This window comes from Eubalaena glacialis, unplaced genomic scaffold, assembly GCF_028564815.1.
Source record: "Eubalaena glacialis isolate mEubGla1 unplaced genomic scaffold, mEubGla1.1.hap2.+ XY scaffold_56, whole genome shotgun sequence".
Classification (NCBI taxonomy): Eukaryota; Metazoa; Chordata; class Mammalia; order Artiodactyla; family Balaenidae; genus Eubalaena; species Eubalaena glacialis.
This window is the reverse complement of record NW_026871455.1, coordinates 725,030-797,118: the sequence shown is the minus strand read 5'-3', so window position 1 is coordinate 797,118 and position 72,089 is coordinate 725,030. Positions and strand designations below refer to the sequence as shown.

Below are 72,089 nucleotides of genomic sequence, written 5' to 3'. Positions count from 1 at the left end.
AGTACATACACCTAGTTACTCCTGAGCTCCCACGGCACTTAGCTGGGTGCCCTCGACTCATGGTCTCTATGAAGTTGGGGCTGAGGTCTCAGCTGTCGCTCCACAGGGGTGGATTTGCTCCCAGACACCCTGAGATGGGTACTGGCAGGATGCAGTCTGAGCTGAGAGCCTAGTGCCTCTGTCTGGAGGCCTGGGACCTCCCTGTATTCTCTCCTATGTGGGCCTCTCCATATGGCAGCTACTAACACCCTTCTAGGTTTCCACAGGTCCAGGGTTAGGAGAGAGAGACAGACAGAAACAGAGAGAGAACACAGGATGCAACAAGTGAGAGAGAAGTGACAGATGTTTTGTCAATGAATCTTAACAGTGACCTCCCCTGACTTGCTATATTCTGTTGGTCAGAAGCCAGTCACTAGCTACTTAGTAGTTGCACAAAGAGTGGAGTTTCCTCGCTGGATGTGGATCACAGTCTGGGGCTGGGAACACCCACGAAGGCATGTTCAGTGCTCTCCCCCAGAACTGGGAAAAGTGGCTGCATTCTGGAAATAACTGAAAGTGATGAAAGTCCAACCTCAATCATCAGAAGAGAAGTGAAAAGAAGATAATGGGTTACGTGTCATTTCTCATCCACTAAAGCAGCAAAACAAAAGTTCCTCAAACTCCTGAACCTGGAACCCTTGGTGGCAATGAGGCACAGGGCCACTCATTCCTTAGTGGTAGGAGGGGCACTGACTCTTCCTGGAGGGTGATGGCTGCCGCATCCCCAGATGCCACCCACTTGATTAAGGAGGTTACTTCTAGAAAGCAAAGGCAGTGGTCAGAGGTGTGTACGAAGAGTCCACGTGGGTGGTGTTGTCTGTCTTATTTCTAAGAGTCCTGCATGGAAACCTGCTTCCAGAGGGAAGCTGATTCCACTGACAGTGAGAACAGGCTGCAGTTGTTTAAAATGACAGTGTCCGTACTACCCAAAGCAGTCTACAGGTTTAATGTGATCACTATCAAATTACACATGACATTTTTTCACAGAACTAGAACAAATAACCCTGAAATGTATATGGAACCATAAAAGACCCAGAATTCCCAAAGCAATCCTGAGGAAGAAGAACAAAGCAGTAGGCATAACCCTCCCAGATGTCAGACAATGCTACAATGCTAATCAAAACAGCCTGGTATTGGAACAAAAGCAGATATATGGATCAAGGTAACAGAATAGAAAGCCCAGAAATAAACCCACAGACCCATGGTCAATTCATCTCTGATGAAGGAGGCAAGAATAGACAATGGGGGAAAAGACAATCTCTTCAGCAAGAGGTGTTGTAAAAGTTGATTCATGCAAATCAATAAAGTTAGAACACACTCTCCCACCATACACAAAAATAAACTCAAAATGGCTTAATGACTTAAATATAACACATAACACTATAAAACTCCTAAAAGGGAACATAGGCAAAACGTTCTCTGACATAAATTGTACCAGTGTTTTCTTAGGTCAGTCTCCCAAGGCAATAGAAATAAAAGCAAAAATAAACAAATGGGAGCCACTCAAACTTATAAGTTTTCTCACAGCAAAAGAAACCATAAACAAAATGAAAAGACAGCATACAGACTAGGAGAAAATATTTCCAAATGATGCGACCAACAAGGGCTTAATTTCCAAAATATACAAACAGCTCATACAAGTCAATAACAAAAACCCAAACAAACCAATCAAAAAATGGACAGAAGACTTAAACAGACATTTCTCCAAAGAAGACATACAGATGGCCAATAGGCACATGAAAGGATGCCCATCATCACTAATTATTAGAGAGATACAAATTAAAACTACAATGAGGTACCACCTCACACCAGTCAGCATGGCCATCATCAAAAAGTCTGCAAATAACAAACGCAGGAGGGGGTGTGGAGAAAAGGGAACCCTCCTACACTGTTGGTGGGAATGTAAATTGACACAGCCACTATGGAGAACAATATGGAAGTTCCTCAAAAAAACTAAAAATAGAGTTGCCATATGATCCTGCAATCCCACTCCTGGGCATATATCTGGAGAAAACCATAATTCAAAAAGATATATGCACCCCAATGTTCATAGAAGCACTATTTACAATAGCTAAGACATGGAAGCAACTTAAATGTCCATCAACAGATGAATGGATACAGAAGACGTGGTACATATATAGAATGGAATATTACTCAGCCATAAAAAGAATGAAATAATGCCATTTGCAGCAACATGGATGCAACTAGAGATTAACATACTAATAAAGTAAGCAATAAAGAGAAAGACAAATACTATATGGTATTACTTATATGTGAAATCTAAAATATGGCACAAATGAACCTATCTATGAAACAAAACAGACTCACAGACATAGAGAACAGACTTGTGGTTATGAAGGGAGAGGGGGTTGGGAAGGATGGACTGAGAGTTTGGGGTTAGTAGTTGCAAACTATTACATATAGAATGGATAAAAAACAATATCCTACTGTATAGCACAGGGAACAGGATATTCAATATCCTGAGATAAACCATAATGGAAAAGAATATAAAACAGATGTATATATGTGTATAACTGAGACACGTTGCTATACGGCAAAAATTAATACAACATTGTAACTCAACTATATGTCAATTAAAAAAAAAAGAATCAGTTGATGTGAACAACACTAAAGGCCAAATGATCCTAAGAGTCATATACAGAACATTCTATCCAACATACGCTGAATACACAGTCTTCTCAAGTGCAGAAAAAATATTTTCTAGAAAAGACCACATGATACACCACATATCAAATCTTAGTAAACTCAGGAAGACTTAAATTATACCAAGTATATTGTCTGACCATATTATTAACCTAGAAATTAATAACAGGAGGAAAACTGGAGCACTAATGACTACAAAAATATTGATCAACACTCTCCTGACCAACTAATTTATCAAAGAATAAATTTAAGAAGAAATAAGACAGTATTTTGAGACAAACTGAAATGGAAACACAGTATACTAAAAGCTATGGGATGCAGCAAAAGGAGTGTTAGGAGGGAGGTTTATTGCAACAAATGCCTACCTTATGAATTAAGAAAGATCTCAAATAAAAAACCTAACTCTTCTCTTCAAGGACCTGGAACAAGACCAAACTGAGCCCCAAATTAGCAGAAGGAAGAGAATTATAAAGATTACAGCAGAAATCAATGTGATAGAGAAGAGGAAAACTACAGAAAAGATTAGCAATACTAAGAGTTGGTTCATTAAAAGATAAAATTGTAAAACCTTTAGGTAGACTAACCAAGGAAAAAGAGAGAAGACCCAAATCAACAAAATTATAATTAAAAGAGAAGACATTACAACTCTACTACAGAGCTAAGAAGGATAACATGTTACTTTGAACAACTACATGCTAACAAACTGGGCAACCTAGATAAATGGAAAAATTCTTAGAAACATACAACCTACCAAAAGTGAATTAGGAAGAAAGAGAAAATCTAAATGAAGCAATTAGTAGTATGGAAATTAAATCAGTAATCAAAACTCTTCAAATGAAGAAAAACTCAAGATCAAATGGCTTCACTGGTAAATTTTCCCAAATATTTAATGCATTAATGCCAATCCTCAAAGTCTTCAAAAAAGAAAGAGGAAAAATAGATGAGGAAGGAAAACTCCCAAACTCATTTTACAAGGTCAGCATTACTTTGATATTATGATCTGAAATGGACACTGCCAATTACAGGCCAATAACACTGGTGAATATTGGTTTTAAAATTCTGAATAAATACTAGCAAATCAAATAAATGTGATGCATCATATTAATAGAACAAAGCAAAAATATAATATCAATAGGCACAGAAAAAGCATTTAATAAGTTAGGTATAAAATGAACGTAACTCAACATAATAAAGGCCAAATATCGGGGCTTCCCTGGTGGCGCAGTGGTTAAGAATCCACCAGCCAATGCAGGGGACATGGGTTCAAGCCCTGGTCCGGGAAGATCCCACATGCCAAGGAGCAACTAAGCCCGTGCACCACAGCTACTGAGCCTGTGTTCTAGAGCCCGTGAGCCACAACTACTGAAGCCCACATGCCTAGAGCCCATGCTCTGCAACAAGAGAAGCCACTGCAATGAGAAGCCCAAGCACCACAACGAAGATTAGACCCCACTCACCACAACTAGAGAAAGCCTACATGCAGCAACAAAGACCCAATGCAGCCAAAAATAAATAAATTTTTTAAAAAAAGGCCAAATATGACAAGGTCACAGTTCATAGCACACTCAAGAGTGAAAGTGTGAAACTTTTTCTCTAATATCAGAAACAAGACAAGGGAGTCCACTCTCACCACTCATTCAGCATAGTAATGGAAGTCCTAGCCAGGGCAATCAGTCAAGGAAGAGAAATAAAAGGCATCAAAATTGGAAATTAAGAAGTAAAAATGTGTCTATTTTAAGATAACATGATTTTATATATAGAAACTCCAAAAAACTGCACCAAAAACCTGTTAAAACTAATCAACATACTCAGTAAAGTTGCAGAATAAAAACTTAAAATGCAAAAATCAGTCATAGTTCTATATACTAACAATGATCTGAAAAAAGAAAAGCATTCTATTTATAACAGCATCAAAACTAATAAAATAATAAGGAATAAATTTATCTAAGGAGATGAAAGATAGCTACAATACAAGCTTCAATACACTGATGAACAAAATTGGAAAAGACAGAAATAAACGTAAAGTTATCCCTTGTTCACGATTGGAAGAATTAATATTTTTAAAATGTCCATACTACACAAAGCCATCTATAGATTGAATGCAATTCCTATCAAAATCCAATGGCATTTTTTAAAGTAGAAAAAAACAACACAGAAATGTATGAGGAACCACAAAAGAACCTGTATATGCAATGCGATCATGAGAAAGAACAACAAACCTGGAGGTATCACATTCCATGATATCAAACTGTATTATAAAGCTATAGTAATGTAAATAGTATGGTACTGTCATGTAAAAAGGCATACACAACAATGGAATAGAACTGAGAATCAAGATATAAACCCATGCATATAAGGTCAACTAATATTTGATAAGGCAGTCAGGAACACTCGGTGGAGAGACAGTCTCTTCATTAAACTGTGCTTGGAAAACTGCATAGTTCCATGCAAAAGAATAAAACTAGACTCATGTCTAACACCACTCATGACAATTAAAGAGAAATAAGATAAGGTAAAGACAACTGTAAGATGGGAGGCAATAAAACTCCTAAAAGAAAACAGTAAAAATCTTTTTAACACAGGTCTTAAATATTATTTTTGATGATACCTTAAGCACAAGCAACAATTTTAAAAGCAAGTGGAACTATATAAAACTGAAAATCTACTACAAAGCAAAATAAATAATCAACAAGATGAAAAGAGCCTATGTAATCAAAAATAATATTTGCAAACCTTATAACTAATAAGGGGTTGATATCCAAAATACATCATAGAACTCAATAGCACAAAAAAGTTAAGCCAGTTAAAAACTGTGCCAAAGACCCCAATAGACATTTTTCCAAAGAAGATATGTGAATGTACAACAAATACATGAAAATGTGGTCAACATCACTACACATCAGGGAAATTAAATCAAAACCACAATGAGAGTTCACCTCAGGACTGTTAGAATGGAACTCATGAAAGAGACAAGAGATTTGCTAGCAAATGCTAGCAAAGATGTGGAGAAAAGGGATGATTTGTGTGCTTTTGGTTGTCTTATAAATTGGTTCAACGTCTATGGAAAACGCTAGAGAAGGCCCACAAAATTTAATAGGGCTACCATATGGTCCAACATTTTCATCTATGGGAATATATTGAAAGAATTAAAAACACTATGTTGAAGAGATATCTGCACCTCCATGTTCATAGCAGCAGTATTGACAATAGCCAAGACATGGAAAAAACGTGTGTCTATCAACAGATGATTGGATATAAACCTTGTGGTATATTTAGAAAATGGAGTATTATTCAGCCATAAGAAAGAAGAAATCCTGCCATTGGTGACAATATGGATGGACATTGAGGGCGTTATGCTAAGTGAGAGAAGTTAGACCAAGCTTATATGTGAAAAAAACAACTCACAAAAAACCCATAGAAAAAATCAGATTTTTGGTTACCAGAGGAGGAAGGTGGGAAAAGGGAGAATTTGATGAAGTCCAAAAGTACCAACTTGCAGTTCTAGGATAAATAAGTTTTGAGAATGTTATGCACAACATGATGAATAGAGTTAACACGGCCATATGGTATATTTGAAATCTGTTAAGCAAGTAGGTCTTAAGAGTTCTCATCACAGGAAACTATATTTTCTTTTTCTTTTTTTTTCTTTTCTTGCATCTATATAAGATGATGATGTATGTTAACTAATCTTACTGCAATAACACTTTCACAATATATGGAAGTCAAACCATTATAATGTGCATTTTAAACTTAAATAGTACTGTGTTCAATTATATCTCAATAAAACTGGGGGGGAAATTACAACAGCTTTGCAATAATGTCTTTGAAATTTAAAAAAATCTTAAAAGGATATGGAAACACAACATGCTAAAACTTATGGGCTGCAAGAAAACAGTTATAAGAGTTTATTGCAACAAATGCCTACAATAAGAAAAAAGAAAGATCACAAATAAACAACCTTACTTCTCAAGGGACTAGAAAACAAACGAACAAACCACAAAGCTCACAAGTAGCAAAGCAATGAAATAAGAAATATGAGAACAGAAAAAAAACAGTGACCATGCAAACAATAGAAAACATCAATGCAAGAGGTGGATTTTGAAATGAAAACAAAATTAACCTTTTAGCTATACTAATGAAGAATAAAAGAGAATACTCAAATAAAATCAGAAATGAAAACAGAGACATTACAACTGATGCAACAGAAATACAACATCTCATGAGAGGTGACCATCAACAAATATATACCATCAAATTTGATACTCTAGAAGAAATGAATTCCTAGCAACATAAAAACTACCAAAACTGAATCATGAGGAAATACACAAACCGTACAGACCAACGATGAGTGAAGATTGTATCAGTAATAAAAAATTTACAAAAAAAAAAAAAAAAAAGGCAAGGACCAGATAGTTTCACTGGGAAATTCAACCAAACATTTAAATCAAATTAAAACAAATCCATGTCAAACTTTTCTAAAAAACTTTGAGGTACATTCCCAAACTCATTTGATGAGTCCAGCATTATCCTGATACCAAAGCTAGATAAGAACACTACAAGAAAAAAAAAATTGTCAAGTATTACTGATATAGTTGCAAAAATTCTCAGTGAAATACTAGCCAAAAAACTCAACAGTATATTGAAAGGATCATACACCATGATCAAGTGGAATTTATCCCTAGAATGCAAGGGTAATTCAACTTATGTAAATCAAACATGTGGTGCACCACATTAAGAGAATGAAATATGAAAATCATATGGTTATCTCAATAGATACAGAAAGAGCATGTGAAATAATTAAAGAACCTTCCATGATAAATATACTAAAAAAATTGCTATACGTAGAATATACCTCAACACAGGAAAGGTCATATTGAACAAATTCACAGCAGACATCATACTCAATGGTGAAAGTTTGAAAGTTTTTCTGCTAAAAATATAAACAAAAAATATTTGTGCACTCTCACCACTCCTTTTCAGAATAATACTGGAAGTCATAGCCAGAGCAATTAGGCAAGAAAAATAAATAGAAGAAATCCAAATTGAAAAGGATGATGTAAAGCTATTTCTGTTTGCATTTAATATAATCTTATATAGAGAAAGTCCCAAAGATTCCGCAAAAAATGTATTACAAGTTATAGACAAATTCAGTCAAGTTGCAAGATACAAAATCAACATGTGAAGAGCAATTGTACTTCTATATACTAACAATTTGAAAAAGAAAAGTAAAAAGCAACCATATTTAAAATGGCATCAGAAATAAATAAAACATTTAGAAATAAATTAAACCAAGCAGGTAAAATATCCACACACTGAAAATGACAAAACACTGATGAAAAAACTGAAGATACAAATAAATGAAAAAAGTTTCCATGGTTATGAACCAGAAAAATATTGTAAAAATATCTATACTACCCAAAGCTGTCTATAAATTCAGTGCAATCCCTATCAATATTCCAATGATTTTTACACAGAAAGAGAAAACAACCCTAAAATTTGTATGGAACCCCAAAAAACCACTAATAGCCAAATCAACCTGGTCAAAGAAGAACAAATCCAGGGGCATCACAATTCCTAAATTCAAACTTTATTACAAAGCTATAGTATTCAAAACACTAGATTCTGGCAAAAAATAGAGACCTAGTCCAATGAAACAGAATCAAGAGCACAGAAATAAAACTAGTCATTTACTGTTAACAAATATTTGACAAGGGAGCCAAGGAGATGCAGTCGGGGAAATACAGTCTCTTCAATAAATGGTGCTGGAAAAAAAACTGGATGACAACCTACAGAAGAATACAATTGGACCCCTTTGTTGTACCACTCACAAAAATTAACTCAAAGTGGACTGAAGGCTTAAATATAAGACCTAAAGCTGTAAAACTACTTGAAGAAAGCATAAAGAACAAGTTCCTCAATATAGTTTTGGCAACTATTTTTCAGATATAACACCAAAGGTGGAAGCCACAAAAGCAAACAAAACAAAACAAAAGAAAAAGTGGAACTAGAGCAAACAAACAAAGGAAAAACTTTGCATACAAAATGAACAATCAGCAAACTAAAAAGCAACTATAGAACAGGAGAACATATGTGCAAACCATTGTTTTTTTTTGATAAGGGTTTAATATTCAAAATATATAAGTAACAAAATAATAGCAGTCAAAAATTAAATAAAAAATGGGCTAAAGGACTTGAAAAGACATTTTCCCCCCCAAAAGACATACAGATGGCCAACAGATACATAAACAGATGCTCAACATCACTAATCATCAGAGAAATGCAAATCAAAACCACAATAATACATCAGCTCACACTGGTTAGAATAGCTATTATAAAAATGAGAAGAAACAACAAATGTTTGTGAGAATGTGAAGAAAAGGTAACTCGTGTATTTTTGGTGGAAATGTAAACTGGTACAGCCTAATGAATGTAAAAGAATTAAATTGGACCCCTATCTCACACTACTCACAAAAATTAACTCAAAAGAGATTAAAGACACAAATGTATGGCTTGAAACCATAAAACTCCTAAAAAAATCCTGGGGGAAAATCTCCTTGACCTTGGTCTTGGGAATAGTGATTTTTTGGTTATGACCCCAAAGAAGAGGCAACAAAGCAAAAGCAAAAATAAACAAGTGGGACTAAGTCAACCTAAAAAACCTTCTGCACAGAAAAAAACCACACACAAAAAAACCACACACAGAAGCAAAACAAAACAAAAAACAACTAATTAAAAATGGATAAAAGATCTGAATAGATATTTTTTCCAAAGAAGATGTACAAATGTCCAACAGATATATGAAAAAAATGTTCAACGTCTTTAATCATCAGGGAAATGAAAATCAAAACCACGAGATCATGTCACTCCTGTTAGAATGGCTACAGCCAAATGACAAGAGATTACAAGCGTTTGAAAGAACATGGAGAAAAGAAAATCCTTGTGCATTGTTGGTAAAGATGTAAATTACTACAAGCACTATGAAAAACAGTATGGAGATTCCCCCCAAAATTATACGTAGTATCCAGTTGTCCCAGTACCATTTGTTGAAGAGACTATCCTGACCACTGAGTGTGCTTTACTCCCATCTCAAATATTAGTTGCTTATACACAGGGGTTTACTTCTGGGCTCTCTATTCTGTTCCTTTAGTCTATGTGTGCATTTTAGTGCCAGTATCAGAGTGTCGCATAACTACAGCATTGTAATATAGTTATTTTGTTGTTTAAAATAAATTTATTTATTTATTTACATATTTTTGGCTGTGCTCGGTCTTCGTTGTTGCTCGCGGGCTTTCTCTAGTTTCGGCGAGCGGAGGCTACTCTTTGTTGTGGTGTACGGGCTTCTCATTGTGGTGGCTTCTCTTGTTGTAGAGCATGGGCTCTAGGCACGCGGGCTTCAGTAGTTGTGGCACGTGGGTTCAGTAGTTGTGGTTCACGGTGTCTAGAGCGCAGTCTCAGTAGTTGTGGTGCACTGGCTTAGTGGCTCTGTGGCATGTGGGATCCTCCCAGACAAGAGCTTGAACTCATGTCCCCTGCATTGGAAGGCGGATTCCTAACCACTGCACCACCAGGGAAGCTCCTGTAATATAGCTTTAAATCAGGAAGTGTGATGACTCCCAATTTGTTCTTTCTCAGGATTGCTTTGGCTATTGGGGGTCTCCTGTGGTCACGTACAAAATTTTTAAATTGATTTCTCTATATCTGTAAAAGATGCTGTTGGAATTTTGATAGAGATTGCATTGAACCTATAGATGCCTTTGGGTAGTATGGACATTTTAACAACAATAATTCTTCTGATCCATGAACACAGTACTGTATATCTTTGCACTTGTTTTGTCTTCTTCAATTTTTTTGATCAAAGTCTTGTAGTTTTCAAAGTACAAATTTTTCACTTCCTTCGTTAAGTTTATTCCTAAATATTTAATGGTTTTAATGCAATTTTGAATGGGGAAAGGATAGTGTCTTCAACAAATGTTGTTGGGAAAATTGGAAAACCACATGCAGAAAAATGAAACTGGACACCTATCTTATACCACTCACAAATATTAATTTGAAGTGGATTGAAGACTGAAACATAAGACCAGATACTATAAAACTCTTAGAAGAAAACATAAAGAAGAATCTACTTAACACTGGTTTGGGCAATAATTTGTGGATATGATCCCAAAAGCATAAGCTAGAAAAGTAAAAACCAACAGATGGGATTACATCAAACTAAAAAGCTTTTTATATATATAATAAATATAAAGTCTACATACAGAGTAGGAGAGAATATCTGCAAATCATATGTTGCATCAAAGAGTATAAACTTTCAGTTTTAAGATGAGTAAGTTCTGGGAACTTTAATGTACAGCATGGTGACTATAGCTAACAATGCTGTATTATATATTTGAAAGTTGCTAAGAGAGCAGATCTCAAAAATTTTACCACAAAAAAAAGTTAATGATGTGAGTTTATGGAAGAATCCTTATTGTGGTAATCATTTCACATTATATATCTGTATCAAACCACCACACTGTACATCTTAAACTTACACAATGCTGTAATCAGTTGTGTCTCAAGACGTCTGGAGGAGAAAAAAAAAGGAATTTCAAGATGGATACAAGAGCATGAAACCAAACATGGGCATTTCTGAGTGAAGAACCTTGTGTCATATCCATGTAGTCATATCCCCAGTTCTACCTGCAAAACCACAACGAAAATCTGACCACTGGTCCCCATCACCAGGGCTAACAACCTGCCTGAGATCCCACCTTGGTTACTGCAGCAGTCTCCTAATTGGTGCCCCAATTCTGCTTTTGCCCCCTCAGTCAGTTGGTAGGACAGCAGCCAGAGGAAGTCAGATGATAGCCCTCCTCTGCTTAAAACCATTCACCCAGAGTAAAAGCCAATGTCCTTTAAATGGCCGACAATCTGTTGACACCCCCAAGGGCTCTATCCCTTGCTCACTTAACTTCAACCACCCAGCATTCCCAACTTTCCTCAAACAAGCCAGCCATGTTCCTTCTTTACAGCATTTTACCTTGCTCTCCCCTCTGCCTGGAATCTGTTTTTGCCACCTATGCACACTCTGTATGCCTTCCCTCATATCTTTTAAGTCTTATTCACAGGTATTTACTGAGCAAGACTATGTGCCAGACATTATTCAAGGCACAGATGTTTGGACCCAGCATCTCTCTGATCTTACTGAGGTGGAGCCTCATTTCATAAACTTACTGGCTATTTTTTCTGGAAAAAACAGATACATAAATATGGGAGTTTAGGAATCGCTCAGGCATAATCCCAAATAATAGATACAGATGTTTAACTCTCAGAAAGGTGGAATATAACTTCCCAACTCCTTAATTGTGTCCTGCACACAGTGACATCCTTCCACAAGGTACACACTGAATGGACGGGAGAAAAGATGGATGTTACAGTGAGGAACTTGACAAACCCCACCTCAGCCAGGTGATCAAGGGCAACATCAACAGTAATAAGTCACCTGCAGAGCATGTGCCCTTGATATGAAATGTGAATTCCATTTGTCCTTCTCCAGAAACACATAACCCCAGGCTAATCACGAGGGAAACAACAGGTAAATCCCAATTGGAGACTGTCAAGGTCATCAAAAACAAGAAATGTCTCAGAAACTCTAACAACTAACAGTGTCCTAAAGAGAAATGGCAGCTAAATGGAATGAGGGTGAGATATCCTGAATGCAATCCTAGAAGAGAAAAAGGGAAGTCTAAGAAAATTTGAAAACAGAGTGGGTGGTAGTTAAGAATCAGGTGTCAACACTAGTTCATTAACTGTAAAAATGTACCCTAATGACATGAAACTGTAATAAGATAGGAAACTGAGTCTGGGCTACTTGTGAGATTCTGCACTATTCTTGCAAATTTTCTATAAATCTAAAACAATTTTAAAATGAAAATGCATTAAACAAAATTTTAATTTTTTTTCTAACACATATTATTCTTAAATTGTCCTACCAGTAATTACTATTTATTTCCCCTGTCACCTAGTTGTACTGTTTCATTTTGTTAAATAGGATTTATAACAGAGAGAAGTAAATAACCCATGCTGGTAGAAAATTTCCAATAACACCAATTTTACATATTTTATGTTAAATTATTAATGCACATGTGTACAATTATTTATTATATGTTATGTTATTTTGGACTTTTTTTTCTTTCTTTCTTTTGGCTGTTGTCATTTTACAGGTATGGCTGTGTCCTGGGTCACTTTCTAAGAAGTCACTCACCAGAGATGTCTGTTAGGACTCAGAAGTCAGTCTACATGTCACTTCATGGCTGAACATATTCAAACAGCCCATTTATAAAATAAAAATAAAATAACTAATAGTTCATTGTGACTGGCTCATTTATTCCAAGAATGCTTTTTAAAATTTTTGTTTCCATGTTTACATTTCATACTAATGGAACAAAATCAAATTATCTGCCAACTCAAATATCACATTAGAATAATGAGAATACAGTTGTGACCACAAAAATTCAATGTTTCATCCTGATATTTTCTAATCAGAAGTGTTCTTAAAAATATTCAAACTCAGTTCCTAAGGGATAGCTGGAAGTGACAAAATCAGAAACCCCAAACGGCAGACAAACTTGCTAGTGATTTTAGATGTTGCCATATAATGTGCCAGAAATAAATTACCTCTTAGAAGATTACATAAAATTACTTGAGGGCTTCCCTGGTGGCGCAGTGGTTGAGAATCTGCCTGCCAATGCAGGGGGCACGGGTTCGAGCCCTGGTCTGGGAAGATCCCACATGCCGTGGCGCAAATAAGCCCGTGAGTCACAATTACTGAGCCTGCGCGTCTGGAGCCTGTGCTCCGCAACAGGAGAGGCAGCCATAGTGAGAGGTCGGCGCACCGCGATGAAGAGTGGCCCCCACTCACCACAACTAGAGAAAGCCCTAGCACAGAAAGGAAAACCCAACACAGCCAAAATAAATAAATAAATAAAAATTACTTGAAGCTCAAACCCTGGAATGCTTCCCAATTTTGTCAGATTTACATGTTATTATAATGTCTATATCCATTTAGCTAGTGAGGTAGGTAAAGATAAAAAGTGATCTGTTCTTCTGTGTTTAATACAGTTTAAAAAAGTATATAATGCTCCTAAGAAATCAGGTTAGATCTGGAATACAGATGAAAATATGAAATGAAAGTACTTTTCCTTGCTTTGTACAAGAGCAGTAGCCCATCATGTAGAAATATGTCAGATGACAAGGTACCTTCATGTTAAAAACAATGCCATCACTGCAAAAGAAAGCTTTATTGATTGTACTGAAGTAAAAGGAAAAAATAGATATGAAATACCTCAGGTAATTATGAGTATATTGGAAAAAGATAATGTTTACATAAAAATGCTCATGGTCACAGTTATTATACAGGTGCAACTGTGGCAGATGTACGAAGACATAGAAGCCATGTTCCTCCACTGAACATGACGATGCCAAATTTGTGACCTGATTCATTTCTTCACCTTCATGGACAAAATTTCTGCTCCCACAATTTAAAATATGACCTTTAAAACACTGTATAATGAGAGGATGTGATATTTTAATGTCTGTTCTAAGTAGTACTTTAAACACACATAAGACTATCCAATTGTCAGTCAGAAAGATCACATGCAATCAGCTATCATTCCATGCAAATTAATGGCATATAGCAAATATTCATATATATGTGCACCTATATAAAACATGTTAGCATATATGAATAAAATCAACTCTATTATATTAATATTTAATGTAAAATCATATTAGCAAATGCACTGTGGTGAAATCAGAAGCATCTAGGTATAAATAGATTACAAATTTTTATGCAGTTGTCACAATGGGATAATATTGTGACCAAAGTGGAAATTGTAAAGAAAGTTGTCCAAGAAAAAAATCTTGACTATAGGAAAAAACGCATGCTTATTACAAGGCCTCTCCCCTTGTTTACAACCAATGTCAGAAAGTAACCTTGAACTAGGTTAGGAGAATAAAAATTTTAACAAGACATAGGAATACTCTCTCTGCTGTAGAAAATAAATCAAAGGAAAAAGTAAATAAATAAACTATGAAGATTCTACAGATAGAAATATCAATTCTTATGGGAAAGAGGCTTAAAATAAATAATAAGTAGATTATAGATATCCTAATTTCACCTTTTGAATGGAGATATACAAAATTAAGCTAAAAACCTTCATATTCTGTATTAGGAGAAAATTTACTTGCTATGAATGTATTTAATTTACAAAAAGCAGCCCCTGTCTTACCTTTTAAGTATTCTGTTGAAGTTTTAAGTTTTAATATATTTCATCTTAAATGGTCTTATGAAGTATGCAATGGTTGGTATTTTAAAAATCGTCACTGTGCCTGGAACTTCTAAAAGTGATTCACAATTTTTAAAATTACATTCTTATAACAATTTGGTATTGACCTGAATATTATGATTTTTAATAATACTAGTCACTTTGGAATATTGCAGAAGATTTTTCAATGAGCTTATGTGCATAAACATTTAATACTGTCACTGTATTATGAGAAAATTTCAAACACAGCAATATTTTGACTTGAAAATGAGAAAAATCTAAGAAGCACATTTTAAATATTGCTGACTGTGGGGCTTCCCTGGTGGTGCAGTGGTTAAGAATCCACCCGCCAATGCAGAGGACACGGGTTCGAGCCCTGGTCCGGGAAGATCCCAGACGCCGCGGAATAACTAAGCCCGTGAGCCACAACTACTGAGGCTGAGCTCTAGCGCCTGCGAGCCACAACTACTGAACCCCAGGCACCTAGAGCCCGTGCTCTGCAACAAGAGAAGCCACCGCAATGAGAAGCCCGCGCACCACAACAAAGAGTAGCCTCCGCTCGCCACAACTAGAGAAAGCCCATGCAACAACGAAGACACAAGGCAGCCAAAAATAAAATAAATAAAATAAATAAATTAAAAAAAGAATGATTTGTAAAAAAAAATAATATTGCTGACGTAAAAAATGTGCACAACATGAGAGTTGTGAGTTAAGTTTTATTTGGGGCAAAATAAAGACTATATCTTGGGAGACAGAATCTCAGATACCTCCAAGAAAGTGCTCCAAAGAGGCAGGGGGACGGTCAGTATATATGTGATTTTGGTGAAAGGGGAGTACACGCAATCGAGCACATATACTTTTTGCAGAAGGTTTCTGCCCCTCTCATGCAGGCTATGGCTAGTCACGAGGCGCAGACGTCACCATGAAGGATTTCAGTGCTTCTCTAGACACGAGGAGATACAACAACTGGGCTCATAAAATCAGCTCCTGCAAGTATCTAACTCTCTGAAGAGCTGTCCTGCCAGCTTCCCCGGAGCACAGAGCGCCTCATTTCTGCTCTCCACCCTGAACTCCTTTCAGGGGGTGTTGAAGGTCAGCGGCTGCAGCAGCTGCGCCAGCACCTGATTTAATCCATGTCGAGGTAGATGGCAAGTGCTCATCCATAGCTGACAATACGCTCCAAATAATTTTATTCCTTTAAGACAAGAAAGTAAAAGTACAATAAATTCTGATTCTGACATGTTTAAACTATAAAGCTTAACATAGTGTGCTTTACTACACTTTTTTTTACTTTTTCAATATTTTTTCAACTACATCCACGTTACCTGCACATCATCCGTGTATAGTCTGTTAGTTAAGGTCTTTGAACAAAGGAATAAGTGGATAATTCCGTGCGGTTGAGGACAAGGGGCGGAAACAGTTCTCTTGGCCACTAAGGAAAAGGGACATTTTTACAACCTTCCGGGGGCGTCTGAGGAAACGCAGCAGAGTCTGTCCGCGACTGTTCCCTTGGGAACTGAAAGGTGCGTGAGCTCCAGGGTTCTGCCTGTCCTTGCCCAGTGCAGCCTCCACACTCCCAGTCTGTGCTGAGGCCTAGCACAGTGGTATTTGGGTCGACAGAGGAGGCTGTGGACCCAAGACCACTCAGAGTTTTAGTTGGTCCTGTGGTTCATATTTGTGTTCTAATATGGGAGGAGCACCCACATCCAGAGGCAGCCATGAAGGCATCACTTCTAGTGCACTGTGGACATGACTACTTAAGACGTCTAGAGAGATGATCTGAAACTCAGTTTATAATTGAGCCCCAGGGATTGTGTCTGTTTTATTCTTTAAATTTACTGTCTAGGAAAATGCCTGCATGTATTGGGTACTTAATCTATATTGTTGAATGAGTGAATGCCAACCAGAACCATCCCAGTTATCTGAGTGGGCTTGGCGCTCCTCTGCCTGCTCTCAGAAATTCCTAATCTGGCCACGCCAAGGACTAGGTCCAGAACCAGATGGATGCAACCACAAAGCTTCTTTGCAAATAGGAAATCAGGGTGATTTTCATGTGCTTTTCCAAACTCAGAAAGACCACAGGCTGGTGCAGGATGAGGCAGAGAGCTTCTTCACTGGGGAGAGAGAAATATAAATGTGAAGACACACAGCATGGCCAGCAGCCTTCTCTGCAGAGCCAGCCACCAGGCAAGCATCTACCGTGACTTGCTACAGTAACCCTACGAGGTTCATACTTTTATGCCCGTACCTGTGACAAGAGCAAAGTGAAGCTCAGAGAGGTGCGGTGACATTCCAAAGACACACAGATAAAGGTGGGACACTGCCCACCATGCTGTGGCTGGGGCAGCCCTCGCCTATGAAACTGCTCATGCAGGACCTGCTGGGCAGTAGTGAAGGCGTGATAGGAGCACAGGAACGGCGTGGTGTAGGCGATGTTTCTACCTGGGAAAGCTGGTACCAGGGACTCTCCCTGATTCTTCCTTGTGCCTGTTTTGAGGGGTAACATTATTCAGGCATCATCCAGGGACAGGGTTGTCTCTTTTCACACCGTGTGGACAAGGAAGGACATATACAAAATGGCATCACCATAAATCACCAGTAGGATCAGTATCTATAGCTCAGACCAGAAACTCCTAGCATCTCAGGAACTGGTGCAAGAGGAGGACCTGAGTGCCAACCCCGAAAATGGTTCTAGGTTTAAAAGTACAATTTAAATGGAAGGGGGGTGATAAACAGTTGACCCCTTCAAGGCATTCTGTTATCTGAGGAACACTAGCACCTCCCTGTTTTAAGTGCATTATCCCAGTTAGTCATCAGTAAGCATCACTATAGACATGAGAAAATAGACGGTTAGGAATTACAAACAAGTACCAAGATCATGCAGGTCAAACCGGGAACTGCCCAAAGCATGGGCTGCATGACATTCCCTCTAAGCTGCCTGAGGCTTGGTCTGCTCCTGATGTGGAGCAGAGGCCCGGGAAAACCACATTCCTCAGAGGACCCCAGGGACTTGCCAGATTCATGTTTGTGTTCTAGGCCAACCCTGATCACCTGTGAGTCTTGGGATTTGAGGCTCCTTTGCACCTGTTCTCACTCCAGACCAGAATTTGATGTTGTTGGCGGCCTGCCCCTTGCCTAGAAAGGTGGAAGAGTTGAACCCATTGACGAGCTCCTCAAAGACCTCCGGGTGGAGCTCTGCAAAGACAGTGTCTGGTACCTGGGTCACGAGTGATCAGGAGCCTGCCTGAACATTGCCACAGGGAGAGTCCCCATGAGAACTTCTGTTCCTCAGTTCAGGTACAGAGAGGCATCCGTCAAGTCCCCCAGCCAGGGGGGAAAGCAGATGAAAGCTCTAGGGCTCAGGCACAACAGGAGAATAGATTGTTCTCTTGAGAGTCTCCAGTCGAGTGAGCTGTTGGGGGGCTCTCCCTATAATGTGGGTGCCTCGTTACCACTGTTTAAGTTCTGTTGGGGCCTCTCACCAAAGAAGTGAGGTCACTTATTCAAGATCTTATTACCTGGGATCCTCCCTTCAATCAAATCTACCCAAATCCGCTTCTAGGCTGTTAACTGCTCCTCTCTCCCCCACCCCATGTAATCCTCTTTTTTGTACACGATGAGGTGACACAGCCCTGGCCACAGCTGTCTGGAAATGTAACTAGGGTCCTAACTTTCAGGAGACAGAGCTGAAATCAGTCCCTTTTCTCACCAGTTCTGTGTCCTGGAAAACACCCTGCTCCTCTCAGCTGTTCCTCAGTCTTCCCACCTGCACAAGGGAGACTGGGCTAGAATGTCCTTTCTGGGAGCATCACCATGTGCACTGAGATAATATCTATAACAGCTGTGGCTGGTGTCACGTGTGTCTAAGGCACAAAGGAGAGACTGAAAAATTACAAGGGGTGGGACACAGCATAAAATAACTCAAAAGAGGTCTGAGCTTCAGTAAGATGATATTGGAACTATCACTTCCCCTCTTGGCCTCATTTTTAGGTCAGCAGCATGAGGCGGTTGAAATTAATGGAAATTCACACATTGTCACCCTTTGGAGTAAAACTGTTCAATTGTTTCCTGTTATCATTTGAATGAGACCCAAGTGACTCAAATTGGCCTGTGTGGTGGGCAGCCTCCACATGGCACCCAGTGACCCGAACTTTGCTATACATACCCCTGTGTAACTACTAAGTGGTTAGCAAACACCCCAATCAGTAGATTTTAGCCAAAGTGATGAAATGTCATGTGTACGCTTTAATTTCAAAAATCTCTCACCTACCTCTTATTCCCTCTCTAAATTTCCACTTCTCTCTCCCTTATCCTTGAGTTGAGGAATCAAGCACAGATATTTTGAGCTCTCATATAAAGAGCCCCACAAAGGAGAGACTGCAGGTATTGCCCAAGTCAACACACAGAAAAGAACTCAAACCACAAATCCAAAGTGCATCCTGAACCCTGTGAGTAAAGTTGGGACCAAATCCTCTGTCACTTGAGTCTCAGTTGAGGCTGCAGCCCCAGCCTGTGAGACACCTTGATGCAGAGGAATCCATTAAGCTGTGCCCGTATTTCTTACCCACAAAAATTGCGAGCTATTAAATGTAAGTAATTTTAAGATGCAAGGTTAGGGGTAAATGTTGTTAGAAAGAAACAGACACCTAACAGTCTACCAGACCCCAGGATACGGCCCGGACATCGTGATTCCCCCTAACCCCCGCAGGTATTTTTCCAGTCCTACTCATCACTTTCCAGCTTCTCTGGCCCACTCACTTCTGCCCACAGGTGTCTGCAGCAGTGGTGACTTCTCCCTGACATGCTGCTCCCAGATGTGTGTAGGGCTGGTTCACTGTTGTCATTCTGGTCCCAGTAACTGTCACTCCAGTGAGGCCTCTGAGACCCTCCTACCCAGGGACTCCCCAGACCTCCCTCAGAGCACAGTCTTTATTTCCAGTCTAGCACTTGCTCTTTTCTTTCATATGTCTTGCTCTTGTACTTTTGGCCATCTCTGCTCCAGGCTGTGAGCTCCTGGAAACTAGGGAACTCTAGGTCATTTTGGGCCCCACACATGGGCACCTGGCAGAGAGGGAGTGCGTGGTGCATAGTTGCTGAAGGGATGTATGTGACTATCTTGGCGCCCTCCTCCCTTTTAACCAGCTGGACTGTGGAGGTGAAAGCTACTAACAAGAGTTTAAAGTTGTATGTGAAGCAGGGGGGACCACAAAGTCCTCTGTGTGACCTTCAGTGGGCATCAGTGATGCAAAAGCCTGTCTGCTCCTAGGTGGCCAGCACTACAACTGTGGCCCCGGGCCTGCACACCCCCCAAAAACTGGTACCTTTATTTGGGTGTCCTCAACACAGAGGCTCTTCAGAGTCACAGGGGCATAGAGTAGAACATACAGGCTCCAGGGCAGTGCAGTGAAAGGGGCCTCAGAAGCTTCCTTTTCCCCACCTTTTTGTCCATCACTGTGGTGTCTCTTTACTCGTGAGGGATGACCTCAGCCAGAACAATGATATCCCCACATTCAAATGAGGACCACGAGGCCCCAACTAGGACTGGTCTTCTTTCTAGAACCCTGGCTCTGGGGCTGAGGCTCTGCCCCCTTGTGCTCACAAGGCCTCGTTTCCCCAGCTCATCCCTCCTCTGAGGGACCTCCGTGAAGTGGAAAGCATTTTGCCAAACTCTCAGAACACAGTGGTCAGTGGTGGAGAACCAAGGTTCTCAACAGACTTTCCAAGCATTCAGAACACTTGCAATCTGCCACGGCAAGCACACAATTTGTAGAGAAGGAAAGCCTTTCCCCCCTGCAGTACTGTCTACACTGGAAAATGGGGTGTGTGCTCAGCCGGGTTCTAGAAGATCAGAATGGTGGACTGTACGACCCCAGGCCCTCTCCCCTGGAGAACACTAGGGAGATGGCCCACGCCCAGGCAGGACTCTGGGAACTTGGAGAATCCCCCTCATGCTTTGGACCTCTGGACACACTGCCAGGGTGGTGGACGCCCCTGCTCCATGGCAGAGCTGTCTCCAACCTTTTCCTGCTATCCTCAGCACTTACATTGTGTTTTCTCTTCCTTAACCACCCTCACATCATCCCCAGCTGTGAATCCTATTTCTATTGTACATACTTGTGTCTGCATGGAGATGCGGAGAGAGTAATGGCCCAAACTGCGCCTGGTTGGCAGGAGTTCACCAGGCTCTTAGGGGCTCTTATTTCAAAACCAAACATGATGGGAGGGACTGAGCACTGGCTTAGGGAGCTGGATTCCTGACTTTTCTTCTGACCTCTGCTCACATATGGTGTCCTAGACAAGTCCCTACCTCTTTCTGGGCTTCAATTTTCAAATTATATAAAGAGGGCTTCGATGCAGAGATGCATAGGCGCATGCACAGCCAGACTGGTTCTCAGGCTCCAGGAACAGTAGATGGGTTGTTGGCGTGAGTGAGCTCAGGCAGGCACAGGTGCACAGGCCTCCTAACATGGGCAGATGCAGGCGGACATGTAGCAGGAGTGGCCAGGACACCTGTCGATGTCCTAGCACAAGCAAGAGACAGTTAGGGCACCTGTACCCCACCTCCCTGCACCAGCATGAACACAGGAAGAAGGGCTCTGCTCAACAACGAAGACCGAGCACAGCCAAAAATAAGTAAATAAATAAATAAATTTATTTTAAACAACAAAATAACTATATTACAATGCTGGAGTTATGCGACATTCTGATACTGGCACTAAAATACACACGTAGACTAAAGGAACAGAATAGAGAGCCCAGAAGTAAACCCCTGTGTATAAGCAACAAATATTTCAGATGGGAGTAAAGCACACTCAGTGGGCAGGATAGTCTCTTCAACAAATGGTACTGGGACAACTGGATGCTACTTATAATTTTGGGGGGAACCTCCATACTGTTTTTCATAGTGCTTGTAGTAATTTACATCTTTACCAACAATGCACAAGGATTTTCTTTTCGCCATGTTCTTTCAAACACTTGTAATCTTTTGTCTTTTGGCTGTAGCCATTCTAACAGGAATGACATGATCTCGTGGTTTTGATTTTCATTTCCCTGATGATTAAAGACGTTGAACATTTTTTTCATATATCTGTTGGACATTTGTATGTCTTCTTTGGAAAAAATATCTATTCAGATCCTTTATCCATTTTAATTAGTTGTTTTTTGGGTTTTTTTTGTGTGTGTGTGTGTGGTTTTTTTCTGTGCGGAAGGTTTTTTAGGTTGACTTAGTCCCACTTGTTTATTTTCGCTTTTGCTTTGTTGCCTGTCCTTTGGGGTCATAACCAAAAAATCACTATTCCCAAGACCAAGGTCAAGAAGATTTTCCCCCAAGAGTTTTTAAGGAGTTTTATGGTTTCAATTCATACATTTGTGTCTTTAATCTCTTTAGAGTTAATTTTTGTGAGTAGTGTGAGATAGGGGTCCAATTTAATTCTTTTACATTCATTAGACTCTACCAGTTTACATTTCCACCAAAAATGCACACGAGTTGCCTTTTCTTCACATTCTCACAAACATTTGTTTTTTCTTGTCATTTTTATAATAGCCATTCTGACAGGTGTGAGCTGATGTATCATTGTGGTTTTGATTTGCATTTCTGTGATGATTAGTGATGTTGAGCATCTGTTTATGTACCTGTTGGCCATCTGTATGTCTTTTGGGGGGAAAATGTCTTTTCAAGTCCTTTAGCCCATTTTTTATTTAATTTTTGACTGCTATTATTTTATGTTACTTATATATTTTGAATATTAAACCCTTATCAAAAAAAAAAGTTTGCACATATGTTCTCCTGTTCTATAGTTGCTTTTTAGTTTGCTGATTGTTCATTTTACTATGCAAAGTTCTTTCTTTGTTTGTTTGCTGTAGTTCCACTTTTTTTTTGTTTTGTTTTGTTTTGTTTTGTTTGCTTTTGTGGCTTCCACATTTGGTGTTATATCTGAAAAATATTTACCAAAACTATATTGAGGAACTTGTTCTTTATGCTTTCTTCAAGTAGTTTTACAGCTTTAGGTCTTATATTTAAGCCTTCAGTCCACTTTGAGTTAATTTTGGTGAGTGGTACAAGAAAGGGGTCCAATTGTATTCTTCTGTAGTTTGTGATCCAGTTTTTTTCCAGCACCATTTATTGAAGAGACTGTATTTCCCCGACTGCATCTCCTTGGCTCCCTTGTCAAATATTTGTTAACAGTAAATGACTGGTTTTATTTCTGTGCTCTTGATTCTGTTTCATTGGACTAGGTCTCTATTTTTTGCCAGAATCTAGTGTTTTGAATACTATAGCTTTGTAATAAAGTTTGAAGTTAGGAATTGTGATGTTCCTAGATTTGTTCTTCTTTGACCAGGTGGATTTGGCTATTAGTGGTGTTTTGTGGTTCCATACAAATTTTAGGGTTGTTTTCTCTTTCTGTGTAAAAATCATTGGAATATTGATAGGGATTGCACTGAATTTACAGACAGCTTTGGGTAGTATAGATATTTTTACAATATTCTTCTGGTTCATAACCATGGAAACTTTTTTCATTTATTTGTATCTTCAGTTTTTTCATCAGTGTTTTGTCATTTTCAGTGTGTGGATATTTTACCTGCTTGGTTTAATTTATTCCTAAATGTTTTATTTATTTCTGATGCCATTTTAAATATGATTGCTTTTTACATTTATTTTTCAAATTGTTAGTATATAGAAGTACAATTGCTCTTCACATGTTGATTTTGTATCTTGCAACTTGACTGAATTTGTCCATAACTTGTAACACATTTTTTTGTGGAATCTTTGGGATTTTCTCTATATAAGATTATATTAAATGCAAACAGAAATAGCTTTACGTCATCCTTTTCAATTTGGATTTCTTCTATTTATTTTTCTTGCCTAATTGCTCTGGCTATGACTTCCAGTATTATGCTGAAAAGGAGTGGTGAGAGTGCACAAACTTATTTTGTTTATATTTTTAGCAGAAAAACTTTCAAACTTTCACCACTGAGTATGATGTCTGCTGTGAATTTGTTCAATATGACCTTTACTGTGTTGAGGTACATTCTACGTATAGCAATTTTTCTAGTATATTTATCATGGAAGGTTCTTCAATTATTTCACATGCTCTTTCTGTATCTATTGAGATAACCATATGATTTTCATATTTCATTCTCTTAATGTGGTGCACCACATGTTTGATTTACATAAGTTGAATTACCCTTGCATTCTAGGAATAAATTCCACTTGATCATGGTGTATGATCCTTTCAATATACTGTTGAATTTTGTTTGCTAGTATTTCACTGAGCATTTTTGCATCTATATCAGTAATACTTGACAATTGTTTTTTCTTGTAGTGTTCTTATCTAGCTTTGGTATCAGGATAATGCTGGACTCATCAAATGAGTTTGGGAATGTACCTCAAAGTTTTTTAGAAAAGTTTGACATGGATTTGTTTTAATTCGATTTAAATGTTTGGTTGAATTTCCCAGTGAAACTTTCTGGTCCTAGCCATTTTTCTTTCTTTTTTTTTGTAAATTTTTTATTACTGATACAATCTTTTCACTCATCGTTGGTCTGTTCGGTTTGTGTATTTCCTCATGATTCAGTTTTGGTAGTTTTTATGTTGCTAGGAATTCATTTCTTCTAGGGTATCAAATTTTATGGTATACATTTGTTGATGGTCACCTCTCATGAGCTGTTGTATTTTTGTTGTATCAGTTGTAATGTTTCCTTTTTCATTTCTGATTTTATTTGAGTATTCTCTTTTATTCTTCATTAGTATAGCTAAAAGGTTAATTTTGTTTTCATTTCGAAAACCACCTCTTGCATTGATGTTTTCTATTGTTTGCATGGTCTCTGTTTTATTTCTGTTCTCATATTTCTTTTTTCATTGCTTTGCTACTTGTGAGCTTAGTGGTTTGTTCGTTTGTTTGCTAGTCCCTTGAGAAGTAAGGGTGACTATCTGTGATTTTTTTTTCTTATGGTAGGCATTTGTTGCAATAAACTCTCTTATAACTGTTTTTCTTGTAGCCCATAAGTTTTAGCAAGTTGTGTTTCCATTTCCTTTTAAGATTTTTTTAAATTTCAAAGACATTATTGTAAAGCTGTTGTAATTTTCCCCCCAGTTTTAATGAGATATAATTCAACACAGTACTATTTAAGTTTAAAATGCACATTATAATGATTTGACTTCCGTATACTGTGAAAGTGTTATTGCAGTAAGACTAGTTAACATACATCATCTTATATAGATACAAGAAAAGAAAAAAAAAGAAAAAGAAAGTATAGTTTCCTGTGATGAGAACTCTTAAGATCTACTTGCTTAACAGCTTTCAAATATACCATATGGCTGTGTTAACTCTATTCATCATGTTGTGCATAACATTCTGAATACTTATTTATCCTAGAACTGCAAGTTGGTACTTTTGGACTTCATCAAATTCTCCCTTTTCCCACCTCCCTCCTCTGGTAAACAAAAATCTGATCCTTTTCTATGAGTTTTTTGTGAGGTTTTTTTTTTTTTTTTGACATATAAGCTTGGTCTGACTTCTCTCACTTAGCATAACACCCTCAAGGTCCATCCATATTGTCACCAATGGCAGGATTTCCTTCTTTCTTATGGCTGAATAATACTCCATTTTCTAAATATACCACAAGGTTTATATCCAATCATCTGTTGATAGACACACGTTTTTTCCATGTCTTGGCTATTGTAAATACTGTTGCTATGAACATGGAGGTGCAGCTATCTCTTCAACATAGTGTTTTTAATTCTTTCAATATATTCCCATAGATGAAACTGCTGGACCATATGGTAGCTCTTTTAAATTTTGAGGGCCTTCTCTAGCATTTTCCACAGATGTTGAACCAATTTATAAGACAACCAAAAGCACACAAATCATCCCTTTTCTCCACATCTTTGCTAGCATTTGCTAGCAAATCTCCTGTCTCTTTGATGAGTTCCGTTCTAACAGTCCTGAGGTGATCTCTCATTGTGGTTTTGATTTAATTTCCCTGATGTGCAGTTACGTTGAACACATTTTCATGTGTTTGTTGTACATTCACATATCTTCTTTGGAAATATGTCTATTGGGGTCTTTGGCACAGTTTTTAATTGGCTTAACTTTTTTGTGCTATTGAGTTCTATGATGTATTTTGGATATCAACCCCTTATTAGTTATAAGGTTTGCAAATAGTATTTTTGATTGCATAGGCTCTTTTCATCTTGTTGATTATTTATTTTGCTGTGTAGCTGATTTTTAGTTTGATATAGTTCCACTTGTTAATTTATTAAATTGCTGCTTGTGCTTAAGGTATCATCAAAAATAATATTTAAGACCTGTGTTAAAAAGATTTTTACTGTTTTCTTCTAGGAGTTTTATGGCCTCCTGTCTTACAGTTGTCTTTACCTTATCTTATTTCTCTTTAATTGTCATGAGTGGTGTTAGACAGGAGTCTAGTTTTATTCTTTTGCATGGAACTATGCAGTTTTCCAAGCACTGTTTAATGAAGAGACTGTCTCTCCACCGAGTGATCCTGACTGCCTTATCAAATATTAGCTGACCTAATATGCATGGGTTTATATCTTGATTCTCAGTTCTTTTCCATTGTTGTGTATGCCTTTTTACATGACAGTACCATACTATTTACATTACTATAGCTTTATAATACAGTTTGATATCATGGAATGTGATACCTCCAGGTTTGTTGTTCTTTCTCATGATCGCATTGCATATACAAGTTCTTTTGTGGTTCCTCATACATTTCTGTGTTGTTTTTATCTACTTTAAAAAATGCCATTGGATTTTGATAGGAATTGCATTAAATCCATAGATGGCTTTGGGTAGTATGGACATTTTTTAAAAATATTAATTCTTCCAATCATGAACAATGGATAACTTTACATTTATTTCTGTCTTTTCCAATTTTTTTCATCAGTGTATTGTAACTTGTATTGTAGCTATCTTTCATCTCCTCAGATAAATTTATTTCTTATTATTTTATTAGTTTTCATGCTGTTATAAATAGAATGGTTTTCTTTTTTCATATCATTGTTAGTACATAGAAATATGACTGATTTTTGCATTTTAAGTTTTTATTCTGCAGCTTTACTGATTATGTTGATTAGTTTTAATCAACATAGGTTGATTGATTAGGTTTTTGGTGAAGTTTTTCAGAGTTTCTATGTATAAAATCATGTTATCTTAAAATAGACACATTTTTATTTCTTAATTTCCAATTTTGATGCCTTTTATTTCTCTTCCTTGACTGATTGCCCTGGCTAGGACTTCCATTACTATGCTGAATGAGTGGTGAGAGTGGACTCCCTTGTCTTGTTTCTGATATTAGAGAAAAAGTTTCAGACTTTCACTCTTGAGTGTGCTTTGAACTGTGATCTTGTCATATTTGGCCTTTTTAAAAAAAATTTACTTATTTTTGGCTGCATTGGGTCTTTGTTGCTGCACGTGGGCTTTCTCTAGTTGCGGTGAGCGGGGGCTACTCTTTGTTGTGGTGCATGGGCTTCTCATTGCAGTGGCTTCTCTTGTTGTGGAGCATGGGCACTAGGCATGTGGGTTTCAGTAGTTGTGGCACACAGGCTCAGTAGTTGTGGCAGACGGGCTTAGTTGCTCCTTGGCATGTGGGATCTTCCTGTACCAGGGCTTGAACCCATGTCCCTGTATTGGCTGGTGGATTCTTAAACCACTGTGTCACCAGGGAAACCCCAATATTTGGCCTTTATTATGTTGAGTTACATTCATTTTATACCTAACTTATTAAATGATTTTTCTGTGCCTATTGGTATTATATTTTTCTTTTGTTCTATTAATATGATGCATCACATTTATTTGATTTGCTAGTATTTATTCAGAATTTTTAAACCTATATTCGTCAGTGTTATTGGCCTGTAATTGGCAGTGTCCATTTCAGATTATAATATCAAAGTGATGCTGACCTTGTAGAATGAGTATGGGAGATTTCCCTCCTCATCCATTTTTTCTCTTTCTTTTTGAAGACTTTGAGGATTGGCATTAATGCATTAAATATTTGGTAAAATTTACCAGTGAAGCCACTTGGTCTTGAGTTTTTCTTCATTTGAAGAGTTTTGATTACTGATTTAATTTCCATACTACTAATTGGTTCATTTAGAGTTTCTCTTTCTTCCTAATTCACTTTTGGTAGGTTGTATGTTTCTAAGAATTTTTCCATTTATCTAGGTTGCCCAGTTTGTTAGCATGTAGTTGTTCAAAGTAACATGTTATCCTTCTTATCTCTGTAGTAGAGTTGTAATGTCATCTCTTTTAATTGTAATTTTGTTGATTTTGGTCTTCTATCATTTTCCTAGCTAAAGGTTTGAAATTTTATCTTTTAATGAACCAACTCTTAGTATTGCTAATCTTTTCTGTTGTTTTCCTCTTCTCTATCACATTGATTTCTGCTGTAATCTTTATAATTTTCTTCCTTCTGCTAATTTTGGGCTCAGTTTGGTCTTTTACCAGGTCCTTGAAGAGAAGAGTTACGTTTTTTATTTGAGATCTTTCTTAATTTGTAAGGTAGGCATTTGTTACAATAAACCTCCCTCTCAACACTCTTTTTGCTGCATCCCATAGCTTTTAGTATACTGTGTTTCCATTTCAGTTTGTCTCAAAATACTGTCTTATTTCTTAAATTTATTCTTTGATAAATTAGTTGGTCAGGAGAGAGTTGATCAACTTTTTTGTATTCATTAGTGCTCCAGTTTTCCTCCTGTTATTGATTTCTAGGTTAATAATATGGTCAGACAATATACTTGGTATAATTTAAGTCTTCCTGAGTTTACTAAGATTTGATATGTGGTCTATCGTGTGGTCTTTTCTAGAAAATATTTTTTCTGCACTTGAGAAGACTGTGTATTCAGTGTATATTGGATAGAATGTTCTGTATATGACTCTTAGGATCATTTGGCCTTTAGTGTTGTTCACATCAACTGATTCCTTTTTTTTTTAATTGAAATATAGTTGAGTTACAATGTTGTATTAATTTTTGCCGTATAGCAAAGTGTCTCAGTTATACACACATATACATCTGTTTTATATTCCTTTCCATTATGGTTTATCTCAGGATATTGAATATCCTGTTCCCTGTGCTATACAGTAGGACCTTGTTTTTTATCCATTCTATATGTAATAGTTTGCAACTACTAACCCCAAACTCTCAGTCCATCCTTTCCCAACCCCCTCCCCCTTGGTAACCACAAGTCTGTTCTCTATGTCTGTGAGTCTGTTTTGTTTCGTAGATAGGTTCATTTGTGCCATATTTTAGATTTCACATATAAGTAATATCATATAGTATTTGTCTTTCTCTTTATCGCTTACTTCACTTAGTATATTAATCTCTAGTTGCATCCATGTTGCTGCAAATGGCATTATTTCATTCTTTTTATGGATGAGTAATATTCCATTGTGTATATGTACCACATCTTCTGTATCCATTCATCTGTTGATGGACATTTAAGTTGCTTCCATGTCTTAGCTATTGTAAATAGTGCTTCTATGAATATTGGGGTGCATATATGTTTTCGAATTATGGTTTTCTCTGGATATATGCCCAGGAGTGGGATTGCAGGATCATATGGCAACTCTATTTTTAGTTTTTTTGAGGAACCTCCATACTGTTCTCCATAGTGGCTGTGTCAATTTACATTCCCACAAGAAGTGTAGGAGGGTTCCCTTTTCTCCACACTCCCTCCTGCGTTTGTTATTTTCTGGTTTTTTGATGATGGCCATTCTGACTGGTGTGAGGTGATACCTCATTGTAGTTTTAATTTGCATTTCTCTAATAATTAGGGATGATGGGCATCGTTTCATGTGCCTCTTGGCCATCTGTATGTCTTCTTTGGAAAAATGTCTGTTTAAGTCTTCTGCCCATTTTTTGAGTGCTTTGTTTGGTTTTTTGTTATTGGCTTGTATGAGCTGTTTGTATATTTTGGAAATTAAGCCCTTGTTGGTCACATCATTTGGAAATATTTTCTCCTAGTCTGTATGTTCTCTTTTCATTTTGTTTATGGTTTCTTTTGCTGTGAGAAAACTTATAAGTTTGAGTGGGTCCCGTTTGTTTATTTTTGCTTTTATTTCTATTGCCTTGGGAGACTGACCTAAGAAAATATTGGTACAATTTATGTCAGAGAACGTTTTGCCTATGTTTCCTTTTAGGAGTTTTATGGTGTTATGTGTTATATTTAAGTCTTTAAGCCATTTTGAGTTTATTTTTGTGTATGGTGTGAGAGTGTGTTCTAACTTTATTGATTTGCATGAACCAACTTTTACAACACCTCTTGCTTAAGAGATTATCTTTTCCCCCATTGTCTATTCTTGCCTCCTTCATCAGAGATGAATTGACCATGGGTCTGTTAGTTTATTTCTGGGCTCTGTATTCTGTTACCTTGATCCATATGTCTGTTTTTGTTCCAATACGAGGCTGTTTTGATTAGCATTGTAGCATTGTCTGACGTCTGGGAGGGTTATGCCTCCTGCTTTGTTCTTTTTCCGCAGGATTGCTTTGGCAATTCTGGTTCTTTTATGGTTCCATATACATTTTAGGGTTATTCTAGTTCTGTGGAAAAAATGTCATGTGTAATTTGATAGTGATCACATTAATCCTGTAGACTGCTTTGGGTAGTATGGACACTGTCATTTTAAATAGCTGCAGCCTGTTCTTACTGTCAGTGGAACCAGCTCCCCTCTGGAAGCAGGTGTCCATGCAGGGCTGTTAGAAATAAGACAGACAACACCACCCACGTGGACTCTTCACAGACACCTCTGACCACTGCCTTTGCTTTCTAGAAGTAACATCTTTAATCAAGTGGGTGGCATCTGTGGATGCGGCAGCCATCACCCTCCAGGAAGAGTCAGTGCCCCTCAAACCACTGAGGAATGAGTGGCCCTGTTCCTCATTCCCACGAAGGGTTCCAGTTTCAGGAGTTTGGGGAGCTTTTGTTTTGCTGCTTTAGTGGATGAGAAATGACACGTAACACATTGTCTTCTTTTCACTTCTCTTCTGATGATTGAGGTTGGACTTTCATCACTTTCAGTTATTTCTAGAATGCAGCCACTTTTCCCAGGTCTGGGGGAGACCAGTGAACATGCCTTCCTGGGTGTTCCCAGCCACAGACTGTGATCCACATCCAGCGAGAAAACTCCACTCTTTGTGCAACTACTAAGTAGCTAGTGACTGGCTTCTGACCAACAGAATAAAACAAGTCATGGGAGGTCAGTGTTAAGATTCATTGACAGAACCTCTGTCACTTCTCTCTCACTTGCTGCATCCTGTGTTCTCTCTTTGTTTCTGTCTGTCTCTCCTATCCCTGGACCTTGGGAAGCCTGCAAGGGTGTTAGTAGCTGCCACATGGAGAGGCCCACATAGGAGAGAACACAGGGAGGTACCAGGCCTCCAGACAGAGGCACTAGGCTCTCAGCTCAGACTGCATCCTGCCAGTACCCATCTCAGTGAGTCTGGGAGCAAATCCTCCTCTGTGGAGCGACAGCTGAGACCTCAGCCCCAGCTTCATAGAGACCTTGAGTCGAGGGCACCCAGCTAAGTACCGTGGGAGCTCAGGAGTAACTAGGTGTATGTATTTTGTATGTTGGGAAACTCTCCATAATGATCTTCAGTAAATGAGACAATATTTAGCATAGAGCAGATCTACTCAGTGTTATGTAAAAACAACCACAAAGATAATGCATATTAATAAAGGTAATAAAATGGACTAAAAACAATAATAGTGAGAATTATGATGATATTATCATTACTACTGATAAAGAGAAAAATAAACTTAGAAAGATGGCAGATTTGCATACAGACTCCTCTAAGTAAATTTCAGGGTACCTATATCAGACTTCTCTGGGGTATTTTAGAGTCAGAATCCAAGTTTTGCACAAAGATATTTGTTCTGAGAGGAGAAAACAAGCAGGAGGGAGTAGAATACCAAAGAGGACGAGGGTGTGGGTGAAGTTGGGAACTTATATGCAAACCAGGGAAGGGGAGTCCTAAGGGACATAGAATAAGTACCCTGGTCCATAGTAAGTAGACCTTGTCCTGCCTACCTCATAACTACAACCAGATTTCAGAACACTGGCCAGTTAGCTAGGAGGCCTAGGCTCCAGGCAGGGAAGTCAGGAGCTTTCTGCACACCCTACATGCAGAGGCCTCATCTGTGATACATGCTTACCCCCAGCACTGTCTCAGCATCAACACCTTGCCTGTGCTCCTGCCATTTGTACCTACCCAGTCTCATAATGTCCAGACACTTCGGTTTGCATATGTCACACCAAGGCTATTGGAAGATGTCATCCTAGGTGATCCTGGGTGAGCAAGGAGGATGATATGTTGGCTCAAACAGTGCAGGGGCTCCAGGGGGGACTTAGAAAAATAAGTGGTTACTTGAGCAGGCACGTCACCATGTCTATGTCTGCCAGTGCCGCACCAGCTTTTCCTGGACACCTGAGTGAATTTAGAACGTGTCCCCAGGTTCAGGCATGCCAAGGATACTCTCCTTACTCCTCACGTGTCACAATGTCAGTTCCTGGGCTGAGTTTTAAAATTCAGAGACTGGACTCTAGGAGGGACACCCTCTCCAGCCTTCCCAGGAGATGTGACAGTGGTTCCTGGCCCAGAGTTGAGGTGGAAAATCCTGTGCTGAGTCTGGCAGGACAAGGGTGTCTTCCAGGGCTCTTGCACTGGCACCACTTTCTGGTCCCTTAAGAGGACTTAAACATTGTTCTAGAGGCTCAAGAGAGTCAAGAGTGTCCTCCCTGGTGCTCACTTACCAGTAGCAACTGTCCCTTCCTCCAGTGGTTAAGTCTGAATATCTCAGGAGGCTCTCTGACCAACGAGTACCCATAAGTACAGCAGGAACCAGGAATCATCATGTGTATGTAAGTCTGTTGAAAACCCTCCACAATACACTTCATTACATTGGATACATTCATGAGCAGAGAAACTTAATAAGAAATGCAATAACAACAATAGTGACAAGTAATAATATCAATAGTGATTACAAGCATAAAGGTATTAATTGTACTACTACCAATAATACTAATAAACTTAAGGGCTGAGTGATGTCAGACTTTCCTAATTGAATGACAAGTTTCTTGGGGTATTTTGGAATCAGAGTCCTAGGTCAGCACAGGCTTTGGAGCCACAGTCGTAGGTTTGCATAGTGAAGGTATAAATAGAGCAAAAATAAACAGCAGCAGGTAAGAGAAATCCATGGGAGGGCATGGGCTGACTTAAGTCTCATATTCCAACCCCAGAGGAGAGAACTATGTAGAAGAGAAAAGGTGATCCAGGGCTTTCCTGACACATGGAGCCAGCAAATCTCATGAGTTCTGATGACTGGTGTCTGTGGCTCTAACCCGGGAAAGAAAAGCAGGACTCCAGATACACCTTCAATACGTGAGAAAAACACGTAAAATGTACATGGAGCTTCAGCTCTATCTCTACCCACACTGCCTGGCAATTGACAAAGTGGCAGATCAGGGCTAATCTCCATTACCACAATCGCACGTATTCCTTACTAGTCTGCCACCAACACGCAGAATAATGCTGAACACAGATAAGGCTATTTTATCTAACAAACAAGTGACTTTATGTTGCTAAGTAATTCTTCTGCTCCGGGGACTATTATGAGGTTTGAACACAGCAAAAATACATAACAGCTTGTATCCTCCTTTCTACATGAACTTCAGGTAATAATCTCATGGGTCTTATGTTTATTGAATTCTGTTAGAAAACAATGTTAAGCACATTATGAAAATGTTGCTTCCTTCCTGGCTGAGACGTCTAGGCAACCTGCAGTCTGTCTTTCCTCTTGGGAAAGAACAGCAGCAGCCAGAGACTTTTACTGTCTTTGAGTGAAATGTCGGGTGACAACCTTCAGTGTTTTCCCCCTTCAGGGTGCTCGAACCTGGCCTGCCATTGATGCCCTCACACTTGAGACTTGGTGTCTTTTCCTGCACTTGCATTGAATGCACTGTTCTCAGCACAGAACTTTAAATCCATCCAGCATTTCCCACATGTATCAGGGCATCAGCTCTGCAAACCAGATGTAATTCCCCGGTTGGAGCAAGAAGAGTAGGTGTGGAGGGAAGAGGAGGGTTTCCCCAGGCTGGGGTCCAAGTCAGCTCCAGACACATGTGCTCAGTGTGGGGAGGGAGCAGGACACTTGGAATGTCAACTGGAGGCTTGCTCGACTAAAGGATATTTTTAGAAATGTATGTGAAGCCATTGAGTCAAATTATCCAGATTCTGTCATTACGCATCACACATCAATTTCTCTTCACGTTTACCCCTGTACTTTTCACCTCAGAGAAGCAAAATTCCTGTCGTGGGAGTTAAAATTTCATGTTTTTGTCTTTGCCATGGTCTCTTTAATAATTTTTCCTTTCATATACCCTGTAGCGTCTGAATTTATTTTATTTTTCTTTTACCTAAACACTGAACATTTTATTAACATTTTTCTAAACCATGTTTCTATCACTGGTGTATTCCTCAAATTCATGTTCTTTCCCCATGTAATGTACTTTTCAACAATTTAATCCCCCTAAAGTCACATGTGTCATTTATTTATTTAATTTAATTTTTATTTTTGTCTTATTTCAAGCAAAAGTTGTGACCATTAAAAGCAATAAATGATATCCAGGCAAGTTATTTTCCTGGTGGACTAATGTATCTGTAAGAAAACAGTAAATTTCTTCAGGTATGAACCCCGGTCATCCACATGTTAAACCTGGGAATGAAGTAAGTTAGGAATTCAGCAGACTCATATAACTCAGTTACAGTGTAGTGTAAACACTAGTCCAGCATAAAGTGTTCACTTTATGGACTAAATTAAACTGAATTTTGATGATAGCTAGTAGAAATGCTACAAAGGGGGGATGTCCCTGCAGAAGATTTCCATACTATGTGTATGTAACTGACATGGAGATAATTTTAACTGGAGACTATCATTGAATAGACTTACATACACATGAGTTTTCACAGCATAGAACACACTTTTACTGTAATGAATGAAGGAAAGCCCTCAGGGATTTTTAATTCCTTAGTCAACGTTGAATTCTCACACTGGATCTATCAATGCTAAAATCAAACTGAAAAGCCAGAGTTCATTTCAAAATTCTGAGACATGGGAAACCTCTTATCAAGAATGTTTTAGCACACATTTCAGCTATGAATTCATAATTTTGGCTAATAATCTATTATTTTTAAAATAAGTAGAATAAAAATATAGGTTTGTTAAGTAATCTTGGAATGATAAATACAAAATTTTGTAAAAATAAGTACTTTTTAAAATAGGTTAGTGTTAAGAAATATATATAAACAAAGTTATATGTGACAATTATTATGATCCACTTAATTGTGATCATCAGTAAGATCATCAGTTGCTTTTTCTCATCAGAAATTTTGCAGGCCAGAAGAGAGTGAAATGATATGTTTAAAGTACTGGGGAAAACTACCTAACTATTCTATATCTTACAATATTATTCTTCAAAAATGACGAAAATGAAAGTCTCAGACAAAAGCTGAAGGCGTTCAGTACCATAATTCCTACCCTTTAAGAAATGCTAAAGGGAGTACTTCAAGTTTAAATGGCAAGACACCAGTAACTTGAGGCCATATGAAAACAAATTTATCTGATAAAGGTAAATAAATGGACAAATAGAAAAAAAAGCTATAATTTTGACTTGTAACTACACTTTTTATTATTCTAGGATATTTTCTAAAACCAAAATATTAAAATAATTATAAATGTATTGGTATTGTGTGATTGTTTCCCCTAATATTCATATGTTTAAAAATATAACCCCCAAATTTGGTGATATTAGGATGTAGGGCCTTTAGGAGGTGCTTAGGTTATGACGGCAGAGCCACCATGAATAGGATTTGTGTGCTTTTATTTTTAAATATGTATTTATTTACTTACTTATTTGGCTGCATTGGCTCTTAGTTGCAGCACGTGGGATATTTGTTTTGACGCCCAGGCTTCATATCTAGCTGTGGCACAGGGACTCGGTAGTTGCAGCACAGAGGCTCTCTAGTTGTGGCAGACAGGCTCAGTAGTTGCAGCACATGGGCTTAGTTGTCCCGTGGCATGTGGGATCTTAGTTCTCTGACCTGGGATTGAACCCGTGTCCCCTGCATTGGAAGGCGGATTCTTAACCACTGGCCTACTAGGGAAGTCTCTTCTGTGCTTTTAAAAGAGATCCTAGAGCGCTCTCTAACCCCTTCCTCCAGGTGATGATATAATGAAAAGTCTATGACTCAGAAAAAGACCTTTACCTAATCCCCTTGATCTCACACTTCAGCCTCCAGACCATGAGAAATAATCTTCTGTTTATAAGCTAACCAAGCTGTGGCATTTTGTCATAGCATCCCCAAATAACTAATTCGTACATCTACATTAACAGAAAACAATGTATAAATATGTGATTTGTGACATTAATAACATGTAATTAATGTGTAATGTAATAGGAGCTGTAATAGAGATTTTGCATGTGATTAAAATTATGTTGATATCGGTTTAAGCTAGTTTGATAGGATTTTATATGTAATCTCAATGGTATCCACAAATTTAATATCTATAGAATATACACAGAAGGAAATTAAAAGTCAGTCAGGGGACTTCCCTGGTGGTCCAGTGGCGAAGACTCCACACTCCCAATACAGGGGGCCTGGGTTCAATCCCTGGTCAGGGAACTAGATCCCACATGCCACAACTAAGAGTTCACGTGGCACAAAGAAGATCAAAAGTCCCCCATGCCACAACTAAGACCTGGAACAGCCAAATAAATAAATTTTAAAAGTGAGTACAAAAAGTAAGCACAAAGGACGTCAGTATGGGAGAAAATGTGGGACAGAAAAGGTATATGACATTACAGAAAAATTGGCAATTAAAAGTCATTCCATATCAGTTTATATATATATATATATAGCTTAAACTCATCAGTTAAAAAACAAAGATGGACAAGCTAGACATAAAAAGGGTCCAACTTATGTTGTCTACAAGAGACTCAGAAGGACACTCATATGCTGAAAGTGAAAATATGGGGAAAGATATTCCATGAGAACAGTAAGCAAAAGAGGAGAGGAGTGGCTCTGCTGCTGAGGCTGTGGCCCCTACTTTGCAGGGAGTAACCAGGGGCGGGTGCAGGGGCTGGGGTGCCCCTCCCACCCTCTGCACCGTGAGCCAGGGAAGTCAGAGGGACTTGGTCCCCCCCTCCCGAGTTCCATTCTTCCTCCTATGAGAATGGTGCTAATCAATAAAGACCAGGGTATAGCTGATTCACTTTGTTATAAAGCAGAAACTAACACACCAGTGTAAAGCAATTATACTCCAATAAAGATGTTAAAAATAAATACGTAAATAAAGACCTGGGGAAAAGAGATGGCCCCCGTGGAGAATGCCTATGTCGTAAGGTTATCTGCTGTCAGGTGGGCTTGAGAGAGAGCAGGAGCTACATGATGTGTTCTCTCCCTTCAAGTCGATTATTTTTTCTTTCTTGATGCACGCACACACCCACACACACAAAACCATTGTAAAGCCCATATATATAGAATGCTAATGGGTTGGTCTATGAGCTTGAAAAGCTCATATTCAATAATCTATATTACAAACAAGCAGCAATGCATAACCTCGACATGCATTATTCTGCTGCTAGCAAATGTGTAGGGTATGTTTCTAAAGGATTTATAACGTGGAGTGTTTTTAACTGAGCGAGCATTTGATAAGATGTTAAAGATGCTCTGTTGCTGAATCCTTCTGCGGAGACTAGCAATGAGCCTTTCTCTTTCTTTAAACTGCAACCTATCAGATCTATCCCCCCACATGTGTTTAAAAATTCTTTCCAACCTCTTCTACCTTCAGAAACCCTCCATAATCTTTCTTCTTAGCACTGCCCTTTATTCTCACACCCATCACAGCCTTACCTGGCAGATAACCTGTTGTCTCCACCTTGCTCTCTGCCCATTTAAGAGGATTTAGAAATACTGAAACCCCTCTTTGATCATCTTCAATCAGCTACTGTGTGGATCAACTTTACTCAGTTTTATCGTTAATTACAAACTGGTAATAATTACAATAATGTTGAGTAACGACAATAGTAGTACTTTTCAGTTCTGTGGGTCTCAGTACTTCTCATTTCACCAATGTCTACACTAATGGCTCTGAAATTCTCAAGTCACTGAAATTTTTTCTTGCCACGACACCTCTGTGTGGCCATCTAGTCGGCCTTGCAGCAGTGGACGCCAGGTCACAACCAAATGGAGGGAAAACCACCGGGATAGATATGGATGGCACGCCAGAGAAGGTGCGCCTCCATCCCTCTGCACTCGTCCCCTCTGAGTCCACCACAGGTCCCATTTCTCTCTCCGGGTTGTCTCCCCGTCCACACGCGCGTTCAGAGGCCATTCCGGGACGAGATTCTCTCGTGGAGCCTCTGACAACCGCGCCCACCAAGGACCGCGCCCGGCCTCGGGCCTCCGACGACCATCACCAGACGCCACAGGCAGCTCCCCATTTCCCCATTTGTTAGGCTTCTCCGACCACCAAGCCCCAGGCGGGACCGTGGCCACGCCTGGAGCGCCCCCCCTCTCGCCCGCGACTGTCCGTGTCGTCACCTGCGGTGAGGGCACCTGTGTGTGTTTGACACAAGCGCTTCGCCGACTAGGCCAACAGAAGAGGGGACGCCGGGCGCTCCCCCGTAGACGCACTTAGGCCTGCAGGGGAATCCCGTCTGCCCAGCCCCGTGATCGCTTCTCGCGGATCTCGGAGTAAGTGGCCGCCGGGGAGGAACTACGGTGAAGGGAACGGGACGCACCGGATGCCCAAGGCGGCCTGGACGCAGCACCGGGCGCCCTACTGGCCGGGGCGTCGCCGTCCCGTGGGAAGGAGGACGGAGAGGCCGGGGTCGCCCTCCCAGTGCCTCCTCGTTTCGCCATTCGGGCCGTACGCACTGCGGAGAGAAACATATTTGGGAATTAGGGCGAACGGGATCCAGAGGGAAGGCCGGCGGGAACTTGGCGCCGTCCACGTCCGTAGGAGACTTACAGACACCCCCAGGCGAGACTTGGAAAACGAAAGTACGACCACCGGGACACACGGAGGACGACGCCGGGCACGGATACCCTCTCCTGACCACGTGCAGCAACCTGGGCGTTCCCGCGGGCAGAGGGCACCAGGGCGTGCCGGTCGAACCTCCCAGACCACCACTCAACGACTTCTAGGGAGCGCAGCAACGGTCTCACACTACACAGGTCTGCCCGTCCAAATCCCGCGAGAGCAGGAAGCGCCCATGCCCCGGAGACCGGGACCGAAGCGCCCCAGCCCACAAGCACGTCGCGCCCTCCACCGGCCCCAACGCACGGGCCCGGGCCGTTCCCCACCTCCGGAGTGGGACGCTGGGGAACCGAGGTGGTAGAAAATGAACGCTCCTAAAGTGACTCAGAAGGACGGACCATCAAGCTTCAGGCGCTCCGGAGGGCTCGGAAGACCCTCTCCCTTCACAACGCGGCGGGCGGCCCAGGTCGGGTCGAGTCCGGTCGGTCCCCGTGGCTGGAGGGGCACGGGTAGATGCTGGTCGACCAAGTCAGGCAACCACCAAACTTCACTCGGGAGCGCGGCAACGGTCACACCCTAATAAACCTGCAAGCCCAATCTCCAGCGACAGCAGGAGACTCCCACGCCTCGGAGCCACCGGGACAGTCGCCACCAGCGTCGGCGGCCTCTCGGAACTCTGCCTCGGCCCCGGCGGCCGAGTATCAGCCCTCGCGAAGATCGTCGAAGCTCCGGAGACAAGGGACGATATAAAAGCGGCCGCCAGGTGGCGCCCGACAACCGGCTCGAACGTCCCCGGGACGGATCCCGAAGGCCGAAGGGCGAGGGTGCAGCGCGGGCCGCCCAAACGGCCGAGCTCGTCTCGGGGCCTCCGCCTCGGAGCTAGCTCGCTGCTCGGCACGACACGGCGCGACCCCAGCAGCAGACGGGAGACGAGGAGCTGGGAGGATGTTGCCGGGAGGTTGCCGCGAGGGAGACGCGCTCTTCACGCTATTCCTGGGCCGCCGGCCGCGGTAAACAAGGAAAATTCTGCAGGGATGGACTGCGTGAACTGTAAGCTGAAGCCATGAACGTACCAATAGCAAACACGGATGACATTTTATTCTGTAATTGCAGAGTGGAGATGTTACTAAAACATAAAAACCAGGGCCCAGAAGCCATAAAAGAAACGATTGATAACTTGACCACCTAATTGATCTTCACATATTTCACAGGCAAAGTCAAATGACAAGAAGTAGGTAGGTGGGAACATTTGTGCAAATACATGTGTAATAAGAATATTGATATCAGTATTACTTAAGAACAGAACATTTAGAAAACAGCCATTAAGAGGGAGCAGGTAAGTAAATTTCAAGTACATTCAGACAATACAGTACTATCACTTTGTGCTTTGGTTTATTGATACATTTTTAAATGAGCTAGATCTATAGGTATTGACTTGGAAAAAATGTTGATGACAAACTGTTTAATGAAAATAGCAAGTTTATATATATCTTTTGAAAAAAGCAAATGGAAAAGTAAAGGATTGGAATAGGTAAAGCAACTTTGAAAAACAAGAATAAATTCCTCCTTATAGCCTGTGTTCAAGAGCCAGAAAGATGAGTGTGTCAGAAACAAACATGAGCCACACTTCCTGCTTTTCTGCCCCCTCCTTGTGCAGTCCTGGGACAGGCAGCTGGCATCTCAGCCCCTCAATGTCTCTCTTCCACCCACACCCAGAGCCACCTACAGGCAAGTAGAACTTTCACTCTGCAGGCCTGGGCTCCCTATGGCCTCAGCCTGTTTCCTCATATCAGGAGCCCCTAGCAATTCACTTGGTTTGCCCAGTCATCCATGCTGAGGGTTGCTGGTCCCAACCTACACCTGTGCAGCCTTTCTCTCCAAAAGCTTTGAGCCGATATCCCAAGGGAAGAATATTCCCCTTGTATAGCAGGTATGAGCCAAGGGGACAACTGGAAGTTCGCGTCTGGATCCATCCTACAAACTTTGTGTGCACTCAACTCCCAAAGACACAAGAGCGACAGAGGGTCCACTGTATTGTTAGCGCAACATGGCCATTGCTTTCTTAAAACACACAGGCTCAATCAGCAACTCCAGATGTGGCACAAAGAAAAAAGAAACACACACAGACACACACACACACACACACACACACACACATATTGGCAGGTAATCCGTACTCCTGCCAGGTCTGAGAGTGGTGGGAGCAGAAAAGAATCATTGTTGACACTTCTTCGGTCCCCTGCTCTGACAAATCCTGGTTGCTGTATTGATGTCACTGGCGGGGAGTGAGGGTTTGGAGCTCCCTAATCTGTCATTTGCTGTCCAGTGCCCTACATTTCATTCTGTTTATCATACACTTTCTCCTCAATACACAGTTACAATTAAGAAAATAATAATCTGCATATGTTACATTCAATTTTCAAGATTGAACAAAGGTTAAGAACACATAGGGAGGGACTTCTCTGGTGTCACAGTGGTTGAGTCCGCATGCCAATGCAGGAAACACGGGTTTGATCCCTGGTCTGGGAGGATCCCACGTGCCGCGGAGCGGCCATGCCCGTGAGCCACAACTACTGAGCCTGCGCGCCTGGAGCCCGTGCTCAGCAATAAAAGAAGACACCACAATGAGAAATCCGCATACTTCAACGAAGACTAGCCCCCACTCGCCGCAAGTAGAGAAAGCCCGTGCTCAGCAACAAAGACCCAACACAGCCAAAAATAAATAATAAATAAATAAATATATTGGAAACTCTTTAAAAAGAAAAGTACACATAGGATAACTGAGTTATTGTGAAGAAGTTTAGGAAGAAAATTTTATTTATCTTCTTTTGTAGATGTAAAAATGTTCAAATATACTCTATAAAAAGTTTAATATTTAAAAAATTAGAAATAGTAAATAATTCCTCATGATTCTTTATTGCCCAGCACCCACCTACACCCCAGCACCTTTCACACTGGACTCACCTGATGACACATCTGCTCCCCCCGGTCTGGAAACTTGTTTCTCTCATCACTATCACCTGTGTTCACCACACACCTAAGGCCCTTGTAGTCATTCACATGGTAATGAGGGAATTTTTCTTTACTGAGCCTAAGGGCTGTATTTATTGTTTTTAGTGAAAATCTCTCCCATCTGTTCTGTGAAGTCACAGCCTTAATGGAGTCTGGAACAATTGGGTGTGAATGATGGAAGGAGATTATTTCCACATCAGTCTCCCTAACAGGGAGGTGAACATAAATGGCATTAGTATTTCATGGGTGCACTTAGAAGATCCAGGCCAAAAGGAGAAACCTGACCATTTGGCAAAAGATGGACCAATTCAAGAATAAAAATAAGTCTCTTCTCACCTGTTGTTTCATTGTCAAGAACTCAGCCACCACTTATCCTCTTCTGCATCCTCATGCAGGGTCAGATGAAAAACTGAGCAGGTAAAGATGAGGAAAGAGAAAGCAACCAAGAGAATCCAGGCATTTAAAGCATTGTTAGGTACGCCAGGCATGAATCCCCAACCACTCACCTGGGAATGAGCCCTATCACCTAACCCACAGGCATGTGCAGATATGGTGAACGCCCCTCTGTCCAGGGTCAACAATAAGGCAGTGTAGGCTATTGCACATAATCAAGAGAGTAATATTTTCATTTATACATAAAAAATGAAAACCCTTGGATGTTGTACTTTTATTAGAGCTACTTTTTCAGAGTTATTTCATTAATGTTCCGTTCCTAGGATTTACACCAGACTCAAGGAAACCCACACAATGATCAGTTGGGGAATGTTGACTCCACAGAAAGAACACCACTCTCAAATGTTTCCTGAAATAATTCTTGATCAAATGCACCAGGAGTTTTTCTCCAACACCCACCCCACTGCTTCAGAGCCCCCACCCTCCCTGCTGTGCCCTGCCCCCACCCCCCGGATGCCCTTGCCCTCAGCCACCTTGGTTCCTCCCCATGTGGGAATCAGGCAACATGAGAGCCTCAACCTTATTGCTGCCCTCCATGGCCTTTGACATGTGGCCAGGCCACTTTGGATCTACTTAATGGTGGGGAAAACAATCCAGGGACTCATGTCTTGTTGGAAGGTCTTGTCACACAAATCAGGACTAAAAACCCCTTGCACAGGAAAGCAGCAAGAGTACGTAAATCATAAGCCCAATGTTGGGTAGCACAATCCACACAGGGAAGACGTGCTCAACAAATATAGAGTGAAGTTTAATTGGGGGTGAAATTTAGTCGACACCTTCAGATACATTAGTGAAATAGTAGGTGGAGTTCTGTCCTACTAAATGTCATGGGGAGAAATATTCTTCATTTCATAATTTTTGTATAGGAAAGTATGTGTAAACTGTCAAGTGCTACCTAAGTCAATGTTAATCATTAACTACTACATAGACAAATAGTGATAACGTGTCAGGAACAGGGGTGGATCACAACCCTTTGATCCTGAGATCCTGAAAAGAGAAAATATTCCTTTTGAGTCCCTGTGATTGAGATTTACCTACGTTTGCTCATTTATCTTTAGTACAACCCTGTTACTTATAGATTAGTTACCTTTTAACAAGTAACATAAGTTAGGTTCTGAAATTTTGCTTATTTGAGAAAATCATACAGCTACAAAATGACAGAGCTAGAATTCAAACGTAGCTCAGGCTGTTTCTGAGTCTCAAATTCCTAAATATGCTGGTGTTGAGGTGTGGATCCCAGATTCAAGTTTGGCCTGGATATGTCACCTACCAAATCAGTGGTTGGAATCCTCCCTGTTATCACAACACTTCCCCTCCATTCTGTTCACACAATGACTACCGTGCTTAGGTTCTCCCAACACAGGAATCCTCCAGTGCACTGTCCCAGCCTCCCGATCAGTCCCATGTCTCCTGAGTTTTATGGAACAATTCTTAGGTCTCTCTGACCTCTCAGCACAGCTGATGATCAAGACCCCAATCAGAGATGACAAAAAAAACTGCCCTTCCTATGCCTGCATCTATCATACGTATCACCCAATGAGTTCTATAAATATCTGGCATCCAACCAGGACGTGATCATAAATCATTCTCCCATGCTTTGCACACCCTTCGAATGTTCCCCTTTTTTTTTGAATCCCTGAAAATCTCACCTTCTCTCACTTTCAACAGTGTGCTCACCTCCTACCATGCAGATGAAGTAGATAATTTGAAGAAATGTTTCAGCTCACTGTCATGAAGTCAACACCTATTCCTGCATCTTCACCCATTGGCGGTGCCGCTCCTGTTTAAACTGAAAGTCGTTTCTACGCCTGGATAAGCCCATTTTTCTCAAATATATCCCCTTCTCTCCTGCTCTCTGGAGAATGTTTTATTATTAATTGTAAACTGAAGCTCTTCTACCAACAAACACCCATCTCTTCCCAGTCCATTCCCTTTCATGTTTTCCAGTTTCTTCATTCTTGAAACAAAATCTCTGAACCTCTTTTTCTCTAGTTCCTGCCCAATATATTTCCTCCTTCCAAAGTAAACTGAAAGAGCAGTGCAGGAATAGTGACAATCTCTGGGCGCCCCCCCCCCCACAGTTTGATTTACTAGGGGTGATCTCCCTGTTACTATTGACCTGCGTATACATAAACCTTTATAACATTATAGTTACCTCTCCGTAATTAAATCCAATGAATGTTTCTCAGTATTTTACCTGGACCCAAGCAGAATTGGACTATGACCTCCGTCAGGAACTTTATATTTCCAAGGGCCTCTGATATCGCAAACTCCCCACTGCCTTTAAACTAGTCAGTTCCTCCTAGTGTACTGTGCGCAGTTCTCCTCAAACAACACTATTTCAACATCTCAAGACTCCATTGTAGCCCTCTTCTCTCTTTTTACTATATACACTATCTTCAAAAACTGTGATAATTATTCAGTCTTTGACTGTTACCACTATGATAATAATGCATAAAAACGAATGCTAGGTTTCATTTCTGAGGTGTCATTCATACTTGCATGAGAAGCAGGCACCTACAATGAAATGTATATCAGACAGAAGCCAGGAACTTCCTCCCCCAATAAAAACTACTTCTCCTCTCGTCTGCAGTCTCAGATAGCGGCTCCATTAATTATTTGGGGCTCAGTCATTGACATAACGTCCCAGAACCACACAAACAGAACCAAGCATCGATTTTATCTCTACAATGTGCGCTCTTGTCTCTGTTCATCTCCTCCCTGATATCCACATACATAGTTCCAGCTACACTTATACTGCTTCACTTTCTGGTTAAATGTCAGTGCCTCAGATATTCCTTATTTAAATTAGTAGCTAAGTAACTCTCTTCATCCTGTTGTCTTGAATAGAACCTACAGGCAACACATCTAATATTTCACGATATCTCTACTCATCTTTTTTTTTTTTTTTTCTTTTTTCCTGTTTTCCTATCTGGACTAATTGCAGAAAAGTCAACTGTAGAGTCATAAAGCAAGTTTCTCTTGACTATTACATATGAATTATAAATCCACAGAAATTCCATGTACACAGTAACCTAATCTACTCTCAGATGGCCTGTGACCAAAGGTCTTTAATCAAATTAAATAACCATCTTTAGATTAAAAATTCCTTGAATAATAAATGACTTTGATTCCTCCTGGGGAAATTTTTCTTTAGTAATCACCAGAAACAAAATGAGGGGGAAAACTCTGTTTGTGTCTTTACTTAAGTATGCAGCTACCACACTCCTGAGTTCAAAGTTTTAGTCTCTTTCTATAGAATCAGGCATAGAATTGTCTGTGGACTCCTGTTAATACATCTGATAACCTCATATATTTTATAATCATAAAGAAAGAACTCCTTTAATCTGGATGCCAATCAGGATAAATCTAATCCAGGAATAACTTCCCTAACACAAGCTTTTCCTTCTCAACAGGTTAACCACTTAGATACATGTAAGGAAAGTATAAGTGATTCCTTTAATTTGCTAATATTCTAAAAGCCTCCAAAAGCAATCTTGATGCCTTGGGCCAGATGTCTCACTGTTTTGTGAATTGTGGCCAATTCTGGGAAGAGAATTTGCAGCAAGAGGATCAGTCTTTATATAAATGGGTTTAACCTACAAACAGTCCCTCAGGCTGAGTTTTGTGTGGTTTTACATAAAGACTGGTGTTTTTTGATGATATCAAACATTCAGGGAAGATATTTTTAGTGTTTTAAAGCATTTGTATTTTAATACCATGGTAAATAATACTTAAATTATAATCAATTACATGAAGTTTCCAAGGATGTAAGGGAGAAAAGAATACAATTGGAGAAATTGGGCTTGGCCAAGGAAGAGATGGTTCTTCAATTCTTCCTATGGGCTTGGGAGTCAACAATGAGGAATATTTGCAGATTTTGTGACAGAGAGCTGAAGAATTTCCTCATATTATCTGATTAATCTGTCTAGTAGAAGGTTATTCCCCTTGTGGAAAGTGAGGAAAGTACTGAGAATGATTAAAAATCAAAAGATATGGAGAAAGTCTGAAATATTTGTGAGGCATAGAATAAGACTTAATTATCTAGATATAGTACAATGGCCAGAGATATTTGAAAGATGTTGGGCGATTTCTGAACCCCACCAGATTTAATATCCTAGTTAGATTCAGTCATGGAAGAAGCAGGTAGTTGGAGCCCTCCACGATTGGAATATTGATAAGCAGATGTAATGAATTTGGAAGGAATATGAAAAGAGGAATATGGAAATTGTTGGTCTTCATAACTATATGTTGAAATTAAGTAATTTCATTAATTTGGAATAAACATGAAGACAAGTTGGCACAGATGTTAGGAGAGTGGGGTCAGTGTACTGGAGGTTCTCTTAGCATTTGGTGTCAGGGAGGAAACTGAATAATAACTTGGAATATCATGCGTTAATTACCTTTAAAAACTCTTTGCTTTTTGTTCCTAATAAGTAAATTTGGAATACTGATATTTCCCTTATGAGAAGCAGTAGCCAAAGCCTTCCTAGTTTGGCCTTGGGAAACAAGATTACTCCTCATTTCTCATAGACCACTTCACATTTGCAGGTGGGGTGGTTGTTCACTCCCAGATAAAGATTTATGGATTCATGACTGTTACGTCTGAAAACTCTAGATAAGATTCAAGTCTCATGGCTTTCTTCTCTTTCCTTCGATTTGCCTGCTTAGAGTAAAGTGTCTCTGAGAGAGAATACTAGCAGCTGAGTTCTTGGCAATGTGTCCCCAAGTGAGTGGGGACTTGCTCTTTCTCCTCAAATGGTAACTCTGTTTCCAAGACTTGGACTGAGTGTTCTAAGTGTATCCAGGAGGGAGTCAAGGCTCCGAGCACTAGTCCTGTCATCTGGCATCTCTGTGAGGATCGTGGCATAGGGCAAGCGCTAATACAGCAACCGTTTCCTTTCCAACATTTACACCGACGTTTTCCAGACTCCATGAAAGCTGTGATGGTAAAGAGGGCACATGAGAGGTTGTATTTCTCTCCCCTCAGCCATGGTCTTGAGGAGAGTGTGACTCACTCCATAAGCGAGTCTGCGATGCCGTGAGCTCTGTCATGTGATGGACACAAGTGGAAGGATGAGCAAGAGCAGATGTTCAAGGCCTGGTAGGGGAGGAGGTGTGGGGACGGGTAAGTTCAATACGTCCAGGGTCAGAGGTGCTGGCTAGAGGTCTGTGCAGGGCTGAAGGGGTAGGAGAAGAAGAAGAAGCCCTTCAGCAGGACCGGCCCAGAGGGCAGAGTGGAGCCAATTTTGCTTTTTTTTTTTTTCCAATTTTTAATCTGTTTTCTCAGAATACAATTGACTATTTTGAAAACTCTAAAAAGTCAAAACAAAATACTCCCTTTCATTCTTGTTCCAAGCCAGCCATTTTCCCCCTGTTTAGGTAACCTTTGTTCAGAAACTGGAAGCACTTTACAGAAAGCATTTTCTCCTTAATTGGTGCATTGAAGAGGATATAGTAGGTAGAGGAAGACTTAGAAAACTGTGGCCATAGTTGAAGCCCTGGAGAGGCCTGAACCATCGAGAGTCTCCTATTAGTCTGTGAACAAGGAAGACAGGAGGAAGCTGCAGGAGACACAATGATAGTCATAGCGGTGAGGTCCCAGGAAATGAGGAGGGAAAGAGGAACCTCAACCCACAGGAAAGTTCAGTCGGGGATCATCTTACAGTTTGGCAGCCCCGGGACCACTGGCTTGTGAAGTTGAACCCGTCTGTCCTCATATCTGGTGATGAATGCATGGTATGTGTCGAGGTTAGGTAGGCAGCACCTGCGGACCCCAAGTTGTATATACAGTCTATTCACTCACACAAAATGGTGGACATTGCATCAAGGCTCTCTGACTTTTGAATGACTAATTCATCTGTAGCTTTTATTTATTGGGTTTTGTTATGTTCAAACATGTCATGTCAGCTCATTTAATCACTGAACTCTCTTGAGAGGTTATTAAAGTAATTTCCACATGAGAACAGGGAGTTTTTTATTGGGGAATGCTTTGCCTGTAGTCACTGCTGATAAGTGGCAGAACATGTATATTGCCTGCATGTGCTAAGTCTGTAGATTTAACTGAAAGTTGTGGGGAGCAGGGATATTTATGAATTCCCAAGTACATATTTTTTAATAGACAGCTCAGAATTAACATTCTGTTGTGGACTGTGCAGGTTATTTCACACCACCCCACATGTGATGCTCCTTTATCATGAAAGTCACTCTGTATTCAGAGTGTGCCCATCTCTGTGATGCATCTGAAAGGCATACGCCAAGTCAGCACAGAGGAACATTGGACTTGACGTCAAACAGGGTTTGAGCTTTCGATACACACAGCTGCCTTTTCTCAGTACTGTCACCCTCGACCATCACCTCCGGACATTTGGGGAGATGAGACAGCCTGAACCAGAATGTCCAGCATGTTTTTAGGAATCAGTGACTTTCAAGACATGTGACTGTGAACTTCATCCAGAACTGGGGTAATGTCAATTGCAGGTTTCTTTGAGTGAAATGTCTCTGGAATCTTGTTGAAGTCAATGTAGAAAAATGCCTCCAATAGTGCCACAATTCTGTGAACGTATCAATCTAATTAATCTAACCTTCTGCATATTCCTTGGCCTTAGAGGAAAGGATAGCTCTGTTGTTACAGGTGCTAAACTTCAACGCAGTGCCCATTGTTTCAGTCCCTGCCTTTCGGCGCTTTTCCTCATCTTGATCTCGCCAACATCCCACCCATTTTATTTTTCGTTTGTTTTACCCTTAAAGATATATTCTAATTGTCAATATCCTATAATATGTTTCCAATTACTGGTATATTCCTCCATTTCATATCTTTTCTCTGTGTTAAAGACCAATATTTTAAACATGTTCACAGACGCTGGCTTCAGGAAGAACCCATTTATCTGAAGGTCAACAGTAAGTTTATGGGGATGAACCCCGCTGTCCACATAGAGACATGATCTTAGGGTAAGAGGAATTCAGCACAACCACCTGACTGAAAGTGGACTTAAACCCTGGCTCAGCAGAGGTTTTTGAATAGTTTGCATTTGGAACCATATTGTCTCAAAGACAAACTGTACCTTGAGTTTCAAAAGGGCAGTTGCTTAAATGTAGCTCATGTATATAGTGTTTGAAAAATAAAGAAGACCTAAAACTTAATCAGAAAACGATGGCAGTGAGAGGCTACGAAATAGAAAAATCTATGTGAATTCAGCAAAGTGAGACTCTATGTGAATATAAGTACCATGGTGGGGGGGTAGTTAGTGGAGACCATCACTGAGGGAGCAGCCTAGAATTCATGTGTAGAGAACTAAAGAAATGAATTTTATGTGAGCAAACTTTTAACAGTCTTTCCTTTCCTTATCAATAGCAGAGACTTCACACTGGAGAAGAGCCCACTGAATGAAACAAATATGAGGAGATTTCACACAGAACTCAATTTTCTCGCCACATGAGTGACCTCTTACAGGACAGAAACCCTATGCTTGCAATCAATTTGGAAGAGCCTTCAGCCTTTATTCATCATTGAATTAACATAAGCTAATTTATACTGGAGTGAAACCATGCCGGTCTCATCAATGTGGGAATGCGTTCAGGCAATGCTGTAACCTTAGATGACATGAGAAAACTCACCCTGAAGTGAACCCCTATATATGTTATAAATGTGGAAGATAGTTGAGCTGGAGCCTCACATTTAAATACACCAGAAGCTCACACTGGAGAGAAACCTTAATGTGATGAATGTGGGACACACTTCTGCTGAACCTTAACTTTTATTCACACTGATGAACTCACAAGGTGAGAAGCCCTCTCTCTCGAAACACTGTAAAATCTGGTGTTTCAATGATTTGATTCCTTTTATATTTTCACTTAATGTGCCCCTCATAACTTAAAATTGAATTACAAGTAAATTTAACTTTTCACAAGAGTCCTAGTCCTGGAGAATTTGTGGACCCGCCCATGAAAATCCCAAGAATTCAGTCAGGCAGGGGTTTATTTGTATATCAGAATTTTTTAGCCAAAAGCTTTTTTTCCCCACCAAGAACAGATAGATATGTCAGGACCGAGAAGTTGGAAGATCATTCCAGAAACACAACAATGTAAAGCAACTATACCACAATAAATAAAATAAGGTAAGATAAAATAAAATAAATCATTGCAGACATGGAGAGTTTCTTTTTCAGATTTGGAAAGGGTAGGGGCTGCATGATAAGGTCTGGCTCCTCTTCAGATAAATTGCTTTTACTTTGTTGGCCTAAAAACATTCATTATAACCCTAAAGTCCACTGACGTCTAATGGGTGAAAGCATGGTATTGTAGGGGTCTATAAAGCATGGGATGTTGCCTGCAACCTTTGTGTGTCTGTGCTCCTGTCTGTGTACATGCACACGCACACGCACACACACAGACATGCAAGCAAGGGAGAGAGCATATAGCATCCATCTGATCCTAAAGAGAAAATGTGAGTCTGGAATCAATGGCATAAATGTGTCATCAAGAGAAAGAGCATCTAAGTTACCTTATTCATTAATGTATCAAATTTTCAATTACTAACAAATATTTACTGAAAGCTTCCAGGATTTCAGAACTTGGCTTCTTATGAGAACTAAATTGTAAATAATACAATGTTCCTATCTTCATAGAATTCTACATAATAAGGAAGTCAATTCAAATACACTGTAAAATAAAATTTCTGATATTAAAAATCAAACATACATAAGGGTTTACAAATCACGTAACTACAATATGTTTGCTACTAATTTACAAAGAAAAGTTTCCACTTCATAAAATAATATTGAGATTTATAACAGTGTCATTATAGAACTTTGGAAGGCCAAAAATTCTCAAAAAGACTGGGTTATTAAAAAATATTTTACAAAATTCTGAACCTTTCAAAAGCTATTCTGCAAGATTTGGGAAGAATAAAGATAGATTTCCATTTCTAACAGCCAAGATAATTGTTCAAAATGTTATGAAATGAGTATTTTTAAATTAATTGTTCAATTACAAAATACACTTTTGAAAATCAATAATGTTTTTTATTAGAATACAAAAACTGCACAGGCCTATTAAAATACATTTAGCATCCATTTTATTCGAGATTCAGTGGAACACCATTTTATTTATTCATTTATCTTCTTCCAGTTTTACTGAGATATAACTGACATAGAGCACAGTGTAACTTTACAGTGTATAATGATTTGACTTACATATGTTATGAAATGATTATCACACTAAATTTAGTGAACATTCAGCATCTCATATAGACACAAAATTAGAGAAATAGAAAAATGTGTTTTTCTTGTGAGGGAACCCTTAGACTTTATTCTCTTAACCACTTTTATGTATAGGAGACAGCAGTGTTAATCATCTTTATCATGTGCTACGTTGCATCCCTGGTACTTCATCTCTCTTATGGCTGGACGCTTGCAGTTTGGGCCACCTTCATCCAGTCCCACCCCTTCCCACGCCCTGACTCTGGCGACCACAAATCAGACTGTTATTGGATGAGTTTGTTTGCTTGTTGGTTGGCTGTTGAAATATAACTGATCTACAACACTATATTACTTCTTGTTACACAACAGAGTAATTTGGAATTTCTATACATTTCAAAAGGAGCACCGGGTCCTCTGCATGGGGAGGGGCCAGGGCACTGGCGAGTCTGAGGCCCTGGGCCCCGCCGCCAAGCTCAGGGACAGGCCCCTGTCTGCGGAGGACGAGGCAGCCTCCAGGGGCCAGAGGAGATGCTGGGATCGCGCCCCTTCTCTCTGACCTCCGACCCCAAGTTCCCGCGGTGGCGGCGGCAGAGACCCCGGGCCGGGGTGTGCGCCGAGGGAGGGCAGCGGGTGCGGTTCCGGCCCCGCGGGGCTGAGCCCGGCCGGCGGGAAGCCCTCTGCCGGGCCGAGGAGCGGCTGTACCGCCCGTGGTGCTCCCATGACTGCCGCTTCCCCTGAGCGCGGAGGAGCGGGACCGTCTCTTGGGCCTGTAGGCCGCCCCGCTCCTCTCCTCGCCGCCTCCAGGGCTCCCGCCACGCATCCAGCACCTGCGACCTCAGCGAGTGGGGAAGGAGGTCGTGCGGGGATGGGCCCAGCCGCTATCGCCGCCCCAGCCCGGAGCCCTGCCCTGTGCTCCGCCCGCCCCGCGGTCGCTCCTTCCCAGACCTGCCGGCCGAGCTGCAGGCGGAGCCGGGGAGACACGGAAGCCAGAGGCGCCGTCGGGGATCTCCTGGCCGGTCCGGGGACACCAGGCCGCTTTCACTTCTGGCTCCACCGGCTTCCCGGTGTGTAGCCTAAGAGCCGGAGGACGCAGCGCTGGGCCGCTTTGCTGTCTGCACGCTGCGCGCAGGGCCGGCACTGGAACAACAACGCGGGGGTCAACTACACACTGCACCCCGCATGCTACCTGTTTGATCCTTGTCTCTGGTGTGAAAGGGCCCAGATTGCCCATCCTGCGCGAAAGTAATGTTCTTTATAAATGTTTTGTAGAAGGTGTTCTGTCCCCTCCCAAAATAAGATGTTTGGTGACTTGAACGGTCAGAGTCATCCGCTGGTGCTGGCCGTGAGGCTGAAGAACAGGTCACGGCCCGAACCCCCTTTGGGTGCACAGAAGCCACAACAGCTGCCAGACTCCGCTGGCCATTAGCCCTCAGAGAAGCTGGACTCTTAGCGGCTGGACTCCAAGCCACGGGTGGGGCTGGAAAGGCGGCTTTCTGTCCTTCTGGGAGCCACAGAAGTTAGTGGTGAAATGATGGATGAGGAACTGTGCCCAGCAAGTAACTATTGCTCAGAACTCTTTGGGCCCCTGCTCGCTGCCGGACAGGGAGCACAGGGGCAGGACAGTCTCACTCACTGCTGGTGGCTGGGTACGCCAACACGAGGGGACCATACATGAGCAGAGGCTGGCACCCTGGGGGAGGAATTTATCCCCTCACACCTTGGGCAGATTTTGGTAATTTGTTTTTTGTTTTGATTTTAGTTTTCATATTTTCTGGCACAGGGCTAGTACAATCAATTCGTTTTGGAATGCTGGTATCTAAGGAGGGATGTTTGCACTGTAACTCGAGAGAACAGGCCATTGCCTCCTACATCCCATCGGACTAATTCCACACCCAGCTTGTGCTGATAGGAACTGCAAACGAAGAATGGTTTTTATATTTTTAAATGGTTGAAAATCATTCATGAATAGACTATTTGCAACACACGAAAATTATATAGCATTCAAATTTCCTTGTCTATAAATAATGTTTTACTGAAACACAGTTATACTCCTTTATTTACATTTTACTGCAGCTGCTTTTTGGCTACAATGACTGAGCTGAGTGGAAAGAACAGACATCATATGGCGAATTTAAAATATTTACTCTCCGGTCCTTTACACAAGTTTGCCAATCCCTGCTCTAGAAAAGCGGGGAAAAAATTTTTTTTGAAACACATATGCTGGGATTTATACTTTTAAAAGAGTTAAACTTTTAGAGAATTTTGTCCTTGGAAACAAACTTTAGGTAGAAGTAAATATGTTACATTACTCTCAGTAATCTCAGTTAGAATAAACACTAATTCACAATTATTTCTGCACTAAGGAAGGGAATCCACCTGCAGATTTTTTTATTTTCATCTAAGAAATAATCACAAAGTAGTGTAACTAAAACCTAGCACCCACCTGAATTAGCATCAACTGCCAAAACTGATAGATATTTCTGAGCCTCAGAATAGGACATTGTAAGCCATAAAAGTATTTACTTTAAATTTTGGTTTGGCGACATATCTTGACGGTGGCAGTGTTTACCACAGTTAATTGATCATTGAGAATTTCATCAAGAATCATTTTCTAATAGAAAACTCTCAAGAGTTAATGCACTATAATTCACACTAGAGTAAAATAAACTAGAAAACAATCACATTGATGAAGCCATGAATATGTAATTTAATAAGAATATAAAAATATATAACAACAAAAAAATCACTTATTACCTTATTTTCTGTTATTAAATATAAAAACATATTATGCAACTTCCAGATATTCTTGCATCTGGTAAGCCATTTCTTTCCTAAAAGGGCATTATTGCATAATGAAACATATAGGTAAATGCATTTTTAGATTTTTATTTTGTATTTAGGAACACATTTAAGTTCAACTTTACCAATAGTGTATATAATCGCATTGGGCCTATATACACTACAGAACACACTGGGAAATTCTGGATTTTATGAAAATAATGTGTTATTTTGGATTGTTTTGGACTATCAAAAAAATTAGAAAGAAAGTAAGAGTCCAATATAAAGAGCAAGATAGCAATCCTCTTGTCTGTTATCCTTTAAAATGGTAACCGGTTGAATTTTGAATAAAATCGATGATGAAAGGAATTTTAAGAGGCACGTACAGCAGAATTTTGAACCTTATAAAAATCGTTACTGATTTTCAAACATATAATTTTGAATTCTAACAATTTTAAAAGTACTCATTTTGGAATGTAGAGAACAGCAAACCTGGATCTTAAGACAGGAAATCAACTTTGCTCTCCCCAATTCATGCAAGCTAGCTTTTCCAAAATTGAGAATTTTTATAAAATATTTTTACTAACCAGTCTTTCTAAAAACATATAACTTTTCAAAGTTCCAGAATTGAGACTGTTTTAAATGTCAATTTTATTTTATGAAGTGCCAACTTTTTATTGTAGACTAGTAGTGATATTTTGTAACTATACAATGTATGAACACGTCTTTTTTTTAATGTCAGAAATTTTATTTTGCAATTTATTCTTATTACCTGCATTAGAATACAGAGTTCTAGGAAGAGAAAGGCGTTGTGTTATTTACAGTTTAATCATCATAACAATCCAAGTTCTGAAATGTTGGAAGTTCTCATTAAATATTTAATAATTGAAAAGTTGATAAATGAATGAACAAGGTGATTTAGCTTATTTCTCTCCTTCATGAATCCTTTATGCCAATAATTCCTGAGTCGCATTTTCCCTTTATGATCAGATAGTTGTTACAGTGTCCCTCCCTTGCGTGTGTGTGTGTGTGTGTGCACTCAGATGCACGTACACACAGTAATGTTGCAGCTAACATCTAGGGTTTTTTTAAATTTTTTTTTTTAAAGATTTTTTTTTTTTTGATGTGATGTGGACCATTATTAACGTCTTTTATTGAATTTGTTACAATATTGTTACTGTTTTATATTTTGGTTTTTTGGCTGCGAACCATGTGAGATCTTAGCTCCCCGACCAGGGATCGAACCCGAACTCCCTGCATTGGAAGGTGAAGTCTTAACCTCTGGAACGCTAAGAAAGTCCCCATGATGGGCTTTATAGGCCCTAGAATACCATTTCTCAACCCATTAGACTTCAATGGACCTCAGTGCTATAACGAATGTTTTGGCCAACAAAGAAAAAGAAATTGAACTGAAAAAGGACCAGAACTCATCATGCAGCCTGTATGCTCTCCCTAGCTAGCCTTCTTGAAGGTTTAATTGACAAAATAGACATTGTCTTTATGCTGATCTTTCTCCCGGAACATTTTTTTTAATATAAATTTATTTATTTTATGTATTTATTTTTGTCTGCGTTGGGTCTACGTTGCTGTGCACGGGCTTTCTCTAGTTGCGGCGAGTGGGGGCTACTCTTCGTTGCAGTGCGCAGGCTTCTCATTGCAGTGGCTTCTCTTGTTGCCGAGCACGGGCTCTAGGCGCGTGGGCTTCAGTAGTTGCAGCACATGGGCTTAGTAGTTGTAGCTCGCAGGATCTAGAGCACAGGGTCAGTAGCTATGGTGCATGGGCTTAGCTGCTCTGCGGCATGTGGGATCTTCCCGGACCAGGGATTGAACCCATGTCCCCTGCATTAGCAGGCGGATTCTTAACCACTTCGCCACCAGGGGAGTCCCTCCCGGAACTTTTGCTAGTACCATTTTTCTAGATCAAAGAGTAAAGCTTTAAGGGTAGACTTACCAATGTCTCTCTGAGGGATCTCCTTTGTGTTTATATGATTTAGTATATGCACCCGTTATTGTTCTAATACATTCTTAAAGTAGAACTGTTTTTATGTCTGCAAAGATCTTTCACCTTCTCAGTGCTGAAGATATCTATCTGTTCTTCTTGGACAAAACAAACAAAGAAACCCTTGGCTACAAAATGCTAAGTAAGGATTAAACCACCGTCTGACTCTGAATTCTTGAGTTCCTCCTGTCCATGTACCCACAATTATTCACCTTTCTTTAAATATAATTAATGTACAATTCTTTTTTAAAATCATATGGGAAATAGAAAATGAAAGTTAAGTAATAGAATTAATTGAAGCAGCAGAGGTTAATCACAAAGTATGTGTGTATTTATCCTTGAAGGCATTCATCCTGAACGTGTATACACATATTTGGACACTAATGTAAGCGTTAACACACATCATACTATGTTTTACATTTTCAGTTAACATTCATCATTGTTTCCTGATTGATCCCAGTCTTCGTTATTACGATTATAATTTTATAAAGACAGAAAGTGTCTAACTGATCAACAGTGACAGAATATTAACAAAAAATGGGCCCATTCTTACTCATCTCAATATTTCATGATTTTGAATGACACATACCCACTCAGTAGTGCTTACATATTTGCAAATACTGACCTACTGAAGCAGGTTTGCTTCGTTTCTTCTTACTTGATACTGAATATTGCTTTCAGCACTTCTCAAAACCCTTCACCACCTACATCTTTATATTGTATACTTAATAAAAAGACAATTGCTGAAGGACTTAATTATTGTCTCAGTTGCATGCTAACACATTCTGTATAGACTATTTCCCCAGTATGAGTTTTCTGATGTGAATAGCAAGTGAAAGATTTTCCACATTGTCTTTAGAATTGGCATCTCCTCAGTGTGAGCACTTTCTTGTTCACTCAGGAATAAGGAATCCCTGAAGAATGTCCTTCCTTCATTACACTGAGACTATTTTTTCAGTGTGAACTCTCTCATGTCCAATGACTCTCCATGACTAATGGAACTCTAGCATTCATTTCATCAGATTTCTTCTACAGCAGTGATTAGATGGTGTACCCCAAGAGGGCTCTCCTTGTAGTCAACCTTGGGCTGTCTTCTCTACTGTGTCAGGGATGCAGCCCACTCTGAGTTCTCTGTGTATTCTGAAGCTGGAGTTCCAACTGAAGACTTCCACGATTACTGGGTCAGGGTTTCTCTCCATATGACTTTCCTGGTGGTTTAGAAGGGATAATTTCTGGCTGAAGGCTCCATATCATTGACTGCAGACACAGGGTTTCTACTCTGGTGTTTATAAAAGTGCGAGCTCTGGGTAAAGGCTGCACCACATGGATTCCAGACATAGGGTGTCTCTCCTGTCAGTTTTCTAGTGCGTATAAGCATGGGAGCTGCGTTTAAAGGCTTTTCCACATTCATCGCATTTGTAGGGTTTCTCATCAGTGTGAATTCTCCCCCATGAATAAGGTCATGACTTTGACTAAATGCTTTCTCACATAAATGATATTCATTGTGGTTCCTCTCCTGTGTGAATGTGCTCATGACATCGAAGGGTTGGATGGTCACTGAAAGCTCTTCCACAGTCATTCCAAACATAGGGCTTCTCTCCCGTGTGAGTTTATTGGTGTGAATAGAAATCAGCTCTCTGGCTGCATTACCTTTATAAGGTTCGTCTTCTCCAGTGTGAGCTGTTGGTGTATAAATGCGAGGCTTCAGCTGAATTATTTCCCACGTTCAGGACATTTGCAAGAGTCACTCCAGGGTACACTCTCTCATGTTGTCTAAGGTTGGAGGGTGACTAAAAATCTTCCACATTATGAGATCTGCATGATTTCTCTCTAGTATAATTAACTTATGTTAATTCAGTGATGAATCACGGCTGAAGTCTCTCCCATTTGGGCTGAAAGTATAACACACGTGGAGTTAAAGTTGTTGTATGTGAAATGTCCTCATATTCATTGCATTCAGTGGGCTCTTCTCCAGCATGAAATCCCTGCTATTGACAAGGAAAGAGAGCCTGTTAAAAATTACTCACATAATATTCATTCAGTCATTTCTCTACATGTGAATTCTAGGTGGCTCCCTCCGTGATGGTCTTCATTGAAAATCTCCCCATGTTAGTTACATTCACAGGTAGTGTTACTTTGCTGAATTTAAACAGATTTCCTATCTGGTAAACCCTCACTGGTCATAGCTTTCTGAGTAAGTTTTAGGTCTTCTTTATGTTTCAAACACTATATCCATGGGCTATGTTTAATCAATTACCTTTTCATTGAAGCCCAGGTTAGAGTTTGACATGTAATATCAAATGACATGGGTCCTCAGATTGTTCCATCCTCCATTAAATTGAGAGAAAATCTCCTGGCCACATGTCCAAGGCCATGGAGGGCAGAGCTAGGGTTGAGGCTCTGATGTTGCTGGTTCCCACATGGGGAGGAACCAAGGTGACTGAGGGCAAGGGCATCTGTTGGGGTGGGGGGCGCAACAGGGAAGGTGGGGGTGCTAAAGGCCTGGAATGGGTGTTGGAGAACAAATGTTGGTGCCTTTCACCAAGAATTATTAAGTGAGAATTTTGTGAGAGGTGTCCTTGCTGTGGAGACAAGACTCTCCAGGAGACCATGGTAAGGGTTACCTGGGAATTAGTGTTAATCCTAGGAACTGAATATTAATAAAATAATAACTCTGAACAGTAAGTCGAATCAAAGTATAACACCCCATAATTTGCATTGTTTTCTGCAAAATGGGGTTATTATATCTCCCTTACATGCCGAGTAGCCAATGCAGCCTTGTTTTTGACCATGGGAGGAAAAAGCGTTCCTTCTGTCTGCGCATGTCTGTGGGTTAGGTGGGAGGGGTCACTCCTAGCTGAGTGGGTGGGGATTCATGCCTGGTGTATCTAACAATACTTTGAAAGGCTGGGTTCTCATGGCTGCTTTCTCTTTCCTCAGATTTATCTGCTTCATTTTCGGATTGTCCCTGCCTAAGGATGCAGAGGAGGGCAGGTGGTGGCAGAGTTCCTGATAATGAAACAACAGTTGAGAAAAAAATCTTACTTTGATTCCTGAATTGATCCATCTTTTGCCAAATGGTCAGGTTTCTACTTTGGGTCCGGATTTTCTAAGTGCACCCAGGAAATATTAATGCCAGTTATGTTCACCACCCTGTTAGGGATATGGCAGGTCAGGGACCAATGTAGAAATACTCTCTTTCCCAACATTTACTTTCACTTGTTCCAGCCTCCATTAAGCTGTGACCTCACAGAAGACGGGAGAGGTTTTTTCCTTCTCTTTTTTTAAAGGTCATCCCTTGAGCTCAGTGGCCTCCTTCATCATGTTACTGGCTGCAGTGGACTTAGGAATGCGGTGAACACAGGGGATAGAGAAGGACTCAGAGCAGAAATCTCTAGGCCAGTGGGGAGCAGGCGTTTCGTCAGGTGAGTCCTGTGTCATAGGTGCTGGGGTGAGTGGGGGTTTGGTGAGATAGCAATAAAGAATCATTTATTTTTCCTAATTTTAAAAAGATTAACTTTTTACAGACTACTCATAAACATTTTGATAGCTTCAAAAAGATAAACGTAAGTTCCTTAACAAAGTTGTTCACATAACTCTTTTCCTTTGTGTTCTTAACCTTCATTCAAATTAGAAAGTTGAATGCAATGTCTGCAGATTCTTATTTTCTTAATTATGACTGTGTATGGAGGAGAAGGGGCATAGTACACAGAACAAAATGTAGAGCACCAGACAGCAAACGACAGTTTGGGGAGCTCCAAGACCTCACTTCGCCACAGTGACATCAATAAAACAACCAGGATCTGCCTGAATGAGCTGGGGTTCTAGCCCAGGGAACCCCAGAAGTGACAACAATGGGCTTTATGATCCCACCATCGCCATCCTTGGTAAGTGTTCCTATTAAACCCAGGGATGTGTGTGTGTGTGTGTGCTTGTCTGTGTGCGTGTGTGTGTGTCTTTCTTCTTCCTGGCACCCCTGGACTTGCCGAGTGTACATCAGTGTTTCATGAAAGCCATGGCCATGTGGTGCTAAAGTTATAAGACCCTTTTAGTCTTGTATCTTCCTGCGTTGGATACATAAAATTTCTCTAATAGGTCCAGATGCAAATGTTCAGTTGTCTCCTTGGCTCCTACCTGCAATGGCATGGGATGTCTTTTCCTTGGGAAAGCAGCTCTAGGCTCATGGAGAGAAGAGCTGCACAGGTGTAGGGTGGGCAGAGATAACTGGAGTAACCAAGTGAATTGCTAAGGTCTCCTGATAAGGAGGTAAGAGGCTGGGCACCAAAGGAACCCAGGTCTGCAGAGTCAGGGTTCCGACTGCAGAATTCTCCACATTAGCGTGAGGAGCGCGTCTCCTTCGCGGCAGCCTCCTGCTCAAATCTTCCCAGCCCTGTCCGCTGCTGGGGTCGCGTCGTGCCGTGCCGAGCCGAACCGGCAGGTAGCTCCGAGGCGGACGCCCCGAGACGAACTCGAGCGTTTGAGCAGTCGGAGCTGATCCCTCGCCCGCCAGCGATCAGAATCCATCCCGCTGACGTTCGAGCCCGTTGTCGGGAGCCACCTGGCGGCCGCTTTTATATTGTCCCTTCCCTCCTGATCTTTGACGACCTTCGCGAGGGATGTGACTCGCCCGCTAGGCAAGGGGCAGAGTTCCGGGAGGCCGCTGACGTTGGCGGCGACCATCCCGCTGATGCGGAGTGGTGGGCGCATCCTGCTCTCACCGGAGATTGAATGTGGAGAAACGTGTGTTGTGGGGCCGGCGCTGAGCTCCCTTGGACGGTTGTGGGGAGGTCTGCGCTGGTCGACCAGCACTCCCTGGTGCCCCTTGGCCCGCGGAGACCTCCCGTCCTACTACGTGTGACCAGGAGAGGATGTCCGTGCCCGACGTCGTCCTCCGTGTGTCAGGATCCTTCGGTGCGTCCTCGCCGGCATGGGGACCCGGGTCCATCCCGGTGCAGTCGAGGCGGTGGGACTGCTCACCGGGGGGCACTTCAATTTCTCCGAGTTCCACGTGTGGCCGTCACGGGGGCGAATCTTGCCCCGAGGCAGGGGCACGGGATGCGTGTCAAGAGACGTGATCCACCCGGCAGATTGAACCGGCGTCTACGCGGGGAGCTCCCGCCCCCATTCCTTGGTCGCCTCGTCAGCGTGGGCTTGCGTTTGTGCAGGGCCCCTCACCGCGGACTGTCGAGGGCAAGCGGGAAGGGCGCTAGTGGAGATGTGGCAGTCCCTCCTAGGCTTCGGTGGTCGTAGGTCGTAGTCGTTTCTCTTTGGGAAACAGGGACCGCCCGGGGCATCCGGTGATGGTCGTGAGCAGACACGAGCCTGGCCGCGATCCTGGGTTGGCGCGGTTGTCAGTAGCTTCACTGAAGAAGCTCTGCAGACAGGGAATGTCCTACAGACGCGCGGGCGGACGGGAGGACCCCCCAGGGCGAGAAATGGGACCGATGTTGGACTGGGTCAAGGCCGAGTGTCTGCGGCGTGGCAGTGCGCCTTCACCGGTGTGAGATCTGGATCCTTCCTGTTGAGGTTCACACCAGTTGCACGTCACTTGGCATCTGCAGCGGAAAGGTCGACCAGATGGCCGGATTTCGGTATTGGGGCAAGAAGAAAATTTAATGAATTAAATTTTTTTTGTTGTGAGATTCACTACAGTGTGAACATTAGTGAAATGAGAAACCCTAATGTTTACAGTAAATCGACATTACTCTAATAATTACTATATTTGCAGTTTTTTCACAAAATGTTGATTTATGAAATTTAAAATATATTTAGTACAATTTGTTGGTGATTCAAGTCTGCTAATGAGAAAACTGGAATTCTTTTGCAAGGGGGATGCCATTTAGCTTATTACAGATTCCTGTCATCAAAATTTCAGTTGTTAATCCTGACTTATAAGGAGATTTTGCATAGTTTACATATTTCATATTTGAAAATTCTTTTCACACAGATATGTACTACCAAATACTGCAGTTCATGAGCGTATGATTTTAATTGAGCATATTCATTGCTTGGAAGGAATTTATAAAATTCTGTTAGATTCTTCTATTGATATTTGCCTTTTAATATGTCATTATATTGTACATTAGTCATTTCCAATTCTGTTTGCAGTTAATTTTGAAAACATTGATTCAAGTTTATCTATCCACAGAGTATCTGATTGATTGAAGATGATGAAGGACGGTTTTGGGATGCAGAATTTTCTAAATCCTCCTGATAGTCTGGCAACGTCTCCCTCCAGCCACAAGGCCCTGTCCCACACCTTGCAGCAACCAATCTGGAAAACCAGATTCCAACCTCTGCAACAATAGGCCCCAAGGGTCAGGACTTGGTCAGTGACTCACAGCTTCATCATTTTCAGTCTTTTCCATGTAGAACCAAATGCAGGGAAAGCCAAATATATTCCCCTAAGTAATCATTTAGGACGCCCCTCTTCCTATCAGCTTGTCTCCAGCCTCCCACATGACAAGCTCTGGGCAGGACATGCCTTCCTTTTTTGCCACCAGAAAGTGTCCCCACTCTTATGTGTGCCCTGAGTCTCAGCCTGATGTGAGTGGTGGTGGCTGACTCCCATGCTCTATAGACAAGTTCTGAGTGAATAGTGCTTCTTCTCATTTGAGGGGGTGTCTTTTTTCATATCTACAGAGCTTAGTATGGCAGGAAGCAAATAAAACTCATGATATTGTTTCCCATGTTATTTAAAAAATCACATTTATTAATCACCATTTTTTAAGTTGAGACATAATTCACATACCATAAAATTCACCCTTTGAAAAGTGTAGAATTTAGTGATATATAACCTATTCACAAAATTGTGCAACCATCGGCACTAATACCAGAACATTTCATCACCTCAAAAAGAAACCCCATCCCCATTAGTCTCTTCTATTCCACCTATGCTCAGGCCGCGGCCACCACAAATCTGCTTTCTGTCTCTACGCATATGCCTATTCTCAATATTTCTTGTGACTGGAATCATACAACATGTGCCCTTTATGTCTTTCTTCTTATACCTAATATCATGCTTTTGAGGCTCATGTTTTAGAATGTATCAGTAACGTACTCCTTCGTTTGGCCTAAGAATTTTTCTTTTTAAGCCATAAGATTTTACGTACATTCACATGCCACCTGGGGTTTTTTTTGTAAAAAATATATTTTCCATTTTAACCATTTAAAGTCTAGAGTTGACTAACATTAAGTACCACTTCCCTGCCTGACCCCAACTTACCCCACTCACCTGGAGCTGTCAGTAGGCCCAGAGGACACAAGCCCAGCCATGCTGCCCTTCCTTGGAACTCCCAACGTCATCCAACCTGACCATGACCCCACTATTAGTGCCCCTCATTGTAGCAAAGAGAACTCCGGACACGGAGAGACTCTAGTGAAGAGGGCAGCTGCCCCCAGGCAAGTTGTTGTGCTTGGGACAAGGAAGCAGTGCCCTGGGACCTGCAGTCACCCAGGGGCCCCATGAGGTACAGTGCTGGTCTCCTGAGGGCGTATTCTGCTGAGGTCCCCGCCAGGCCCCTATGGAGGAGAACCAGTGAACACTTGGGGACATCTCTTGTCATTCTTTTCTCCCTTCCTTCCTTTCTTTCTCTTTTTCTCTTTCCACCCGGAAGAGGTAAAGCTTGACAAGAAAAAACTAAATGACTTTCTAGACCATCCATATTTCAGGGCTGCCTCATGGACCTGTCCTTATTTTCTCCATAAAAACCCTCTAAGGAACTAAGATGTGCTACGTGTTCCATGCACGCTCACTTGTGTACCTGCCGTGCACAGTCCTCCATCTTCCCTTCCCTCTTCCAACACTTCAGTCCCCTGTGGGGGCTTATTCAAGGGCAAAGATTGCTGTGAGTTCCAGTATGATGTCTGCCTCACCCCCTTCATGACTGTCTTGCTGACTCAATAGCCTGTGTCCTGGCTGTTCAGGAGCCCTCGTCTGTCCTCTGCTCAGGGACACTGCTCATCGTTAGCAACACCCACCTGTATTCCTCACTGTTCAAGCCCTGGGAAATCAGCTGTCCTGACCTGGGACAGCTTTAAATATAAGAAATTGCTACCTTCTACCGCTGGGGTCAAAAGGCTGGGTGTGTGGTCCAAGGCTCTCGGAGGTGTTTTGCATCCTCCCAGAATCTCCTCTCACCTCCCTAAGAAACTCTACTACCAGGACACCTCCAACCATCACCCTCCATTAGGTGCTGAGCTGTCAATATTTCCAGCCCAGAAAGACCACAGCCTGTGCTTTGCAACAGGGAAAACCCTCCCCTCTACCTCCAGTCCATCCAAGTCGCCCCCTGTTGCTCAGCTTGCACATCCCACAGACGGTTTCTGAGTCTGTTCAGCAGGCGAGGTCCCATAGGTGTCAGGCCCTGAGTCTCTTCCAGCCACCATGTTCCACCCAAACCTACATGACGAGTCCACGGTCCTCTGGGAGTGCAGGGCCCCTTCCCATGTGACTCTTCTGGCACTGTTGCTGGATCTCCTTCCTCCTTAAATCAGGGCAAGGAGCTTGGTTTCTCTGGGCCTGTGGGTGGGGAAGGGTAGGAGGGGACGAGTGGCCTAGAGAGTCCAGTCCATTCTGTATCCTGTGGGCCCATGACCCTGGTGGGTGGAAGCAGAGGGGATAATGGGACAGCGAGGATCTTGGCCTGCTTAGTGGCTCGGGATTTAGGGCACATTCAAGTGGAGGCTGAACCTACTGGAGAACGTTGGTTAACAAACAGTTTCTGCATGTGTAGGAGCTGAACCAGTTCACCAAGCTCTCTCAAAACTAACATCCATTTATAAACACTCTTACTTCTGGTAACAGGGAAAGGGCAGAGTATGTTCTCAGAAACTCCTCCCTAACCTCCTGGGAACATTCTGACAGGGTCTTTGAATATGCAACAAATGTCTGCTTTGATTAAGAAGACATTGGATGATTTGAAGGTACATTTTGGTAATGTAGAAAACTACGGTACTTCAAAATTAAAATCCTATTTTATGATTTAGAATCTACTGTACTTAGATGACTGATAAATTGTTTAATGAAGGCATTGGTAAAAATAAAAGCTGAGAGCTAAACATTTTTAACATTACTTTCTATTTTCATTAATTTTACATTATAGTCTAAAACTGTGGCATGCTTACCTATTTGTCCATCTATCTATCCTTCTCTCTCTCTCTGTAGTTTTAAGATGTTTGTCATGATTTGGTAGGTGCCAATTCTTTTGCAACACGCACACTTCATTGTGTAGGAGAAGTGGTAACATTTGTTCACAGGAGTGTAAGTGAGGAGGTGATGCGCGGGCGGGCTGGGCCACTGCAATGTGGTGAAAGAAGGACAGGTATTGTCCAGGGGGGCTGGGCCCTGGCCCCTAGGCTCCTGCTTTTATCCAGACATCTGGGGCACCCTGATTCACTCTTGACCCAGTAAACAGGGGGCCTAGAAAAGCTCTGTGAGCAGCCTTGGCCAGGAGCTCTTCATGTAATTCTCTCCATTTACATCGAGGGCATGGAATTCTCTCAAAGATCTTCAAAGTTCTCAGTTCTTCTGATTTCTATAGTCTTCGCTTTTCTTCTTGCCAAGGATGTCACTAACTAAATTAGCCTATGTATGATTAATATGAACATATGTTATTGATATATTAATAAATATTATATTAAAATAATATTAGTATATCATATTTAACATTTTATTTACATTATATGTACATATACTTATGTAATACTCTTTTATTATAATAAATGAAATTAATAAATATAAATAAGCTATTAATATGAATATATATTACACCTGCGAGTCAGGATTTGCCTCCTGGGTGCTCAACTATGCCCACAGAGCCACACTGTTTGCCTGAAAAAATGAAGACTTCAGGGCAAAGTGAAATGTGAGGGGGAGGCGGGCAGAGAAAACCCAACCTGCAATCTCAGTGAAGAATGAGGTGTGTTCTCGAGACCATCTTGAAGCACACAGTCTTAGTGAGGGGAGTGGATGCAAACACGGTCACCCGCGCCGTGCGCCCTGTCTGGAGTTGGGGGTGGAGGAAGCGTCCTCCAGGTATTTCTTCTCTGGCTCCTCCCACCGGACTCCCTCTCCTCCCCAGTCTCTGCTGCGACACTTGTGTTTTGCCACCTGGAGGTGAATTTACCCCTCCTCCACTGTTTCCTACCTCCTGTCTCTCTTTTCTTTCCCTTCCTTGAAGCTCTCAGGCCTGCTATCAGCCAGGCTGAGGCCCACAGCCAGTCATAAACACCTTCCCTGCAGCCAGCGAGCCGTCCTTGCCCCATCTTCCTCCTTTCAGAGCTGGGATAACTGGGTACCTGCTGTCATTGGAGACTTTCCCTGCTGTTAGTCTACCCCTGCCAGGTGGTCGGATGGAAAGGACAACTAAATGTGTCTCTGATTTTCCCCGAGTGTGCATGCTAGCACCGATTGGAGGTTGCTAAGGCTTGCCACCTAAGCACAGGTCGTGCGTTGGTTTAAGATATAGCCCAAAAATACAATAAGAAAAAAACTCCCCTGATAAGATTGGCATGACTAATTATATTCAGAACTTCATTGAGCCTATTCTCATACACTCAATTTACTACAGCTTTAGAGGTTTCTAACTTCTACTCAGATTTGTAAAGATTGGTCACTGGGAAATTTACTAGCTGTCATTGTATTCCAGATGGCAGAGTAAACAGGGACTAAAGGTAGAAACACCTGCAAAATACCTAATATGGTCAAAATTGTCGGACTACTTCTAAAATGTTATTGTTTAACCATCCAGACAAATGAGAAATGCCAGAGAAAAGTCAAATATAGATGTGTTTTCGTTCAGCCAAAAAGATGACAGTGAGAGGTGAGGTGAGGAAGCTGGCCCAGTGTGGGTTGTGGGACCAGGCACTTGAGACATTATGCAGGCAGCTGTGGCGGCAGCTCTACCACGTCCTCCACGGGGCTGGTCTCTCAGCCCCCCAGACGGGCAGCTTTTCTTGGTAAACTCAGTGTAAGGATATCAGCCATTCATCAGGTACTTCTTTGGTTTCACACGTGAGCAGTATCCTTGTAGCTGCAAAGTTTACAAATGAGAGCCTCTGCCATCACTAGTCTGTGCTCTGTACTCTCCTCAACTGAGGCTTCTTCTGGTGTCTATCACAGCACCTATACCACGTCCTGAGTGTCCAGGCTTACAGCGGTGCTGCTTGAGACAGGGCTGTGACATTTCCTTGTCTAGCATGTAGCAGGCAGTGCATGAACATTTATTGGGGACAAGGAGGCTAAACTGCACAAGCGTCTACTCCTAAGCTGATTCACACAGCTTGTGACTGCAGCTGAGCTCCAGAGACCTCACTGCCTGTGGTGGGCACTAAAGCTCTCACAGCTTGTTTCATCTGCCTGTTCTTTTCCCCCTGATAATATGACCCTTTTAGCTTCTCCTCCTAGAGGTTTGCATAGACCAAGTGGGAAGGACCAAAGTTGTTCCAGTCTTGTGTCAGGCTGTTAAAGCTCAACTACACTGAAAGCTCATGAGAGGTACAGTATCACGTGGGGGTGACTTTCAACAAGAGTTGTCACAGTGCCACTGACCTCAACAAGCTTATTCACTTTTTGTGTAAAAGTTTTAGTCCAATACTCTGCTCAAAAAGTGCAGAATGCACATTGTGTGAGGTTTAAGCCCTTTGCTCTTGCTCTAGGGCAAGATTTCTCAACCTGGGGATGAAAGACATTCTGAGCTGGATAATATTTTGCTGTGGGAGCCGTCCTGTGAGTTCTGGGATGTTGAGCAGCACCCCTGGCTTCTACCCACTAGCATCTCCTCCTGCGTTGCAACCCAAAATGTCTCCGGATGTAGCCACTTGTCCTCTGGGGATGGGGGATTGGGGAAAAATTGCCCCAGCTTAAAATTGTTTCTCAAGTGACACCAGTAGATTGCAAGGAAAACCAAAACAACAGCTACAAAAACAACAACAACAAATGACTCACCAAGACTTGCCAAGTGATGGAATTATGACAAACTAAAGAATAGGCTTTCATTGTGTAGTAGCTTCAGGCTATTTTTGGATTCTTCTGTGCAGATAAGACTCGAAGCCCTCCATCTCTTAGTGGTATTTGGTCCAAGGCCCCAAGATGCTTTTACCTAAAGTGTGTTTAATGTCACGCTTGTTTAATATACTACCCCAGATCTGTTCCTCTGTGTGCCTGCATCAACAGCGTGTATCTACTTAGATTATACAATGTGAGAAAACAGAATCCTCATTATTTCAATAGCCTTCAGGGTAACAACTCACAATGAACCTAAACTAATTTTACTGATAATAGTGTGACTTTGTTACCAGAATATGTAGTAAATATTAGGAAACAATGTATTTTACAGTAATAATTCCAAATGAAGTTAAAGAAATTTAATCATCATGACTGTTTACCACCAGAATCAGGTAGTGTAGCATGTTAGGTGGTGCAGCAAGGGGAAGATGACAAGCCAAATATCTCTAACATGTTCCCAACTTACTCATCTCTAAAATATGGGGCACCACTCAGGGTGCACACGGATGTGCCACCCACACTCTGGCCCAGAAAACACACACTGCCCAGCTGCTGGAGTGCCATCAACAGGCAACTTCCAGCCAAGATCCCCTCAGCAGCCTCACCCATGCATGGGTCCCTCTCAGGGCTGCCACACCCAATGGTCAAGTGCAGAGGGGCACTTTCAACACCTGTGATGGCCACATATGCTTCAGAGTCCCCATGGGCTGAGCCAAGGCTTCCTCAGGGCTTGACACCTGCTCAACTATGCCATCTGGCCAATCCTGCTCCCTCTCTGCCCTGTCAGAGAGGGTGACACCTAATTTGCACCCTGCTTGCCAAAATCCATCTTAACATTCCCTTCCAGAGAAACTGACTTGTGACGGGGGGAAAGCAGTGATGTGAGGGATTTGGGAGCTAGACAGCTCCGCAGTTGGCAGTAAAAAGGACCCCTCCACGGGCTAGGTGGGGCACCCATAGTGTCTGAAATAGGTGATGGTCCAGGTGTGCAAACTCTCACAGGTGACAGGGTAGTAATTGCTAGTCACCATCGAAACCAGCAGAGGAGCTTCCGGGTAGAAAGAAAGCAGAGAAAGCTGAACCCCCTAGCCAGACCCAGGATTTTGATAAAAGATATTTTCCCATATTGAGGTATGGGGAAGTCGTCTGGCTTATATATGAGTTAACTTGAATGTTACGCATACTAACACAGCCTGCGTGTGACGTATTCAAACATTCATTGTGCTTCTGCTTTAATTATTAAAGAAAAGAGTGCATTGACTAGAAGTAAAGAATGTCCATGTTAAAAATAAAGATGAAACACCTCCCTTCCTGGGACGCCAATGCTGAAGCTCCTTCAGTAATAAGCCTCCCTTCCCAGGTGCCAAGGCCATGCTGACTTGCTGTGTATGGGATGATCTATTCTTTGTTTGTTTGTTTTGGTTTTGTTTTTGTTTTTTTCCCTGAAACCTTAAAGGAATGTATCCCTGAATTGTTTAATGTTCTTTTTTTCTGACAATATATAAAACTGTACTGAAAACCATGCTTCCCTGGGACAGTTCCTCAGAGCTATCTGAGGGGTTGTCTTCCAGGCTATAGTCCACAGTTTGGCTCAAATAAGATGCTTTTCTATTCCTATTATAGATTGTTTATTGATTATTTTCATCAACAATTTATTAGTTAAAGTAGCCAGGCTCCAAGTCCCAGACGAGGTTAGTCAGCCACCCACCAGAGGTCTGCTAGCCCGTGGGAGGTTAGGGCCGTGAGAGGGACCCTAACTTGGTAGTGGAATTCAGGAGGATGCCCCTGAGTGTTGATGACCACACTCTTCTGACCCCTGTGAGCCTGCAGAAATGGCCAACCGTCCCTCTGGAGACCAGGTGCCGCCCCTCCATTCTGTTCTTGCAATGAGAATGAGTGCTTCGTCTCTTCTTCCTGCACAACTTCCGCCCTTTCTACTACCAGCCCTGGGGAGAAATTGGTAACCCCAAACACCCCCCCCCCCAAATTGCCACAGTGCTCACATGAATAGTTGGAGGAAGTAGCTGAAGGAGCAGACGGAATGAGATTTCCCTAGAGCCGGAAAAGTGCGGCCAGATGTGTCACTTGCGGGTAACGACCCCAGCTGCCACCCTCCCTTTGGCCTTCCAGGTGTAGGGGGTCTGCCGGATCCTTGCTAAGTCTATTTTTCCCCCTTCCCGGCCCTTCCCTATCATCACCCCTTCACCTTGAATCATGTTCAAGAAATTTGATTAAAAAGAAAATGTGTTCAGCTACATCCAGTGGAAACAGTGCTATTAAGGGTACTAAGAACAAGTAGAACCTTTCCCAGGCATTGAACCACGGCTTCATCCAGTCATGCCTAAGAAGGAACCAGTTAAAAGAGTGGGATGCCATGAACAGATGGAAATCTTTACAATGACTGGAGAGTTACTCTATTTAGAAAAAGAGAAGAGTCGTTTTATCCAATCCCAAGGTCATTCCACACAAAAAGAGATAAAAAAGACCCTTTTTCCACACCAGCAGGTGGATAAAGGAGCCATCAAATTTGTACTCAGAGGAGTTGATATCACGTGTCTAGGCTTAGCTTCTCCAGGAGCTAAGCTTTGCTCCGCTGCAGCAGATAGGATTGTTGCAATTGAGGCAGAAGGAAAACAGCTTGCTCTGGGTGCTGCAGTCGTGAAGATGTCTGCAGATGATGCTGAGAAAGTCAACACAGCAACTGGCATTGAAACATGTATTATTGAAAAGATTGGCTGTGGCACGTAAAAGCATTTAAATAAGCCTCAGAAGGAATGCACTTGGGCTCCACATGGATGCGGTGCAATATCTGTGTTTGTGTGTGTGTGTGACAGCATGACGACAACACCCCTGTGATTATGCTGAATAAATTCAACACATGCAGAAAAGAGAACCAAACAAAAAAACAAGTGTTGCCGCCTTGCTTGGAAACAGTGCAGACGAGCTGCCCCTGTGTCCTCTCCTGGCCATCAGGCTATAACTCTCCCGAAAGAGCTTCAGGACCCAGCCAGTGTGCTGGTGGGTCTGCGAGAAGACAGATGGGACTGAATTCTCAGTGTGTCAGCTGAGGTGCCCCCATGTGAGCGTCTGGACATGAACGAGCAGGGAAGAGTCAGGTGTAGGGGCGCTGAACTGGCTGGGGGGCTTCTCTCCCAGCATCCCGGCTGAGTCAGAGCCCCTCTCAGCCCTTCAAAGGGGAGAAGAGAGACGAGGAGATGCCTCAGCCACTACACATGGACAGGCAGCTCCCAGCTCCTGCGGACTTCCAAAGCTTCATGCTATGAACTGTCTTGTAATAACTTTGTTTTTGTCATTAATGTGCTAGATATTTTTTGTAGGATTAATCTGAAAACCGGTTATTACCACCGATATCAGTATTGGAATTAGCTGCGCTAGAGACAGCCTACAGTTTAACCTAAAGTTTACAACGAAGTTTTCGCCTCAAAGTTTTAAGGAAATCAAGACGAGACGAGAATAAGACAAGACACCACAGAAACTGCTTGGTGAATGGGCTTTATATTCACTTTAAAGAAAATTATCTTTGAAAACTTAGAAACGTTTAATTATGCATATT

At 41.3% G+C, this 72,089-nt stretch overlaps 1 long non-coding RNA gene and 1 pseudogene across 1 annotated transcript; both read left to right on the top strand.

The window, feature by feature from the left end:
- The first annotated feature begins 40,253 nt into the window (after window positions 1-40,253).
- On the top strand, window positions 40,254-65,513 carry LOC133083670 (uncharacterized). Its single transcript, XR_009699222.1, has 6 exons — window positions 40,254-40,301; window positions 49,391-49,431; window positions 59,449-59,534; window positions 59,799-59,933; window positions 60,143-60,395; window positions 62,657-65,513. It is a non-coding gene; the product is annotated as an uncharacterized LOC133083670 (long non-coding RNA).
- A 5,216-nt stretch (window positions 65,514-70,729) lies between these two features.
- LOC133083681 (malignant T-cell-amplified sequence 1-like) lies at window positions 70,730-71,277 on the top strand (annotated as a pseudogene).
- The last annotated feature ends 812 nt before the right edge of the window (window positions 71,278-72,089 follow it).